Genomic DNA, 72,089 nt, shown 5'->3' with positions numbered 1-72,089 from the left:
CCTTGTTATTAGTATAGAGGTTTGAATTAATGCCTTTGAAAACGGTTGTCTGGAAGAGCTTTGCAGTGGTTGTGGTTATCACATGCAACAAGTTGAATTCCTCAGAGACACTCAAAGCAAAACACAAAAACCCATGACTCAAAGAAGAGACAAAAGCCAAATCTACCACTGCAGCAGCTGCATCACAGGGAATGTTACAATTCACCATGTGACCTTTTTAATAAAGGGCTCAGTTTTTCCAAAGACATGTATTTAAATGCCCTGTTTAGACTTTCTGGAGCAATGTTTTCTAACTCCAACAGGAATGAGCCAGAACTTCACATTGGTGTAGCAGGTCAATTACATGTTCTGAACTTTGTGTACAGAAATCAAACTCTTAGATTGAAGCCTCAATTGCTTTTGTTTCTAGAACTCTCTCCAAAGAGCTTTCAGTGACCAAGCACTCTGCTATGAGCAATAGTAATGTATGGTCTGGAATAGGTGGATTTGTAAGTTATTAGACATATATAGCTTACATTTACTTAATAGACACACAGTTTTAGTATCATTAATGTCTATTCCTAAAGATGTAACTTTTGGGCTAGCTTCAAGAACTTGAAGTCCCAGTAAAAATTTGTTCACAGTTCAATAGAAGATACAGCTTGAATTTCTAGATATCTTGCAAAAGGTACTGACTAGTCCTTTCATTTCTTATTCTAAAAAGGATAAAACATTGCAAGGAGAAGCGTAATGGCATGATTTCCTGAAGTAATTTAATTGTCCCTGATGCTTTCCCAAGTTTGACAGCAGTATCAGAAGAAACAAGGTACTGCTTCCACAACTTAATGATAATGCCTTCATCCAGGACAGCAATAATTGAGTTTTAATGTCCTGCATTGTTTCTTGTCATAAATCCTCTCTATGTGAAACTCTAACCTCTGCTAGGCAAGATTAATGGTTAACAGTGTATATAATATTTATTAAATCTCTTTTTATATTGCTTGGCAATCTATGCTGCCATCAAACAACTCGAAATAATTGACATTTAACGCATCAACCTCTTTTGACTAAGAAGCATGACATTCATGTAGATAGTAAACATTTGGCAATTGCTGTAAATGTCTCCAAATTTAACACCATGACCTTTTCTCAGGTAAATGTTTTGGGATAAAATGTAAATAGTGATTTGCTGTATGTCAAATATCATGCAACGTCAAGTTTACTGTCTTATTATTCTTGAGGGGCTTGCAACTTGATTTTGACCTGTTGCTTCATCTTTTAAACTTTTGTACAAAACACACATGTGTGCATTTTTCAGACTATTTTTATGACTTAAAGGCTGGGAGAAGTTCATTGAGATTCTGTTTTTTTTTTTTTTTTTGTAGTTTTATAGTTCTGTTGACAAGAACTCAGTAAAATTACCAGTCAAATAAATAAGATGAGACACATAAATTTTAGCAAGTTGACTTTAATTGTACATGTCAGAGTATTTTAAAAAAACAAATTACTTTTCATTCTTTGCTTGTCCTATTTTGTACTCTGAAGACAGTGCCCCAGAAACAAACAAACCAAAGAAAATTCACATCAGGAAAAACAACTGAAGAATAAATGACTGCAAAAGCAATAAATGTTGGATCCATTTAGGTCAAAAAGACATTACATTGTGACTGAATTTGGTCCAGAATGAATACAGCAGGTGTCTGATTGCATGTGACGTCAGCTTCTGGCTATTTATATCTAATTGCTTTGGAGCACAGTTAATATGGAAAAAAACCAGTAATATTTCCTTGTATACATCAGTTATTTAGAAATGGAGACATTAGGTTACTAACATGGTTCCATCCACTGAAAATACATGCAAGTGAGTACTGCATTGCTATTAGTCTCACCTTCACACATTCCTACCAACTCTTGACTACATTTGTGAAGCCAGAAGGGGGTGTAGCAATTCATGAAAAGCCTTGGTTATTGTTTGAAGGCAAACTAAAATCTTTCTGATACGGCTTTTAACTGCCATTTTAGCCATGAATTTAGAAACAGTTTCTAATATAGAGGTCTCTTAAGGATAGCTACACAGCAGAATATGTTTGTAGAACAATATAGGCAGATGTGTTTGTTGTGATAACTAAACTTTCAGGTATCTGTTCACCCTTCTATGCCAATGTGGTATTAATGGACCTTCTTACGAATTAATATACTACATAAACAACAAAAAAACCACCCAAAGCCTCTCCATTTGAAATGAACAGCTGAATAGAGAGAATGGATTACCAAGGCTTACTTATCTGGGAATATATTTGGATTTGTGTTTATGAAAGGGGTATGAAATAAATGCTATCAGAGTAGGAGGAGCACACAGCAGAAGCCATTCAACCTAGACATCACAATATACATTTCAAACATTTGGCAAAACGCTAGATGTGTGACAGAAGTTTAAGGAAGCCATTAGTGTGGTCATGAACCAGAGCATGAACTGAGAGCAATAACAGTCATCCAAAAAACCAGAAATATTTCTGCAGAGGAGCAAGGAGCAGAAGCTCCATCCTAAGACATTCAAAATTTGAAAGACTGAGCACAAGAGGTTTTATTGTTTTGTGGCTTATGTGGCTGCTGTTGGAGCAGTAAGGGTGAAATATATTCTGCCAGTTTGCCACTGTCTGCAGACTATCAGATAATAAGTGTGAATATGTCTTGTAAACAGTAAGAAGTTCATTTTCTGTTCAAGGTAGTATATTCAGTGACTAGGGATATCTATCTGTTAGCTACATATTTGCAGAATAGGCAATATAAAACTTGCTATCTCTTGACTCAATAGCAATCAAAGACACTGATAAGTAAAAGAGATAACTTTGTCAAAGAATTGGTACCTATAATCAATAACTGGAGCCATAGATTTGGCCATGAAACTGTAAGTGGCAAGAAAAGATAAAGGCAACCATTTATTACAGTAATAATTACCCTATATTCAATGATAATGTCTCAAACATACAGAAGTTTACTTGGATTTCACTAGCCTCTAACTTCCTTAGATACTTACTTAGTTTCTGGATCACATTTAGAATTTTTGACCTTCCCTATTGATTAAATGGCAATTTAATATAGCCAATGATTAGATAATCTAATCTTATCTGCCAAAAGTGATCAACCATATATGAAATAAAGGGCAAAAGTTGTGTAATTTACAATACAAATGAGCTGGTTCCTGTGGCTCTGATTAAATAAAACAAAAAAATGAAATTAAACAATGATCAAATTATAGGGGTGGCACTGTAACAATTTTAATTTTTCATGATTCATTTAATTTAAGACAGCACTTAGCTTAAAAATAAATAAAAAGATAAAATCCTTTTTACTCCTTCCTTCTTTGAAGTTAATTAGCCTTACTTAAACTATTTCTTGAAATGCCATGGTGCAAAACATTGAGAGCTATTTTCAAAGTCATCCAAATATTATTTCTACATCACACATAAAAGCGCTGACAAATCCTCAGTGATAAATTTAACTTGGGAATAATGTTTCCACTTTTTAAAAATACTTTTTCCCAAGCTGTTTCAGTCCATTCCAGAGAAATTACTTCTGCTATAATACTAAAAATACATGATCAAAGCATCAACTCAATGTATTGTGTCCTAAAATTCACCAGGCAATTCAGCCTGAGGAATCTATGCAACTTTTCCTGAGCATCTGTCATCTGATCTCCATGCCCACGTGTGGGAGGGTGGGGGGAGGCAGCTGGCTGCCCCAGGACACCCTCCTCTCGCAGGGAGGAGAAGGAAAGATGTCTGTGGTCACTGATCTGCATCAGTTAGTAGAGGCCACAGATACAGATACAGGTGGGTATGTCAAGCATCAGAAAAATTACTCTTGCAGTAGCAGAACTATTTCTGGAGATGGACAGATTATAGCTGTGCCTATCAAAGCACAGGAGGGAAATTTCAAGCTGCCTCTGAGAAGCATGCATCATCAGACAGCTCCACACCAAATAGTGGTTCTCCACTAATACAGAAATGAAGTTCTTTAACTGGAAAATTTGTATTAAGTTCCTGTCTAAAATGACATGTAGAGCATACCATCCAATTTTAATAAAGAACTCAATGCCAAAAAGTAATAAGATTGTCACCGTGTTTCTGATATCCAGATCAATAGGTCAAATGGACACAAGAATGCACGGATGGTCATTTTTTGACAATACAGATTCAGAATGAAACAATTAGTATAAGTATGGTGTCAAAGCTATACTGAGGATAATCTGGAAGACAGATGCCTTCTGGAAATAATAATAAGTGAAAGCTTGAAGGTGGATGACGGAATAAAATAGAGTGATTCGGGTATATTTGGTGCCATGTTTTCTGATATCTTGGTTTAAAATAAGCTCATTTCAAAAGAAAAGAGCTAAATGGAGATGGTGAAAGTATGACAACATGTTTTAATAAATGGTTTCCATTTATAATACACATATTGATTATATATGAGGAATGCAAGTTTTCAAGAGGTTGCTTTGTATCTTTGTTGCTTTATTAACAGTGATGTTTAGTGTGACTCCATAATCAGTATTCTATTCAACTAATTGGGGTCTGAATGACACTATAAATTCTAACTTGTTGCTAGAAGTCTTTCTGATCCCTGGGCTCAAGATTTTCTCCCTTCTTAATCCTGAAACTGAGTTTATTTGGCTGGGAAAACTGCTTCTTGAAGAGCAAGAGATGTCATTGGCAATTTCTCACTCTACAAATATTTGTTTTGGTGATGAAAGAGAGAAATAGCGATTTATACGAGAGCAATGTAGCATCACTTCTATCTATTAAACAAATTCTCCTTTCCTCCTCTTTTCCTCCTCTTCATTCTCCTCCACTCTTCTTTTAATTATTTTTTTTTAAAGAATAACTATGAAGTAAATTGTTTCAAAAAGTTGTCCTTATGTATAATGGTCAAGGTTCTAAGAAGATTAGCAGACCTAAATTTAAGCTATTTTTCTCTGAGAGTAGTATGAACCTCTCCCTCATGCTTCTGTGTGTGCTCTTTTAGCATCAAAATAGTTCCCTGACTTCTATACACTATCTTAAAGGCAATCTTTGGAGAAGGACTTCCCTGTAGGAAAGTAGGCTTCTACCAGTGTCAAAATCTGTCAACTGTTCTAATTAAGCTTCCTCTTTTCCCCTTAGGGCCACTAAGGAATTGATGCTGTTGACTCAAACATTACAGACAATTTGGTATCACACTGGTACAGTTGTTTATCTTGGCTTGTTACCTCGGGAATAATTATATTTTTCAAAGGCTGACACCAAGCTATCAATAATGTACTGCAGGTAAATCTAGACAGATGGTCACTCAAAGATGGTGCCTAGACAGTGAAAATTTCAAGACCTTTTTTTCCTCATTTCCCTCTCTGTATTAGCACATTGGGCCCCAAATAAATTTGGGCGTTTCAATACTTTGAGTACTCCGAAGTTCTCAGTCATGAGATGCTTTCTTCTAGAAGAGATGCAGTAAAGTGAATATAAATTTAACAATTAAAATAAACGCTTGGCACTAAAGAAGAAAGTGCAAATTTATCCTATTTAGAACTATTATTTACTTGATGAGATGCAAAATTTCTGTGTTAGGATGGATTTTAGGGGTGATACCTGTAAGAAGTTATTTAGACTTCATTAATATACAAATGTATGAAACTCCAAAGACTCTGAAGAAGAAAATAGTAAGCCTGACTAAGCCAGGCAGTAATCTGTGTGGTTTCAACATCGTTGCATATAATAGAATTTGTTTGTGTAACCTCTGTAAATAACATACAAAAAGAAGAAAATTACAGTTGCAAATTCCAGCACATCAAAGGTGATGGACTGTTAAATCAGTTCCCATTTATTATGCATCATGATACAGTCTTTAATAGCATGATAACATACCCCTACCTCATTAAGTGAGGAGAATATACTGTGATTAAAGAAAGAATGTTTTACGGTAGAGAAAAAAGCACCTTCTGTTACAGAATGGGATGAAAGCCCAGGAAAGCTGGATATACCCATGGTTCTATCACAGATTGCATATGTGATGGCTATCAAAAGGAAGATAAAAAAGAATTTAGAATATAACTACATAGCCAAACTTGTTAATTTATGAGTGCTTTGTATTTTTGGAGAAATTTCTCTTAGCACCTTTCTCTGCACGAAATATGAGTTACATGCAAGCAAACTATAGCAAAGTTATGGGATGGTCAGATAGTGTTCTACTGGTGATAAATGTTTTTTTTATTTCAACTACATTCAAAAACATAACAGTTCTTAGGAACAGGAAGCACAATGCAAATGAAATAGTATTAAAGAAATGCAAGGTAGTGAAGAAACTTAAGCATTCTTGCCCTTTTAGCTCATCTGATACAGATTCATACATTGAGTTATGAAATAACAGAAGCTTACAGTATTCAAAATACAAATGCACTGAAACATTTGATCTATTCTGTTAATACTTTTCTGTACAAAGCATTATGTTGGCAGGCATTCTACACAAACAAAATCTAGTGCTAGACTTAAAAATACCTCAGTACAAAGAAAATGCTGTCTTCCATTTCTAAACCATTGTGTATGTTCTCTAAACAAATTTTCATTCAAACACTTCCCTTCATGTTTGTTTTCAAAGTATTGCGGAACCTGTTTCTGAAAGCCAATAAAGCTAAGAAAGTTGCTTCTTCTACATAAGACACAAGATAAAGATGTTAGAGAGTAATTAGTATACTGAAAATAATCATTGGCAGTGTTCAAATGTATAGGAATGTATGGATTTCTATTTTTTGACTCACCGCTATCTCATTTTATACAAAAACACGTTATACATTTTTCAAATTGTTAGCTGAATTGTAATTGGCACTTGAAACAAAAGCTTAGTGACATTAAATACTGCTAGTGTAGCTTTTATGAGAGTAAATATAGTAAATATTTTAAAACAATTCTAGGTTACAAATTCAGAAATTATAAACTAGAAAAATCTCTTTTCATATGAATTAAGTTTATCCAAAACATTTTTGTTGCTTTTTAAATCCTAATATTAGTTCTTGAAGTGACCCCAATTTTTTTCTACAAGTCAGAATGTACATAAGTATACAATTACTGTTTATAAATCTGAAAAATAGACGTTTTAGAACCGTAATATTAAAGTTTTTGAACGATGAAAAAAATCTTAGTAATATTGCAAAAAAAAATTCATCATAGAAGAGAATCAGAAAAGCACATATGAATGATTTTCTGAATAATAGGATATGCAACCTATGATCTGCAATTATTTTTGCCCAAATAAATTGATCTAACAGTAATGGATTTTTTTCCTTCCACTTACAATATCCTGGCTTTTATAGATCTCAATATCAGATTTTAAAACTCAATTTAGAACACTGCTGTATGTTTAATTTATTTGAGAATTATATCCCTAAATACCTCTGATTTTCTTATGATTGTAATTCTAGTAACAGCTTCAGTCAACAGAAAGTGTGCCTATGCTTTGCAACGTGGAAAAGAATATAAAGGCAGTAATCAGCAATACATTAACTGGACACTGTCAGTCATTAATCATAGTTAACATAAGACTTAACAGGGTTAGCAATTGTAACTTGAGTGTTGAATTTTCCATGCTGCTGCAAAACATACACATCTTGATTTAGCACATCTTGGAATGTGGACTTTAGTATAAGAAGTGCAGTGAGATATTCAATAACCATTTATAGAAGATCCTAAGGTTAAAATGAGGGCTAATTGGGTTGTTATTTCCATAGAACAAGTTGTTTCCCTGGTATAAAACGTTAGGTAGAGAAGTTCAGATTCTGTTGTCACACTAACAGCACATGATTTAACCCTTCTTCTTCAGTAAGTTTGAATTAGACTTCATCAGTTATTCAATCCTAGCATGAATCAAGCTCCTTGATCTCACATTTCCTATGAAATCGGTATTCAGGACACTTGCAGAGTTGAAGGCTGGCTATCAGAAGTCAAAAGCTTTTCATTTATGAGAATGGCTGAAAATGGATGAGATTCTGCAAACAATTTGTAATTTATACCTGAGGAGATCAGTTTATGTTAAGAGGCTTCAGTTTATGAATCAGAAATTGGGCTTTGTGGAAACATTTCTGGCACTTGTTCTACAGAAAAACAGAAAAGCTGAAAGCTATAGCTAGTGACTACAAGAGCTCTTTCTGCAGCCTCCTGCAGTGGATATTTCCAGGAGAAAGCTCTGTAGCTGGATGAAGCAACACAGTGATGGCTTCTTTCAGGGTTATGGGCACAGCAGGAAGGCGATATTTGCGTCCTCCACCCTCCACTGTGCACTGAGTGCAGCTGAACCAAGTTGAAGAATACAAATCTATGCAGTGCTTGCATATATCTTGGACATCATAATGTCATAACAAAAAGTGCAGAAATTGTACAGATAATTATTGCAGATTTAAAGTGAGACTTTGGGAATGCTGTTAGCACTAAAAATGCTTGCAATACGAGTTTGTTAGCAGCACATATTTCTTACTTGGAGAACCCAAACCACTTCCTAAACAATGGGTAGGGGCAGGCAAGAGGCATCACTCCTTTCCCAGCCTCTGGGGAACTTTGTCTGCTTCAAAGAGCTTGTAGCCTGAGCAAAACCACAGCAAAACTACAGAGCGTTAGATAAGTGTGTGGAATCTTGATTATTTTTCCTTCTCAGGCTTCCTCTGGTACTGAACTGATTGTCTGCCAACCTTTAGGAGAGCACCTGCACAACAGTATGTTTCTATCTGAGCACTGAATCTATTGTTAGACAGTGTTTGTTTAAAATTTTAGTAGACCTGATAGTTGCTGTGGATTGCTAAATATATCTATACATGAACTCACCACACAGCATATGTCCAAAAATTCTGTCTGTTAATATTTTATCTGTATAACTTTGGGGATAGATTCTGATTTTTCTACCAAATTTGTTTAATTTATATAATTTATATAGTAGATACATTGAAAAGCTGAGACAATCTTCTTAAGCTCATGCATCTGTTCAACTTACACTGAAGAATCATAGAATCACAGAACTATAGAATCATTTTGGTTGGAAAAGACCTTTAAGATAATCAGGTTGAACCACTGACCTCACATTGCCAAGCCCATCACTAAACCATGTCCCTCAGCGTCTCATCTATGCATCTTTTAAATACCTCCAGGGATGGTGACTCCACCACCTTCCTGGGAAGCCTGTTTCAGTGTTTTACAAATCTCTTGGTGAGGAAGCTTTTCCTAACCTCCAATCTAAACCACACCTGGAACCACCTGAGCCCCTTTCCTCTTGTGTTATCATTGTTTTGTTTTCTGGGTTTTTTTTTCTTTCTGCATTACTGGAGAGAAGAGACCAATCCCCACCTCACTACAAACTCCTTTCAGATAGTTACAGACAGCGATCTTGTCTCCTCTCATGCTACTCCAGGCTAAATAACCAGAGCTCCAGGAGTCTTGATACCCAGAAGCTAGCTCATTTTATTTCCTGGAGATATGCCAAAACACAGAGTAGTGCCCCTCATTAAACAAGGTGGAATCAGGAAACTTTCATACCCCTTTTCCTTTAAAGTCTGTAAAATTTTTGCTCATATCCTCAGTCTCTGTAAGTATGGGAATACATACAGAAATTTGGAGTCAAAGGCCATACAGCTATAAACTAATCCTTAGATCTTTAAAGATATCAAGATTCTGAATTTTCATTAACTCCTAAAGATGTTAGTGGTCTAAATATCTTTGAAGATATGGTTAAAGAAACTTTTTTCCCTTCACCCTAGTCCTCACAAGAAAGACACTTGGATGCAAAATTTCATCTCTTAGGTAAGCAATAGTAAAAGAACCCTGCAGGACAAGTGTCTTCAGGTCAAACTTGTCACTGAGCCCTCATAATCTGCAGTGAAGTGTGGCTTCAGTGAAACCAGTGCTAGATCTTTTTTGCACAGCTGAATCTAAATTAATTTTGCCTCTCTGTGTACGTGACACAAGGAAGATTTAGTGTGTGTGGAATATTGAAAGTTATTGAAGTCTCAATGTTTCTTTATCAAAGTAAAAATAGGATATTAACATAGTTGCTTGATAGACAGCCATATGTAACCAAATAAAGCCACTTTTTCTAGTATTCTGTTCTGACAGAAATTATCTGTGTAATATAGAATATTAGAGGAATCAATCCATTTTTATACAAAGGGCAGAAACACACATCTAACATATTCTATGTAGAGATATCATGATACATCTTTAAACTAAAATAAATAGGAAAAGGAGTCAATAGATTTATGTATATATTTTAGATAGATTAAAAGCATAATTATCATCAGTTCACTAACAAAGATAAAGATTGCTTTTCTATTTTTCCGTGTAGCATAGCAACATATATGGAACTACCTCACTCTGTGCTACTAGAGACTTCATTATCACCAGAACACACAGTGTCCCTAATTGAACACTCAGACAAAATGCCATATTTCAGAAACTACTAGGAAAAATATTTAGTGAATAAATAAAAAAGTTATGAAGCTGCAACTATAAATAGAGCCCAGAACATTTTACTTTTAGCTCCTTTTCAGCGATCAGGCAAAGCAGTTATTAAGTGCAAACAAATTACCAGTTTTCAAATGTGGTTATTTTGAGTACACTTACCCAGTAATAGCTGTACTATTTAAGTTAAAATACGTGCTAGTAAAATGACTATGAATTGCAAATAATTAACAGGAAAACTATAAAAATAATCTTTTACCTTTGTGAGTGAGCTGATGATTTTTATGACATTCCAGACACATGTATTTAGAAACATGTAAGTTTAGAGAAAAATGTCAAAAAAAAAATACACACCAGTTGAAATCTTTACTGTTTCATTGGACAACAAAGGAATTTGTTTCTCCCATTAAGCATTCTACATTATTCTGAACAGAAGAACGTATAAAATTAAATGCCAAAAGATGATGGCTAATGATTTAACTTCTAGGATGTGATTTGCATTTGATAAAATTGACAGCATCACTAGCAGCTTTAGAAGAAGGAAGATCAGAATGCTAGCTATCAGAATCAGATTTATTCCAACTGCCAGGAAATTTAAGGTGTTAGAAACCCAGATCCAAATTTGCATAGCACAAGTCCTAACCACACAGTATCTCTATAGACAGCTGTGCAAAATTTTGTTTCAAGCATAGAATTATCTCCCAGGTCTCCAAGATGACTTGTTGCAGTAGATTTAGGGCTGGACAAATGTGGGAACTCTGAAAATCTAAACCAATGAGGCTATTTTGGAGCACAAGGGTTCATTACCACATCTTATTTTCCATGGAACACAAAGAAGATGAAAACAGTGAGAAAGACAAAATTTCTTCTTCTCCAACAAAAATAACAAGCAAGACATTTAGCTGTAGGTTTTGGTGAATTCTGAACAGCTCTCCACTATAAGAAATTGTGTTTTATTATTTCAAAGACATTTCAAGAATGCTTCTCTCCTTAAAGACTCTAGTAGACACTCTAGTAGCTTTTCTGCCAATGGAAAGAATTTCTCATCCTTACTAATTCCCCAATATATTAATTTAGTAAGCCAAAAATTTTCACTTCTCTTTGTATAGTTATATAGCTCATCACTACATTATTTATGTACTTGAAATATTTTCCCAATTGGACCAACAAAATGGAGTTAAATTGCTACTGCTCAGCAGCTTCAGTGGTCCATTTCCTGAGGCTGATCCCAATATCCCTCTGCTCTCCTCTCTTTGAAATTCTTATTTACAAGCACCAAGATTTTTGATAGATTTTATTTGTCTTTTTTTTTTTAAAAAAAAAAAGATCATTTTTCCACAAAATATTTACAGAAATGTAGGATTTCAGCTTGCAATTCTTGCACCTAAATGTCTTACTGTGGAAACATGGTCATTAGATGAATTTGACCTATGATTGAAAGCATTTGAAATGCTGGCATAACAATGTTGTTATGGAAATGCCTAACATACAAAGCCATATGACTTAGTAATTTTAAACATACCTTGTCTGAGAATTGAGGATGAATTCTCAGTTGCATCACCAACAGACATATGGTCTGAAATCTGTTCTGTGGATGTGAACATTTTGCCAATAGAATTTATAATTATTTTACAGATTGGATTAGTTCATAAGGCATTATATGTGATTTGTTCATATTGACTGGGAAAGAAAACAGCATTATTTAGATTATAAAGAAATTACGACTTTTTCGTAAATCAGCCAAAGTGTGAGTTAAAGGTACATTGTAACCCAGTTTAAGCAAAAGACTTATTAACAAGAGACTGTGAATGCAGTTGCTGGTTTCAGTGGATTTATGGGATATATAACAGTCATTACTGAAGCATAAGTCACCATTTGGAAGCCAAGATGAGTTATTTAAATAGGGAAATATATGTAGGTCATCAGTGAGAGATATATGTTTTCTGTCTTTTTTTTTTTTAAGTAGAGAGGAATATGACTGAGAAGGAGAAAGGAGTGGAAAAACTTTTTGAGTTATTAGCAGAAACAGCAATTCTATTCCTCCTTGGAGGTATGTTCTCTAATGGGGATGAAGGCAGAGGCTGTGACTCAACTTACAAGTGTTACGGATTTTCAGTCATAATCTGATGTCTGAGCAGACCTGCTTTTAAAGTAGAAACAGATTAAATAATTTCTCTCATCTGAAACCTTCTACATTGAGTTTATGTTCCTGATTTTTTTTATCTGAAGACACTTGAGAGAAAACGTTTATTTCTCTATGACTGCATGCATAAAGAGGGAGTCCTAAAGACAGACTTTTTTCAGGAAACAAGTCTCAAGCTTATTCACAAAACTGCCCTTTGCCACCAAAGTTAAACTACATATACTACAGTCTCATTTTTTTCCAGTGATACAGAAATTCAAAATCACTTCTCATTATATTTGGCACTGATCTTACTCTTAATTTGTAGCATGTGGTGCAAGCCAGAGAAATCAGTTGCCCTTTAAACAAATAGATTGAAAGTTTATATCAGACACATTATCAGTGGAATTAACCATTTGATTCCACTTTACATAGACTTATTGCTAGAGACAGATTATCACAGCAAATATTAACTTTTCCAGTTAGTGGAAGTGTACATCTTCCAGCAACAGTGATATACTCCCCTGACTCTTTCTCTTTTGGGCATGCTCTAACAGGCTATTGCCTCCATCACAGGCTATACACTGCAACTCAGATAAAGCACAAGCTTAGCAGAGAGGTACTGGGTAGATGTTTATTCTCCTGATCTGTGGCTTTTGAGGCATCTGTAATGGTTCTTAGCAATTTCTGAAAAACTATGAGTAGTTTTGTCCATTAGTGAAGGTATTTGTGAAGTGTTGTATGTTTGTTCTCCTTTTCTTACGTCATATTGATGACAACAAACAGTCTGGCATTGTTAATAATCTCTCCAAAGCACTGATGTCTCTTGGAGTGAGCAGCTGAAGGGAGTGAGGGTGATAAAACATAAAAAGAGATATCTCTGTCAGTGTTTTGTATCTTCTTCCATCAGTACATGCTTTTACTTTTTAATGGGTTCACTTTCATGCTGGAAAAGATCTTGGAGGTTCCCATGTAAAACATTTATTTCTAGATCTCAAATATATCATGGCATCTGACTCAAAACCTAGGGCTGAGAGTCCAATTTAACACCTACAGTAAAGCCTCAGTCTGAAAACATTTCCTTCAATTGGTGAACACTGTACTATGAACAACAGTCCTAACTACCTCTCTCCTCCTCTTTTCTTTCCACAAGATTGGAAAGCCCTCTGAACCTCATTTTAGCATCTCCAAACCTTTGTAAGGAACACAATCAGCTCCTGGAGCACCACACAACCTAGCTGTCTCTCAGACAGAGCAGTTTCCCCCCTGGAAATTTCCTAAGTGTTTCTGCTACAGAAAGGCATTTTCAATTATCACATATCTATGTACGAGGGGGGGGAAAGCCTGCCTGGACAAATTCTATCGAATTTCTCCTGCTCACTTCAAGTACACTAGCACTAAGACAGCAAATATGCATGTTTAGCCAAAGAGCAGACATAGAATTCATTTTGAACTAAATATCTGATTATTACCCTAACTGATTTACATCTAGTATGAGATTTATGCAGATTAACATTACCATAATATTAATATTAAACCAAAAAAAGCACATAAAAATACTTAGGAATAAACTCAGTAGTGGTACGAAGTCTCCATATTGCAATAAAGGCAGTATTAGAGCTAAATGTGTATGGTATATTGTTTTGGGTTTCTTAATTTTATTTTTAAACTCAGTAGGACATAATTTAATCTAAAAATATGTTACATTTTGGAATACTAGAAATACCAGAGCCAAAGCATAACCTGTGACACACAGTATGAAGCAGAAAAAACACAGGCATAGCCTTGTTCACCAGACATTCTGTGAAATAGAGTTACATTGAATTACCTAAGTATCAGATTTCAAGGGATGTTCTCAAGTATCCTTTTAATCTTACTAAGGCTATCTATTTCTTGAAAGAATTTATAGTTCAACAATTAAGAGTCTAAAAATTATTGGGTTTCACTTTTTACATTTTCTATTTTATTTTTTTCTAATTGTGAAATAGTTGCTGTTTTGCATGCAACTTTTTCATTTGCTTTATATAATTCTATTTTGTCTTAAAGCACAGGTACATTCATGGCAAGTTGAAAGCCACTGGGTGACAGCTTTGTTCTGCTTAAGTCAATGATAAAGTTGCCAGAATTTCAATCACTATATGTAAAGATATGCTTTTAAAGTCAATGTTTATATTGAGTAGCTAGCAAAACTACTAGCTAGGTACATAAATCATGGTGACACTGATACAATATTACATTGAAGACTCCCCTACACAACTAAATCGTCGTGAGACAAGTTTATGATCCTTCATACTATTAGAAATAACTTCCTATCTCCAGCTTCAACTACGTAGCTTTCTCTTTCTCAATGTGAAAATGCAATAGCTAGACTTGTAGTTTTAAGATAATGTTTTAATGTTTCATTTATTTGGATCACCATTAACTACAAATCTTTCCTCAATCACTTCATAATCATAGAATCATAGAATCATAGAATGGTAGCATTGGAAGGGACTTTTAGAGATCATAAAGTTGAATTGTGAATTAAAAGTATATTTCTATTCTTTTATTTCAAAAGTCCCCAAGTTTGAAGTTGGTATAATGAAATGCTTTGAGTAAATCAGTACCTAAAATAGCAAAAGTATTGTGATTGTTAAGTGAGATGCTAATCTGTAAAAATAGTACCATAAACCATCAGTCTGTAGTATGTATTTATAGTTTGGATTTGTACCTTGTATACTTTTATTTCATTAGAGAATTTACTATATGCTTATTTTCATAATGCATGAAGACTAAGAGATTTTCGATGATTACAAAATGATTACAAAATCAGATGATAACACTGGGTAAAAACCTCTCAGTATAGTGGGAAAAACTACTGGTGTGTTCTTTCCCATCCAGCTTCAGTCATCAAAGAAATACGTATTATTTTCATGAAGAGGGAGAAACATCTTTGTATTTCTAAACTTTTGCATTTATATTAGGCACTTAAAGAGATTAGAGATCACTTTAGAAGATTAAACTCAGGCAAAGTGAGTCCTGTGTTAGTATATAAATGGCTCCATGACTCTGAGAAAAAAAATCTGGTGGGAAAGACCTCCTGTGGACATCTTACTTTGACAGACTGTGTGGAATACCAAGAAATTCTTTATGATGTCTTGCAGAATCACAGTATTTCAGATTGTAATTGTTTTTAGCTGCCGTACAGTACAAAAAACACCTCAGGAGTACCAGACATTTGTATCATATCAACAACTACACATCCTATTTTTCCTCTGTAGAATCTTAGAAAACTGAATGAAATTATTTCATTTACTAATGCACCAAACATACCACTTTGAGTTTCTGTTCTGATAAAAATAATATATGAGCTCATTTATTATCTATATATACTGTCAACTGGCCTTGAGATACAGAGATGTCTATTAGTATGCCGTTGAATAGAAAAAGATTACATATTGTTCTTTTGGAGAAATCCAGGAAATTAAGATTTTCATATCACTATATTTAATTACAAAATCCATTACCCTTTGTTTTAGGTATAATTAATAATCATATGAAAATCTTCTGTATAATTTGAAAGTACGTGAAACTAAAAGAATCAATGTTCCTATTAGAATCCATTGATAGTAAGAGTTCTATTGTTCTCAGGTGTTATAATCATTTTTACTATAGAACAGAAAAGCTTGTTTAACAGCCTTAAAACAGCTCTTTTTTTCTAAGTTACATCAGCATACCAATTACAGACCAACTTTGATATCTTTCCATCTTTAAGTGTACACAAGCTTCCTTGTAAATAAATAATTTTAGGCCTAGTTGCAGTTACTAGTTGAGATGCACACAAAGAAGTATCTGTGGGCTATCATCTCCGTTAGACACATAGGGATGCCACAGGCATTTTTATCAGTTCATGGAGCTGATGTCGTCTGGTTTCACCAGTAACAGTATAGTTATGATATATAAATCATTCTCTCCATTTGTCTGTTCTTCTGGATGAATTTTGGACATATATTTCCTTTTGCACATCAAACAATTGGAAGTAGGGCAACACCATGATCAGTCCTTCCATAGCAAGGATAAGCTGAATAGGTATGCCACTGCTCTAGAAAAAAACACAAGAAATAGTTCTGGTGCAGATTCTGTTGACAGAGATATTCTCCAAAGAGACTCAACACAGCTGGTTTTCTCTTTTTGCTGGAGTCAACTATCAAAGCTAATCAGAGGATGAGAACTCAACTATGACCCTCTACCTTAGGCTTGACAAATTTATGGTGTCATACATCTTTCAGCTTTTCAAGAAACTCCTTGATTTTTTTCTTAGTACCCAAACAAACAAACAAAAAAACCCATACTCTAAAAGAAAGAAATTAAGAACTTACTCTTTTATTTAACATAATACATCACTAACTAGTAAATAACATTAAAAGGGCTTTTTAAAGTAAAATATTTAAACAAAAAAATACCGATATTCCCTAGCTGTATCATTCTGATAAGCCATGCAAGATACCACCTGATGTTACCCAGCTAAATGATTTCCAATTGCTCTTATTTCAAACTTCTGGAGACTAGAAATAAAATGGAAGAGGGCTCACTTGTCATTACCATTCCTTTTTTTTTTTTTTAATAAAGACTTTTCTTGTGATATATATTATTTGGTTTGTGATCTGCTTTAGCCTTTAGAATTTCCCAAAGACACCTGAAATTTCTGCTAAGATCAAAACTTCACTATGTCTGTGGTATTTAGGGAGTGTTATATTGATTCAGCTTTCATTTCTAATCAATGGAAGTTCACTGGAGAAGTTGTGCGAAACCAGTGTTAATTCCCCCATCATACACACTGTTAGAAGGCAATGTTGGCACTTTGTCCTCTAATTGTGCCTGTGGGCTGCCCCTGAAGCAGCCCTGAGGGTGGGCTGGCACAGAAACCACAAAGGAGTTACAGTGGAGAGAAGAAGGAACAGCAATTTAAACTGTTGTCACTGAATGTGTCAGCAAGCAAAATCCTGTCACTGCAAAGTCAGGCAGGTTACATAAAGCTAGAAGTAATATATTGTCTAACTCTCTTTTCAAAGTCTTAGATATCTTCAAAATTTAATATTTTGGGGATTTTTTTTTCCTTGTGTGTCTAGGACAAGGAATAAGAATGATGCTGTTTAGGATAAGAAGAAAACAAAACCAACGCTTGTAACAATGGAGAGGGAAAAATGATTTGAAAACACTGTGACTAGTTAGGAGTCTCCTATGGTGCTAGTCATCATTAAAGAAACACAAGCAACAGAACTAGAAAGACCTGGGGCCACTCAAACAGGAAAATGGTTGTACATGAATGTAATAACTTTCCTTTATGGATTACATGAGAATACTAAAGATATATCATGGGAAAATATTCATAAAATGTAGCTCCATTTTTCCACTCATCATGGGCAGTTTTGCAAAATGACTCTTTTAACCAGCTGTAGGACAAAAATTTAATTTCTACTTGGCAAGTAGAGAAAGATTTCCAGAACAGACTACAGCAATACTAATGTGGGACAGGCTATCAATTTTTCTGCATTAAACTATACTGGTTGCAACTAAATTAGGAGAGAGCTTTAAAAGCATGTTTATTGTATTAAGAGATTTGTGGAAGCCATTAGTAAAAACTATTTTCCAAAAGTAGTAAGTAATATTTTCAAGGAATTTTTTTTCTCTGCTTGTTTTTATTTAAAAAGAAGTACTCATATGAAAATTTCTGTTGCTTAGGAGTACATTTGTTCCACAGGGATTTTGATTTCAAGTCAGGAAAAAGCAGCAGCAGTTGATAAATTCCTATGTGCATATTTTTATGTAAATATCTCTAGTAATCAATAGGGAAAAGTGATAAAAAAAATATATGCTCCTGAAACAGAATTATTTCTATACAAAATGGTTTCAGAATTTCCCATGAGAAGAGAGCAGTTTTGAAAAAGCAACTTGCAAATGCTATCCTTATTCCGGAATAAAAACCAAAAAATCTATGGTAAGTTTTTTGCAGTATATTTATCAAAGACCTAGAAGTAAATATTAAGAGGTGCAGGCATTTTCAACCTGATCCCATTAATTAAATGAGCTCCTGTTACATAAATATGTGTACAATTCTAACCATTACATGCTTCTGTGAGATCAGGCTTAACAGTCCTTATCATCTAGTCACCAGGTTACTGTCAGGGAGAGCAGCTACTGGACCACACATTTTAAGACTCATTTTAAGAGCTTCAACAAAGCCCGGATGGTGTCCATATTGCCTCTGCTCACCCAGGAGATGCTGCTGTGCTGGTTAGGCTCCTCCCTCAAGTCTTCTCCCAAGAGATTCTTTGCTTTCCTGTGTTGTTCCTATCATCCAGTTGTTTTTATTGTGCTTCCACCATCATACAAATTTGTCCTTTCCCATCATTCTTGTTAGACCTGTGAGTTGCCTGATTTCCACTTCAGTTCTCTAGAAGGCACATCATAAACATGCATTGAATAGAGAAACAAAGCTAGAGGTAGATACAGATACACCATAGATTGCCATAATGGATTACATTTGCTTGCATCATTACTTTTTACTCAGAAAGATAAAGCTGCCAAGTCATTAAAAAAAAAACCTTCCACAAAACAATTCCACTTAAACTCTTCTAGCCTTGTGAATTTAGCCTTTATCACTTAGGAATACATATAAGAAACTCATAGCTTATCTGTCTGTCTTTGAAGAGACCTGCAGCTTAACACTCATAAAAGAGAGGTCAAACTCTTCCTGCATGACACACACACACACACACACTGCCACCTTGAGACTGTTTTTCAGATTATTGCCTTTAGTTCTGTTTTTTCAATACTGAGGCACCTTTCTTTAGACTGGATACCAAAGCACTTTCTTGCATTGTAAGAATCCAGCGAGACATACATAGCTATGACCACTCTCTACAACTACCTGAAGGAGAGTTGTAGTGAGGTGGGAATTGATCTCTCCAGTAACAAATAATAGAACATAAGGAAATGTATTTAAGTTGTGCCAGGGGAGGTTTAGATTGGACACTAGGAAGAACTTTTTCACTGAGAGGGTTATTAAGCGTTGGAACAGACTGCCCCGGACAGTGGTGCAGTCACCATCCCTGGAGATGCACACGTACCAAAGCACATAGATGAGGTGTTGAGGGATAAAGTTTAGTAATGGGCTTGGCAGTGTGAGGTGGCTCACTGAACTTGATGATCTTAAAGGTCTTTTCCAACTGTAACAATTCCATGATTCTAAGCTTTGTGTAATATATGATGGAGCACTTTCAGCTCACAGTGGATACACATTGTGATGTTCTTTTGCACAACAACTTTAAGTCTAGTAGCTGCATATTCTTTTGTCCAAATACAAGGCAATCTTGAATCTAAGGCAATTTTTTTGTGTCCAAAGAGCAAGAGTTAAAAAAATCCACGAAAATAAAACTGTGTATATCCTTACTTTATACATATGCATCCTTCCTGTGCCACTGCACAGGCCTCTTCCCCTATAGTCTGACTTCATCCCTCATCCTCCTCCAGCAAGTAGGTTCTGAGTAAGAGGCTAAAGAAAATTTATACAATTTGAGTTCCTCCTCTCACTATGAGATTTGGTTCACAGAGGACCTATGCTGGCAAATAGACATTTAGGCTATAATCTGCAAATACAAGATGAGCTGTATCTTTCTGCTCTTGATTCCCCAGGACAAAAGTCTGGGTTTCTGTTCAAGTTAATGTGTCGAAAAATTCTTAATATCAGTCTTAACTCCTAAACTATATAGGCAAGTTCCTCACATCATTGTTTCAAGCTGATCATTGATTGGGATCAAGTTGAGGTCAGATTCACATCCTTCACTGTTCTTTGGGCAAAGAGTAGATCAGATAGAAAACAGCTCACCCTCCATCTATCTCCAATAATACTAATTAACAACTTCATTTTGTAGTACCTTCAGTATGTATTCAGCTCAAATATACTCACATTGAATCAAATAAATACTTGGAAAATCATAGATTTCAAAAGAAAGAACATTTTACGCAGAAATTTTAAGACCTCTTGTATGTACTTTTCACATAAAAAGAAAAAAAAATCAATTATTCATAAATTGGTAGGACAAAAGCCAAAAGTAATAAGTAAACACATAGTCATGATTATGGAACTTTTATCAGGTGTACAACTGTAGGTGCCACAGAGTTTGTGTGAGATGTGTCACGTGTGTAAAACTTATCAAGTGATCATTTATTCTTTGGACATAAAGAACGTTGTTATTCAGGTAATTAATTGCTTTATCTTCAAAATTGACTGAGGAGACAGTTTTAATGAAACTCCTCTCCAGAGCTACTTAAGACAGTTAAACTACTTTGTTTATATAAAATATAAGCAGCAGTGTTTGACTATTATTGTAGTTGAATTGTAATTACTGATAAATTTTCTTTTAAAAAATATAAATTAAAAAAAAATTAAAAATAAAGAAATGTTGGTTTAACATATTTTGAGTATAAAATACCAGTCTCAATGCCAAATTTAAAATAATACTTTTGACCAATATAAATTGGACCAAACAGTATTCTTTGGTGGAAAATTGAACATCAACAAATGTCCTAATGGCTTTGAGGATCAGAAATGAGATGAGAGGGAATTGAAATAGAAAAAAAAAATGCACAAATTGGCATTCAGTGGATGTTCAGACAGTGTGATTTACATGTATAGGAGACAGAGAGAAGTCATTAAAGGAAAAGCAAGTTATGGGATAGAGTAAGTAATAATCCGCTCTCTTAGAACATTAATTAGCCATCCTCATCATTGCTTTTTTCTTATAAGTAGTTCTGTCCCATCTCATTCAATTGACACCAATCTAGTGCAGCACCTAAATTCAGGGTTAAATTGCATATTTTAATAAATATACCTATTCTCTGACAGGCTCAGTCTATAACTTGTCTCTCTTTATGATGTTGCTAAAGCTAGGTTAGCTTTGATAGAAGACTTTCTCACCACAGTCCTGATTCATTTGTCTTAGAATCATCATCTGAGACAAGCTTCTCGCTTTTTGTGGAACTGAAGTAGGAATTTTATGGCAGCAAATATATATGTTTAAGGATTGTTTTATTTGATGAAATACAACAGTGCATACTGTTGCACACAGCATGATATGTGTGGTGTGTCTGATATTACATTTATTCCATGCCGCCCATGGCATTTCAGCTTTCGATGCACCATAGGCTGACACTTGCAGCTTTAAGTTCATTCTTATGTGTTGAAGATTTTATGTTCCTCAGCAATCATCCTGTGAGGTCTTTAAGCTCTGGAAAGCATCACTAGATCAGTTTATACTTGATTTATATTTTCAAGGCTGTGACCACAACAACAAGGTCTAGGATGTTGTTTATTTATTTGTCAACTGAAAGTTGAGATTCTTGAGCACTGTTTCTGGTCATGAGTTGAAAAATATTTGAGGCTGATTATGTGCAAAAGTTTTTCAAAAGATGGAATTGTCTTCAGCCCTCATCTTTGTCATCATATTCTCTATCATTACCAATTTTTCTACATAATTTTTGACTACCAGTTCTGGATTTATTTTCTTACAATGATTTTACCAATGCTGTAAAGCATGTTGCACTCCTACTCGGGACTCCCACAACCACATCCATTGTCTTGCTCAGCCAAATCACCGTAATAGAAACTCAGAACGCATCAGTTTTCTGCTCAAAACCATAAACCCTTCTGAAGTCACTGCTTGCCAGAAACAAAGCTTCATCTTGTGCATTTAATTTTACTCTTAAATATGTAGTTTGTCATTCTAAGACCATTTTGTTTGAAATGGCCAAGACTTCAGGATGAAACAGCATGCAAGTGTGGCTGGTGCTACTTTTCCAGGCTGGGCAGAGGACAGAGTTGCTCCTCACACAGCAGATTGCCCCAGGGGCAGATTCCAGTTGCCAAAGCTAGTATCAACTATGTCAGGATAGGGATGCTGGAGTAAGTCTCACAAAGTATGGCAGCAATTTCCCATTTAGCGAGTATTAATAACACATGGATGAAAAAGACTTTAGAAGACAAGTACTGAATTAAGCAGTGAATCTCTTGTCATCTTTTTGTTTCTTGCTACCATTCTCTCAAGTAATCTACCACATCACAGTAAAAACTGTGGCTCTAGTGATCACACATTATCTTTTTCTCAACTATAATAATAATTAACAGTGTAGTGTTAATGTTCTCACATATATGAAGAGTATTTCAGCTTTTTTCGAAATACGAGAAAAATACTAAGACTCTTGTGAACTGCTTTTGAGATACAACCTGTTAGCAGTTGCTGTGACTTTTTGGCAAGTCAGTTCGCTTTTCTGATTTTCCTTTTCATAATAACTTGTCTTCATCTTTCAAAGTTTGATATAAAGACTAAATAGAAAAGTTCGTAAGTACAGCAAGAGCTACCAAAAAAATGAGTATAGTTTTAAAATGAAAAATAATTTGTAATAAAATTGTATGACTACAAAATTATATCATAAAAATATATAACACAAATATTATCAATTGAGTATTGAAGGAAATGAAACAGAACATTTGAACTGATTTTCTGTGAAAACACTCTAAAAATTAGCATGATTTGTAAAAAGTCTTCCCTCAAGGTTTTATTTCTGAAACCTAAATTTTAACAGTATTGTCCAACTTTTAAATTAATAACACTTTACTGATAGTCCTTTAAGTGCCTTTTAATTTCTTCATTCTCAAACCATAGGCGGTTGTTAGGACTTTTATGATATCTGAAATGAGCAATATTTGGATATAAACTAACTTAATTCTCTTCTCTTTTAAAGCACTATATTGGGAAAACCTTTAACAAAATTGAATTCATTAGCTTCAGTTGTAACTACAGCATAAACAGACATATGTTATGTACTATAATCACCACATCCTTGCAGTTACCTTTATGTTCATACTTACAATAAGGTAAATTTACAGCTCCGCAGAAACTGCAGGCAGCTCAAAGCCTTGAAACACTTGCAATGCTAATCTAAATTCTAAAGTAAAATGATGAAAGATCTGATTCCCAGAGCCCTGGTGTTGGGTGATGCCTGTGGACAAAAAGCATGGCTGGGGTAAGGCCATGGGGCCAGGGCAATGTGGTGGTGCTTGTGGTGGTGATGCATCAGCAGTGACATTGCTGGTCACTGCCCGACTGGAGGAGATGGAAGCTGCTTGTACTGCTTGTGTTACTTTTTCAAGAAATCTCCATGGCAGCAGAGCAGCCTGCAAATGTTGGGGCAAGAAGGAAGAAGTCCCAGAGAAGAGGAAAGGAGAGGAGAGAGTATGAGCTACTCTACTGCTTTCTTCTCCATTCTCAGCCTCAGTCTTCTGTTGGTTGGGATTCTTCCATGAGTAGGATGGGAATGAGTGAAATCAGGGTCTTATTAGAAAAGAGTCTCCTAAAATTTAATTTCAACTGCAAGGACCAAATCATGAGATGTGTTAAATATGTGCAACCACTTGATTCTTTCCGATGTCCTAAGACTTCATTGCTTTGTTCACAGCATGTTAAATCAAATGTGTGGGTAAACAGTAGGTAAAATACTTTTACGTATGCACATACTGCTGCTGTGAGATGTGGGAGAAATCTGCCACAGGACTAAAAGCTACAGGGCTTTTTTAAAAAGTTTAGGGAAGGAGATAAAAATGTGTGGATAAAATGTTGAAAGGAGAAATAGGATCAAGTATTACTGGGAAATCTTTGCTAATAAGGTTACTATCACTGTTTAAATGTCTGTCATCTCCCACTTTGTCTTTATTCATTGTTTCTTCACTCATTCTTGCTATATTTGATCTTTATATGCGCCCCTCCCCACCCCGCCTATGCCTCTTCATGTCTCCTTCTTAAATAGAGAGATGCTTTATAGATAGTGCTACCAGCTTATTTGAATTTAAGGTAATGGAAACAAATAACATTTTAGTGTCAGAGAAATGAGTCCAGAACACTTACAGCTTATGCTTTTATATATTGCTATATTGCAGTGTTAAAAATGATGGCCTGTAATTAATTTAAAATACAATTTCAGCTTAGAACATGCTAGAAAATGCTTTCTACTATGTGAGCTCTTAGCTCTTGACCTCTCTTCTTGCACACAGTTGTGAATAGCCATCTGGAAAGGTGGTACATATTGCTACTGTTCCTGCACGTGCATATGATTACCAACACCAAGGAGTACATAGGATTGACCTTTTAATGCTCATATGCTGGGAAAACTGTATTTCATTTTTAATTTAAGATGGAATAGGATTTAATAATAATCTCAGAATGAATTTGGGAAGGAATATAAAGTCTAAATTAGAAGAAATCATTCACTGAAAACCATTCAGATAACATACAGTTTTATCAACTCTGGTAATTTTACCACTATGCAAATGAGGAATTTTCATGGTGGTGTGTTTTTGGGAAAAATGATTTGCAGCACAGAGTCTTAAAAACATACCTATATATAAGTCCTTATATTAAGGAAAGTCTTTATTCATATTGTTGCTACTCATTTCAAGAGTATATGAAGTCACTTAAGTATCTGTGTTTATCACTGTTCTTGCCATGTGCAGTGAAAAAATTTAATGAAAATTGCTATAAAATATTTTACTGAAAATATTCAGTCTAGTACTTCCAAATATCTGCATAAAAATAGACAGCTAATGGGGTTACAAAGTTCTGAATAAGAAGCAGAAATAAAATCAGACTAATCTAATGATTTCTTCATGAAAATGAGCTGGAACACAAAAAGTTCCACTTAAGGAAAAACTTACTGTAACAGTGAAGGAGCACTGCAACAAGCTACCCAGGGAAGATGTGGAGTGTCCTTCTCTGGATGTTTTCAATGCCTATTTGGATGAATTCCTGAGCAACCTGATCTAGGTGAACCTGCTTCTACAGAGGGGTTGGACTAGATGATCTCTAAAGATCCCTTCTAACCATTCCCTTCCTATCTAAAGGTCCCTTCCTACCATTCTGTGATTCTATAAATAAAGAGAAATTAATTTAATTTAATTAAGTATGCTTATAGTCTAGGGTAAGAAACTTCAGAATGCTCCATTTACTTCATTCTAGTAAACTAAGCGGAAATCACAGACATCAAAAACCTCTGAGGTTGGAAAGGAGACCTCTCAGTCCAATCTCCCTGCATAGAACTGGGTCATTTCACTTATACCAGGCTGCTTGGGGCTATGCCCAGATGGGCTTTAATATCTGCAAGGAAGGAGAGACTCCATACCCTCTTTTGGGGCAATTTGTGCCAGTTAACTCTCACAGGAAGAAAGTATTTCCTGATGTTCAGACAGAATCTCCTTGACCATTGTCTCTGGTCCTGTGCATCACTGGGAAGAGTCTGATTTTGTCTTCTTTAGACCCATTCAGGTATTTACACACATTGATAAGATCCTTCTGTGTCTGCTGTTCTCTGGGATGAGCAGTGTCATCTTGTCCCCTCTTGAAAGATGCTCCAGTCCTTTAATTATCTTTGTGGCCCTGACTGGACTCATTCCAGTATGTATCTTTCATGTTCTGGATAACACAGCAGTGGACCCAGAACTTTAGATGTGTCTCACCAGCACTGAGCATGGAGAAAGGATCACCTCCCTTGACTTGACAGCAACAAGCTTTCCTAATACAGCCTGGGAGGCTGTTGACCTTTGCTGTGAGAGTGCATTGCTGGCTCATGGTCTGCATGTTGTCTATCATGACCTCCAAAGTCTTATCTGTAGAGTTGTTTTCCAGCAGTCAGCTCCCAGCTTGTACCAGTGTCTGTGCTTATTCCTCCTCAGATGCGGGACTTGCCATTTAACCTTGTCAGCTTATTTTTTCCACCTGCACAACACCAAATCTGTCATTTCATCATAGAAAGCTATTAGGTGAATTAACCAAAATTTCCTCTTTGTAAAGACATGCTGACTTTTCCTGACCACTTTCTTGTCCTTCAGGTGTCTGAAAGGATTTCCAGGAAGATGTGGTCCATCAGCTTCAGCAGAGGACAATCATTTCAGGTTCCCCAAATAATCCTTCTTGTCCTTCTTGAAAATACAAGAGATGCTTGCTTTCCTCCAGTCCTCTGGAGGCTTCCCCAAATGCTATGATCTTTCAAAGGTGATTGAGAGTAGCCTCACTCTGAGAAAGCCAAGTCAGCACTCCTGGATGTGTCCATCAGGTACCACAGATTTTTATATTTCCAGTTTGCTTAAATGCTTCCGTAACGTGAGTTACTTCACCAAGGATATGTCTTTCAGACATTCTTGCTTGCCTCAGAGGCCTGGAATAACTGAAAGTTGGTCTTACCACTAAAGACTGAGGTGGAAAAGAGATTGAATACCTCAACTTTGGTCTGTCGTATGTTACCAGATCCGATCCCTGGTTTAATCAGCCCTGGAGAGTGTGAAGAGTATTATGTATGCAGTAATGTAGGTGAACTGATCATTTGCTGATTGTGGAACCTGAACCACACTTGTATAGAGATAGTGAGACTCTCTTAATATTTCCTCCATTGTGTTGTCAATGACTTGGCTCTATGGGAAGTGAAACACCAGCTGGCAACCACCTCCTGCTCCATCATGTCACCTGCAAAGACACATTACTCTCTTTCCCCTTATTGTGGGTTAGATCCAGCCTGGCAGAGCCTACTCCCATAAGGGAGCTACCCTGTGAAAACAGTCCTGTAAAAAATTGTCACAGACTGCAGATCAGTGGACTTAGCAGTGGCACCTGGTACAGGAGATGAAGAGCTGGACGGAGGTTAACTGATGTACAACTTGCTTGTGCTGTCTTAGGAATATATGAGATGTCCAGATGAAAAATTAATGTATTATGAGATTTTTCAGATCTGGCAACACAGAGAATGGATCATAGATGTTACTGTCATACCTTCTGGTTTCCTGTTCCTTGTTCTTCCAGTTTTTCACCGTCAACCTATATTCCACATCTTCCTACCTAGAAAATCCATGTGGATAACCTGTGGACAGATTTATTTTTAAAAGTCTTCAGCTTCTTTGAGGGGTTTATTTTGTTTTATTACTTCGGAAAACAGCTCATGTGCAAAAACCAGGATTTTGCACATGTAATTAGGAAGGCAGGATACTCTATTTCTGGATATGTACAGTCAAGAGCTGGAAGATTTTGGCACTGACTGAAACAAATAACTTTTGAACATCTAAAATTGCTCCTGAATATATTTTGATTATACTAGGAGCATGGTAATAAAGGAGTCTCTTGAGAGAGAAAAAATTTGGATTCAAATATTAATATCGTTTTGCTGGGAAGTGATTAACTCCCAAGTTAAAGCTGTTAGATTTCTCATTGATAAACTTTTCTCTTGGTTCATGGAGAGAGCTCACAAGCAGTTGGGGCTTCCCTCTGCAAACAGGTTGCTGAGTCTTGCTTCAGGCAGAAGGAACAGTTGTTCCCACATTGGTCAGTGATAGTCCCCCTTTCAGCCTCAAATGTGACATTTAATTTTCATCTCAGAACCTTTGCACTTCACTGTTCTTTTGAGTCCTCTTTTTTACTCCTGTAGGTGTTGCTTGCATATGCTGCGATTCCAGATCCTGGCACTGCCCATCAGTTGAGATATCACTGATACCAGTATCAAGTCTGCTAACAGAGGGAGAAAAACTATTTTATTGCACCATATCTGTTTTACTGCACTGGTTTGTGGAGCTCAAGAGGAGATGGACCTATAACCAAAAGATTTTTCTTCTGTTTAAAGGGGTCTTGAGACATTACTCTGCTTTTCTGGATAGAGTCATAAGTCTCTGCATTTTGTTGTGCCTTGACACCAATGACTGGGTTTGTGGATGTAGTCAATACATATTCTACCATTAATAATTTTGCCAGCTACATCTCAAGTTTCTGCTAGCTATATGACTTTTTTTGTTGTTCAAGTCCAATTCTGGAGCCAAGATTTTGAATATCTTGTTAAAAAATAAAGACATTGTTACAGAAAAAAAAAGCTGTAAATGAGAAGCCAAATGTCCTTGAAGTCTCAGTTCTCAGCACTCATCTCCAAAAAGCAGACTTTTTTTTTATTTCATAAATTTTAGAACAAACTGATGATGTTTGGCACTGACAAGGCTGATATTATATTAGTCTTTTAGAGCTTTAATGATTTTTTGAATGTTCTCAAACTGCAAAATTGTTTCCCCCACTGTAATGTGAGTACAGCTCATGAAAAAACCCAAAATCCATTAATGTTGAAGTTGTTAAATTAAAACAAACAAACAAACAAAAACATATATTTTTTTTAAAGTATACAGCTGTTTTTCTGCTACTAGTCACTCAGACACTGTTTGCCAAAATTCAATGAGTTTCTTTTACAAAGCTAGAATCAGAACATTGAAGAAAAACCAAAGCTGAACCTCTATTCCTTCACAATCATCTTTAGGGAAAAAGAAGGAAAAGGTTTACACTCTAACCAGTTTCAGTAGCTACTCTCTCTACAAAAGTTGAATGCTTTGTCAAATATGTTCTGCAGCTTCTTCATCCATTCAACAAAGAGAAATCTACCTCTCACTTTTAAACTTTATTGGGAAACATTATGTGGAATTAATGTAAGAATTAAAGAACACAGCAGTGCCACCATTTTATAGTGTAACACAAAGTGTACACTCTGATATAGTTAGCAATTAAATGGCTGTCAGATGGTCTACAAAATTAAAGCACTCTGCTCCTCTGCATCGCTTTCTTACCTATATCCATCTCAATATGTCGCATAGAGAAGCTTATCAAGTTCAGCCAGGTTATTAACGGACATTAAGTCAAGCACACAGGAAAACTACAAAAGGGCTAGGGCAGAGCTCAGAATCAACTGAAATGATTTTGCATGCATATCTGATAGTAAAATTAGGATAGCCTAGCAAAACGAAATCCATAGATAGGTATATGTATACAGTCTCATGCTAATAATTAATCGATCTTCTAAAGGGTAAGCACTGTCGAAAGTACTTTAAAAAAATTACTAACAACCTCAGATAGAGGTTGCTGTCAAATAGAATAGAACTAACTGCTATTGAGATATGTAGCAGTAATTGATATAAACATTGACATTAATGCTGAGATACTCAGATGGCAGAATTCAGCACCTCATAAACCTCTTTCCATGCAAAAACTGACCTTTTAAGCTAATGACAGAGTTGCCTGTGTCTTTCATGGGACCTCAGCATGCTCATCACTGCTCTTTCCCCAACTGCCAGAACAAATCCTTTTTCATCTTTATTCTATATCTTTTTTAGGACAGTTGCAGATCACGATAGTGATAAAACAATAACCGAATGGACTGCAGTTAGTTCTTTAATCAATACAAAGTCCTTTCTTGAGTCTTGTCTGAATAGTTTGTGCTAGAAATTGGCTCTGATCATCTCAAATCAGTATAATAAAATGAAGATGACCACTTCCTTTGCAGAAAATGAAGCAATAAAGAGGTTTTGTGTTAGCTTTACGTTTTTATTGATAGATACCGTACTGGAGACCACACATGTTACTGTTATATATGAGAAAAAACATAGATGTTTCAACAGACAAAAAAATAAAGTGCAGTTGATTCATTGTCTCCTTTAAGAGGACTGGTGTCTGGACCACATGCATTTCAAAGTCAAATGCTGTACTGAGATGTGCTGCTTTGAAGTACAGCTGCTGATCCAGACAAATTTTGGAGCCTAAATCAGCATATGAATCTGCTGTACTCTGAAAAAAAATCTATTTCAGATGCCAGTTTTGACTCATTTTAGAAAATTGCTGTCTGGATCAGCTGAACTTCAAAGCAGAACATCGCAGTGCAGCATTTCCCTTTGAAGTGCAGCTAATCCAGATAGTGGGTTTTCTCTCCCCCCTTTTTTAAGTAGTTAAAATTGGCATCTGACCTTACCAGTGTTTCTTCTAACTCTCTGCATATTCTTCTTTCCTTTTCCCTTTTTTTCTCTTCTTTTGACCTCTCTGAAAAATACAGCAGTACTCACTATCTTGTTAGCTCCTATATCACCAAAGCTATCATAAAGAGGGCCTTTGTGGGAATAGCTTTTATCTAGTAACATAATGGACAGCAACCAATTACTGCACATGGCTTGTTGTAAAGTTTGTTAATAAACAATGCTTAATTCTACCATCCACGAAAAATAAAGCTCAAACTGAATCTCATGTAAATGCTTGTATTAAGACTATTCATAACCACATTTCCAAGTTTCTGCTAACTCATATTAATGGTCATTAGCAGTGGTTTAAAATGTAGCTGAGCTTAATAGCATTTCAACTTGAAAAAAATTTAAGCTATTTTGTCACAGAAATGTCTCTTTTGCAGGCACGTTAGGAAGTCCTAATGAAAATGGTTTTACTGGGGAAGGAACAAGATTACTAAAGGCAGAATTTGCACAGCTTCTGGCAAGGGAAGCCAAGGGTAAATGCAGAAAGCTCACCAGGACAGGGTGAAAGAGGCATAGTCGACCAGGAGGACCTTTCTGCAGTGGAGTGGACTATGTTTTAAATCAACTGCTTCCTTACACCAATTGTGGCCAGTTCCATAATGTAAGGGAGACCAGTGCAAAGGGATTTCACTCCAGACAACTGCAAGTCAGTAAGTTATTCTTCTGTCTTTGTAAAGACAAATAAGAAAAATTTCTTCTTCACATTGAATATAGTCATGGTGCTGACTGCTCAAATAACCATCCACTAAAGAAAAGTCTTGAACAGGCTAACAGCATTCTCCATTACACTAATCTGTCAGAAGGTTTTGATCTTGCTGAGAAGTACTGAATCCTGGTGACTCATTTTTACAGGTGGCTTGGTAGAGCTTTACAGAAGTAAAACTGAGAAGAAAGAAGTAGGCTGAACAGTCCTCAGGACAAACCTGGAGGAAAAGGAATATCTGATGTTATAAATAAAAACAAATCCTGAGAAATAAATGGGTAATTTCCAGTCCCAGGCAGTGTTCCTGGATTGTATTTGGAAGAGTCGTTTTCCTGTGTACCTTAAGCCCTTCCAAAGTAATGTCACTTTGCAGACAAAAGGTAGGAGCAGTGTCCGGAGCTCATGGAGAGCCATAACACATGCCAGGCTATTCAAATCACTTGCACAAGCAAGGGACACAGTTTTTCTTAACTCCTCTGTGCCCAGACCTCTGAAATAAGCATTTTCTCCTTACCTCAGAGGTCATAGGTGAAGACAGCTGATGTTTGTGAGGCTTGACAGACAAGCTCAGGAGAAAATTGTTACTTCTCTCCTAGCATGGAGGGAAGGAATTATTATTTATGTCCTTACATTGAACAACATGAAGAGGAAAAGTTACTGGTTATTTTATGACTGCAGACAAATTAATTGAAAATTAGCCTGCATTTTAACATTGTTATAATCTATATTTTCAGGAAATTCAGATGAATGTTAGAGGAGTGCCTTTATTCTGACAGTTCCAAACTTCTGACTGAGTGACTTTGCCACTCCCAAGCTCTTTTAGCAATGCTCCTGTCTAATATACACATAAGGAATGGTCCCATTTGCTACTAAATTAAAAGACAAATCATAAAGAAATGTTGTACTCTGTTCAATCTGCAAAGACAAAACAAAAAAACCCACCTGAATCCATGCTAGTACAAGAAGACATTAATGACAGCATCTCTCATTTGCTGAGAAATAACTCTGGAGAGAGAAAGGACTGGACAATGACCAGCATTTTATTTACACAGCTCATGAGAGATGTCACTTGGGTGATCTGTTCTTGTCAGGCAGTCCTTAATTAGAAAATTCCTAGAGAGAGATTCTACTCCCGCTAGGTGCTTATTAAAGTCTAAAGACAAAAGGCATTAGTAGAAAAGCCTGAGAAATGGACGGAGAACTCAGGTTACGCTGGAAGGCAAGAGTCAGCTGCTGCTAGCACAGGGAGAGGCACTCAGGATGGCATGCTGGATTTTGAATGAAAAACTCTCAGTGCTGTTATTAGTGAGTATTTTTAGCATTAAAAAAATCTAATTGGATATAGATAAATATTTTAAGCTTGTTTAAAAGACATTTTATGGTTTGCTTACAGTAATACAAGCTTAATGTAAAACTTGCTATAAAATATTCAATAGCCTTTTTATAACTAGTCTTAAAAACAATTTAAAGTCTTACTGTTTTATTTTTAATTATTTTTAAATCCATGTACTTTAGTCTTCAGATAAAGCAAACAGGGGGTTGCAATTGTAATTGAAATTATATTCCAAATTATTTTCAGAGGCTTTGGTGATTCTAGTATGGGGAGCATAGAAAGGAATTTCCTCATCTCCAACTCCCTCCATTTCTGGAGCTCTTTAATTTTAGCTTTTATTGCCATTTTAGGGACCAGACTGAGCTCTGTGTTTAAGATCAAGTTTACCATCACACAGTAAATGTCATCTATATCCTCTACTAGAGACATGAGGATAGGACTGTAATCCTTCTTTTGCTAAAAGATAGACTCATTCCAGCAGGCATTTGTGATTTCTATCATCTGTAATCAAGAACTGCATTGCACACTGATTTTGAAGTATCTCTTGGATACTTTTAAAGCCACAATCATAACAAGTTTTATATGTATTTAAATAAAACTATAAGTGTCACTAATCTGCAGCTTGTCTGCTTTGTAGTTGGTGTGGCTGGGATTGAATTTCTATTTGTTTATTGATACCTTCCACTGGTATGAAGATGAAGATGCTTACATTTATACACGAATTATGTTGGGAGTAAGTATGAGTTTTATTGTTAAAGGGCTGCACAAGAAGAATGTATACATAGTCTGATTTTATTTACATCCTCCATAATAATATTTTTGATGTTTCAACAGTAATTTTCCCATACAAGAGTATTATGCTATTATAGCATTTTCTTTCTTTTGCTCTTCCTGTATCAAGCTTGTAATTTGATTTCTTTATACTGTTATATGTACAGTCAACCCTGGCTTGGGCGAGAGCTTCTGCAACGTGCCTTAATTTTAACTGCATGCTAATCCTGTTACCAGTCAGTAGAAACCTTATTTCATTCTTAAGAGGAGCAAGCATTGTAAGTACCATTTCTTAAATAGCCATATTATCCTCCCTTTTTTATTTCTGTAGCTCAGCAGTATTACGCATATCAAACATTTTCCAAGGAATTTTAATTTTTGATGGAGAAGTCTGTATGCTATTGCCTAGTTATTACCATTTAAATTGTCAGTATTCATGACTGAAGAGAAACAAATGGCTTGTTTAACACAGTGCTCTAAATGCAACACTGATTTTGGCAGCCACTGCATAGCATGGTGTCATGAAGTGAAAAGTGAGGAGCTACAAAAAAGGGACATAATAATACAACTTGGCAAAACAGAGAAAATACATATCCATCTTTTGTATCCTGTGTAGTTGAAAAGTGAAAACTGGAGAGAGAAAATGTATGAATAGATAAAAGAGATACAAGGATAAATAAAGAATATGTCTAAACCCTTCTTCCTGAGTGACCACAGTTCAAGTCTTCCTTGTAATCATATTTTTGTAATAGAGTGGTCATCTACTCAGAGGTGTTTACGTTAACCTTGGCATCATATGTAAGAAGTGCTTAATGTTTTAACTCTACCAGCTGTATCTTCAACTTGTAGTGAATTCTTACCATTAGGTCAATTCCAATACAACATGTCTGGGTAAAAAATCACTTACTATTTCATGCCTTCCGAAATCATAAGAGTAATTTATTTTATTGTAAGTTGGTTCTTATTTCAACTCTGCCTTTATTTTTTTCCATTAGAGTTACATTTCAAGGAGTCTTTAGGCTGGGAATTAACACTGTTTTATAATTGCATCCAAGTGCTGGGCATTTAAGGAAACAAAGACTTGTTGGACTTCTGAGTCAGTCTGTGAATTAACACAAAATATATTCATGCCCTTTTAGATGCTGAGTAAGAAATCAGAGAAATGGAACTCTTCAACACAGATAATCAATATTTTTCTGTTCTGGAAAATATTGTGCTCTTGAGGAGCATGGTACAGTGCAACTTGACTGGCTCCAGCTTGGTCGGCACACGGCTGGATCCAGTGACTCTCCAAGGAGGTGTTGTGACTTGGCATTGCACCCTAAATTGCTCTAGATTTTTGGAATATTTGTTAGCTGGGACACAATATGGATAGATGCCAGGATCTTTGGCATGGCACTGTGCTAGGTCGTGCGAGAAATCGACACTTACAACACTACTCAGAAATTGAGTTAGATCCACAAGGGCTGTCTAGGTTCCAGAAGAGTGTGTTAGTTTTGGCTGATTGCTGCCTACCCTGACCACAACTTCCCTCTGCACAGAGGCATCCAGCTGGCCACCAGCACACTACCATCAAGCACTTCAAATAATGGGAAAGCATCTCAGTAATACATAAGTGTGCAGCCATCTGAGGTCTAGACAGCCTCCCTGTCCTGGAGTGTGCATTTTATGAAAGCAGCAAAAATGTTTTCATTGCAAAATGGCTTTGCAAGCCATTCAGCTGTGTTCATGCAGCTAAACCTAAGCTTGTAAAGCAGTGGTGGCCCAGCCTGGTGTCCTTCCTTTTACCAGCAAATTGGTTAATCAACATCCCCGATAAATCACTCACAAATCAAAGCTAAATGTGGCAGAGTTTTATCAAACCAGGTTTTAAGCCCCTTCATAGAGTGAATATTTTAAGAAATTCTGGAGTATCATTATGCTGAAAAGAGTTACCTGAACTCCAAAGTTAAGGCCAACCCAAAACTTCCCCTGAAATCCTTCAACATTCCATCTTTCAATGTACTGAATTCCTCTCTTCTCCCCTCCAAAATGTGAGCTGTATATAGTAATAGGAATGATATAAAACCAGATCTGCTTTTTCAACAAGTGCTGTGGAGGAGCACTGAGGAGACAGCTTGACAAAAACATCACATTTCACAAGATGGTTGCCTATGGAATAGCTGTAAATGCAAGTAAGCTTTATTTTTCTTCTTTGTCTTTGAAATGTTTTGAATTTCACAGTTGTTTAATGCCATAATCCCCATCAGCTCCCAGATATGTTATTTTAGTGCAATCATTTGCTGACTGCAGCTTTAAATAAATGTAGTAGTTCCATCTGATTAACCATTTTTAACCTTTTTTGCTTGAGAAAAGTTTGACTGTTAAGTCAAACTGGATAGTAACTACTTCAACCTGGATAGTAACTACTATATGGCATTCTACTGATGTGATCAACTTGAGTGCTCTTAACATTTAGTGTAAATAACTTTCATTAAATCTCTGAGAGAAGATGTTTGGGTCTGTACAGTCTGTTTCCCTAAGGAAATGGTGTTTCTGAGTCACAGCACTCATCTATCCACCACTTCTTCAATAATTTTTCAACCAGGTAATAATTTTTATCTGAATTTGAGACAAGTAGCTGTCTCAAAAACATTAAATTCTTAAATAGAGGGGGTTTAAAATTAGTAGCGATTATGGGGAACTAATGCCTCACTTGAGCGAAAAAAAAGTATCTGTCTATTGGTCCTAGTGACTCACTGAGTTATGGGTGCTTGTTGCCTGTCTGGGAGGATTTTCCTCTTCCCCAAGTGATTAAAGCATTTGGAGAACACTGAAGCCTGTAGGAATTCAGGGGACATGAGGGGAACTGAAGATAGTGTGAAGAAGATGGATATGCAAAGGAGAAAAAAATGACAGGAAATATGAGTAAGTACACAAGCACATAAAGATGGAAAGGTACGTGAGGCAAATAGTTTTCTTAGAAAGCAGGAAGGAGACACGGGAGTTACTCGGGGTTATTGGCAAGCATAAGGCATTGCAGGGTAACTTGGTTGTCTGGATGGATCCTGGTCCACTATTTTTTTCAGTCTACATGAGGAATATGTTTTACATGTATAAGCTGCTAATATCACTATGCAGTGAGACAAGAATATGAAGTCAGGATTGCCATCAGGAATCAATAACTAAAATTTGTCCTTTGTGTGTAGCGCTAAAGAATTCAAAGGGGTGAATGTGCATCTTTCAGTGTACGATGATGATTTACTTATCTGTCATGTCCATTCATTTGTCAGAGTTCAGTTTCAGCATAAAGCAGATTCCTACAGAATGCAACATTGCTTCTTTAATTAACAAATCAACCCAGGAATCTAAATTAACCAACTTCTACTTGTATAATTTGTCGTGCTCCAAAAAGAAAGTAAAACTGCACAGAAAAACCTTTATGGTTTTGCTCTTTACATTAATTTTAAAATGTTTGCTAGCACATTAAGGTGAACAGTTTAGGAAGTGAAAAGTGATTACTTCTTGGCTTCAGTAATTCCAAGGAAAAAGACACAAAAGCTGATGCAAAATGACAGAAAACACTAGTACTTAATTCTATCACTCTCTGGGGAGAAAACCAGAGTTGATTATTGAGTTGTTCTTTGGATTGCTTTTTTTCAGAATATAAAATGAACAAATAGTTGATGAGATGTTTAAGAAAAAAAATGAAATACAGGGAAGTCTGATAAAGAGAATGTGACAACTTACGAACTCATGCTTCCTTAACAAATAAGTGAGAAACAACTTATTTGGGAAAACACTACATCACTGTATAGTCAGCCAGAAACTTGGTTGCCTGAAATTAAATTTCAAATTCATAAAATCTACAGCACATATAGTGACAAAAACCCAATGTTCCAGAGTACAGAGGTACCCACAAGTATATTGAGTCCCTTTTTATAAAATCTGACAGTGTTAAAATGATGTGTTAATAAATTCTATTTTCCTCTAAACTGACACAGTATTTATGCAAGTACCACCTATATTGCCTTTCATTACAGAAAAGCATAGTCAACTCCCATTAGTCTATTGCAATTTAGTAATTCTTAGTTAAATGAATGTTCTCCCCTTTATGATCAATAGCCTAAATGTGCCAGCAAGAAGTTAAACCAATTTGCAGATCAGATCAGCAAGCTTAGCCTCACAATATAAAATTGTAGACTCTTTTATTATTAAAGTAACATGTATTCATCTCAGCTTGCCAGGTGGTGTTATTCCAGCATATTTATTTAATAGCATGCTAAAAATAGTCGATGCAACATCAGTATTGTCTGGCTTCTAAGAGGCAGCCAGCTCAGCTGAGGTGCGTGTGGCCTTGGAAAAAGTACATCTATACCTTTAATTTTTCATCAGCTCTAATACAAATTCAAGAGCAGGCTTTAATTGGTCAGGACATAAAGGGATATAATTAGAGACTAGTGGAAGAGGGTAGATGGCGAAAAGAGAGGGAGTAAACAATACTATCTATAATCAAGGACATCATTGAAAATTCAGTAAAGGGATTTCTGCTTAGTTTGGCTTCCTGCATTCTGCATGCCTGTCTGTAATAAGAGTTGTCCAGGAGTTATTCACCCACTAATAAATCTTCCTTATAGACCTGTAACTCTTCTAAAAAAAAAAAATCATAGTTTCATGCACTCTCAGTTTGATCAGTGCAAATTATTTTAAAGACATCTATAAGAGATAGTAAATAATGTTTTGTACAACTCCTCTCTCTTATTTTATTGTTTTTATCCTCATAAGAAAGTACAATTCATACATTTTATGAAGTGGGGAGTGCTAGAGGTAGATTTTTTTTAACTTCAGCATACAGTGCATATTTTGAAGAACATCTGCTTCTTGTGCTGTTTTAATGTTTGCAGAAAGGTTGTATAGATATATTGTTCCAACAGTCTTTGAATTATGATATGAATGAAACTTAAGCAATTAGGGGAAAGTAAGGGAAGGATGACAAGGCTCTTTGTTCTTAGATTGTTTGAAATAGTGGTTCCTACTTCTTAAAACTTACAGTGACGTGAGTTTCTTTAAAAAACATGCACAATGAGGTTATAAGTATAGTGATGTCAGGTGTGTTTGGCCTCTTTCAAGCACTGAAAAATCTGCAACGGAAAATAGTAGAAAACTTCCATTTTCAACTACACTTTGGTAGTAGTGGCTATGTGGACAGCTTCAGTGATCTGAGTAACATTTTTGTGTAAGCAACAAAGTTTTCAGGGAAGCAGATGTTTATCTTCAGAAAAGGTTTAGCTGATATCTCAGTGTTGTACTTCTAGAAATTACAGAAAATCAAATTTCCATTTAACTGCTTTTTTTTCAGTGAGATTTTTTAAACCCAGACTTAGCACAAGTACTAGGAAAGAAACTACATTAAATTAAAGATTATAAGCTTCCAGCTATGATAAAAAAACGGTCCAAGTCGTGTTTTTTCTTTGATGTTTATAACCACTCTAAAAAAAAATAAAACTGAAACAAATGTGTGTATGGTCACTGTTGTTGAAATTTTTACATAACTTGCACTTTTTTAGTCAACAAAGACAGCATGAAATTTAATTAAGGGTTCTGTGTAACTAGAAAAGGCAAAAGGCAGTGGGTGGCAAAAGAACCTGGGCTTAGTCAGGGACAGAATTACCCGTGCCTGGGTTAGCTGCTTGCAAAGCTATTTTCTTCACTGTGGGCAAAAAAAGCCGGGATTTGACTCTTTGATTTTATCATGATGGGTTGGTTAACCATCACATTTAACTGCTAGCAGCAAGCTCCAATTTGATTATTATCCTGTACAGGCATGCAGAAAAAGAAAGAGTGAAATCTCGTCCTCAGATAAACACATGCAATTTCTTTTTAGTTCAATGAGAGATGTGCATGCTTCACTGAAGGCACAATTGGCTGAATAAAGCTAGCTAAATTGACCAGACTTTCAAGATAATTTAATTACATCTCTTTGTATTTAAGAATATGTACAGTAAACACCATGCTCTAATGGCAACCCTTTTCCTCCCTCCCTCCTTCCAATAAAACCTTCTATTTGATCTTAGAGGTGGACAAGATAGAACATCTTGGGGTCAAATGCAAATTAATGTATGTTAAGTGCTTCAGAGGTTCCAGATGTTTTTAAAAGCAACAGTCAAGATTCTTCAGTCTTCATGTACAGTTATAAAATATACCTTTGTTTCAAAGATTGCATGATTTAGTCATGCAGAATGAGGAAAAAGTTGGATGTAGTATCTTGAACTTTGGCCTCATGGTTAACTTCCCTAAGTAGTCCAGGTGAAAAAAAAAAACAAGCTCAGATTTCAGAAATCTGCAGGTTCATTTCAAAACTGCTTAGCAATTTCTATACACTGCAGATGCAAAGGACCTCCAGAAAATCCACTTTAAGGATATAAAATATTTTAGCTAATGGCAATGCATCCAGTGCCAGATTTTTTAGTTTGCTGTAACTGCTGTACATTATATGAGCCATACTGAAAATGAAATTAGATTTTTGCTTTACTCTTTCCATCCAGTTATAATTCACTTTTAGGTTGCATCATTTTTTCCTAGCAGCACACAAAAAATCATCAGAAGTATTAATCTAACAATTCTAACTCTAACAACTCTAACTCTAGGCAATATTTAAGGTCATGGGAGACTCAGGTAAACCAACATATTCAGTAGGTGATTAGCTAGAATGTTAATATTTTCCAGTGTATCATTATACTCTGTACATTAACAGCTACTATGGCACAGCTTGCAGAAAAGACCTCTCCTGTTCATTCTGCAAGTCTTCTACACTTGTAGTACCCTCTAACTGTTAGATGAAAGCTGGAGGAAATGTCATCCAAAGAAGAGAGTAAGATGATGTTTCCATTTACAGTAACAGAACAAAACAGAACAATATGCAGATGGACAAGGTGATGTCCTTTAATAACATGCAGAAAAAACACATAGAAATCTAGATTAAGTTGCAGAAAGCAGATCTCTCCTTCCAGGAAAATGTTGCAACGTGATTATCCTTCAATAAACCTCAAGCTTGAGGTCTTCTTGGGAAGCTATGTCTATTTGACGCACAGGGGTTTTGGGTTTTTTTCAATATTTCAAACACTCTGTTCAGAAACATGGACTATAAGAAACTACCACCTCATTTCATTGAGAACACTCAGTATATAAAAAAAATAGCACTGGGTTTCCTGTTGCTGCTGACATTACTGGAATTTGTACAAATCATGTACAATCCTGCACTTTGGGGAAAGCACAAGATTTTTGTAGCTTTCTAAAGGACAGAAATGTCATTATTTCACATGAAAATTTTTCAATCTGATGTATCACTTTCAAAAAAATCTATATATTTTGAAGGTGAAAGAGAAGACGTTTTGTGCTCTGAACACAGATTTGATCCACCATCTCTAGTCAATGTTGCTATTTTAAGTGAGCAAGAATAGTACAAAACCTGCAGTTTATATGCTACAGGGAACTGTTGGTAAAACAGTGCTACAGATCATAACTGTGTGAAACTCACCTGGTCCCAAGGCTATGGTGATTATTACATCACATCAGAGTTACAAAAAGCATCCTACAGAGTACAAGACACCCAAGTACTACTGATGGAAATAGTAAACACTAGCAGATGCCAAGATATAACTTCTCAGCAGAAGTTCACTCAGAGATTCTTTGTCAGGGTTTTCCATCCTTTTGAAGTTTTCCCTCCTCTTTCCTTTAGTCCAGTGCTGGACTACAAACAGCATATAACTCCACAACCTACCACAGACAGCATTCCATTGCCCCACACTCCCATCCTTGAAGTGAGTTCTTCAGATGTCAGACAAATCAGGTCCTTATCAAGCAATGACTTGGTTCCCTTCCAGATTGATCTGATAACATTTTTACCAGACCAAAACATCTGTTCTGAAAGGAGCCCCTTGAAGGGACACCTCCTCCCCTTCCTACTCAGCACTTAGAAGTGCTGTTACATTTAAATACATAAACAGTGTTTATATACTGCTTATACATCAGTTGTGCACTGGGGAACAGATTGTCACAGCCCCCACACAGCTGTCACCTAAACCCCGCAGCTCAGAGCCTCTCTGGTTTTTGGATTTTGACAGTCTGCATCCACACATCTCACTTGCTGCTTGTGGTTTAATGTAACCTTCCAGCACACTGGTGCTGCTGAGGTGCTGGGAGCACCCTCTCATGTGCAAGCTCTGAGGAGCATCTGCCACCTGATGCTGGTCAGGTTGTTTCACATGCAGAGCCTAATCCATAAGGACATACATAGAACGTGACAGGTCATTGAGTCCAATACCCTCCAATGATCACAGTCACATCATATATGTTATTTCATAAAATGTCCAACCTTCAGTTGAAAGCTGCTTAGACTGCTTGATCTCATTATCCCATTTACTAAAAGGTTATTTTAGAGTCTCATTCCTTTGATGGCTTGAATCTGTCTTCTAATTTCCAGTCGCATTTTATCTCTGTGCAGTTCATATCCATTTGGATTCAGTCTCCATTCGGCTGAAGCTATTGCTGCTTATATAAATAATTTATTATTCATTGGGCCAAAGATTCAGAGAAAAATGGGAGCTTGATTTTGCAGTTTAGGAGGCCAGGGTATTCACTTGGGATGTGTGTGTCAATAAATATTTGATTATTTTTATTAAAGATTTCATCAGGAGATGGCTCACGAGAGAATAGTCACAGTCAGCCCAATGACTAGGATATGTGACTTGATTTAAAGCCCTATTTTAAATTTATTGTAAGGTGGATTTTAAAACAGATTTTTTCATCTCCCAGTGAGTATCTAAGGATAAGGCAATTAGGTAAACAAACGAAGGAGAAGAAAGTCCTGGTGAGGTCTCATCTGGAGTACTGTGTCTCATTTTGGGCTCCCCAACTCAAGAGGGACAGGGAACTTCTGGAGAGAGTCCAGCGCAGGGCCATCAAGATGATCAGGGGACTGGAACATCTTCGTTATGAGGAAAGGCTGCAGGAACTGGAGCTGTTTAGTCTAGAGAAGAGGAGATTGTGGAGGGGTCTCATTAATATTTACAAATATCTAAATGGTGGATACCAGGAGGTTGGAGTATCTCTTTTTTCTATTATATCTAGCAACAGGACAAGGGGTAATGGGATGAAGCTGGAACACAAAAAGTTCCATTTAAAGTTAAGAAAAAAACTACTTTACTGTGAGGGTGACAGAGCCCTGGCACAGGCTGCCCAGTGAGCCCAAGGATCTCCTTCTCTGGAGATCTTCAAAAGTGGTTGGGGACAGGAACAGATATACACTGAAGGAGAGATGATAACAGGAAGATAATAAAAAACTAGAAACAGCATATCCTAATAGCTCTCCTGTAAACATATAATTCTTTTTCACTGTCGTTTTTTCATCCTTTGGTGTTTAATATTTTGGAATAATTTCAACTTTCCTGTAATGGATTTGAGAATCTCTCATATTGAAAACTAAAGCTCTGCATCTAGCATGAGTATGACTTTAAGTATGTTAGCCAATAATAAAACAAAGTCCTTTATTTTTCCCTGTTTTGCAATTAATTTCTTTCCTCTCAGGAAAATAATTACAGAGGCATTCTTACTTTGCTCTAATGTATTTTTCTAAGCTGACCATTTCATATACCTTTGGAGAGTAGGGTGGTATATGATGTTGAGGGCAAATCAGATCTAACATTTTAATTCAGAGTTCTCCCTTAAAATCATAGTTCCTGCGTCTTCCTCAGGATCCCTCTGCATAACGTAGTGCTATAGCTACTTGTTAATAGGGAACAGATTTTTGGATCCATCTCTTAAATATTCCTGATGCAAGTTCCAAACTTGTCTATGCTTAAAATGGACATGTTAGTGTCCTGTGTAGCAATATTAGACCATGGCATCTCCTAGTATATCCACTTTAAAAATGGGAATTTAAATGAGCTTACCTAATTTTGATCAATTTTAAATCAAATACCATGAAATACTCTCTGAAGAGGTCCTGCTTTGATTACACTGAAGACTGAAGGACACTTGACTGTAAATATGGAAAGTGACCCTGGACCTGTTCCACTCCTCCCCAGGGTGAAGTAGTTCATTTGTATTAGACGTGTATTTGCTCAAATATTTCAAATAGTTCATAGTATGCTTAGTGAAGTTCTTTCTGGCACTGTGAACAAGTACAAGTGTGCCTGTAGTTTCACACTACTCTTTCTCACCTGCAGCCATCCATATTGTTGCCCACTTGATCAACATAGAGCGGTATCATACCAGCCAGTCAAAGGAAGCCGGGGAGTTACAGTATAAACTTTCTGGCCTTGGCAAGAGCCCAAATGAAAGTTACTTGAACCCAATCAGGACCTATGAAACAGTAAGCTGTCACTTTTTGGTTTTCCTCATCTAAAAAGTTTTTCTCTGTGGATTCTGTTGTCTGTAAAACTGTATTTCAAAGCCTTTTAACCAGAGTAAGAAGGTGCTGCCAAAAGTTAACCTCAATTTCAGCTGAAAACACTTACTCAGAACTGCAATTTTCAGGTTACTAAGCTCAAAGAAATGTCCACAGTATTTTAATTAGTTTGTCAGGATACAGCTAGGGGGGAGGGCAGGGGAAGGGGGTGGATGAGGGAGGGGAGTGTTAAAGAGTATTAGTAGACAATGAAATAAATCTGCAAAGAATTTTTAAAAGCTAAACTAAACAACCAAAATATGGAACAACTACAAGTTCTTTCCATAAAGAAAAAAGACAAAACTATATCACATAAAAACTTTTCTTGCATGGCTATGTTGACAAAGCAGTCAGGTTTATCAGAACAAAACAAGCATGAACTAAGCTGACCAGTCTTTCTGCACATCCAGTGCACACTCTCACTTCATGTACATGAAATATTGCCCAAGAACAGAACAGAGGTCACAGCTCTGAACAGGAACCTATTGTCCTTCAGCATGCATTTTTTTTTCTTCATTAAGCTTCCTCATGGTGATATATTTGTAAGGTAGTACTCTTGTTGACATTAAGATCCTAAATTGCTTGAGGAAGAACGCTAGCATTTTGGAGATCCTTTCCCAGATTTCTCCCAGTAATTTGTCCCACAGTTGCTAGCCTAGATTTTACTCTCACTTCTAATATTTATATTGCTCACTCTAATATTTTTATTGCTCACTTCTATCTCAGTAGCTACACTCAGAATTAATAAATTGTCAAGGAAAGCAAATAAAAGATTGAGTCTAACTTCAGAGAAGAAAGTTCTGAGAGAACAGTTCAGGCATTCTTTTCAGTTTCATCCTAGTCCTGCAGTGGCAATGCAGCAAGTGCCTTTGACATTTTTCCTTGTTTCATCTCAGCATTCAAACTAGCCACTGTAATGGAAATGTTCAAAATATCACCCAGATCAATCCCGTTAATATGTAATAGGATCTGAACACACTTTTCACAGTCACCAATTTGAAAATGTACTGTGTGCTGTCAAGTGTGAACATTTGAAAGAATGATTTTATTGCAAAAAGTGACTGTAAAATGGCATTGTGGAATTTTATCACCTCTAGGATTTCCATATCAAATGAGTGCACTTTACAAGTACAATATAGGCGTTTTTTTCTGCTACTGTATTAAGCTGTAGAACTAACTCAGGATCCAGAAGGCATATTGAGTGCCCACACTTCTGTGTGTCAGCACCGAGAAAACAGATACATATGCTTTACAGGCCAAATAGGAACTTCATTTACACTCTGTTGGCATATTTAGCTTAAGTCTCATCTTCTATGCTGTTTTACTGCTGTTCTCATGACTTGCACTTTATAACTGAGATCAGTATCTGACTGTTGTGTTCAAAATACATCCTCATTCTCACTTCAGTTTATTTTGGTGAGTTTAGACAGATGTAACAGACCTGTGCTGATGTCTGTGAGTCACGAACAAGAAGAAACATGTTGAAGCCCAGTATATTAACGTTTCATCATTGATAAACACAAAAATATAAATATAAACATGTATTTTAAAAAGTAAATCAAAATATGTATGACCTACTTTAGGTGATCCTGCTCTAGAAAGGAGGTTGGACTAGATGATCTTTCAAGGTTACTTTCAGCCCTTATGATTCTGTAATTGTGTGATTCTGTGCATCATCCAAGGTATCTCCAGGTAAATGTAAGGAGAGAGTGAATGAGATATGCTAGATAGATAAACAAGAGTGTGACACTTCTATACACTATTTCAGGGATGTGAAAAACCTGCAGACTTTGAAGTAAAATAAGCATGAAAGACCCACACATCTTTATGCTTGCAGGTGTCTTAACACCTCACTTTATCACTCTCATATGAATAAGCTGGTTTCTAGTGTTCATTTCTTCATTACATTTCTAGGTCTAATCTTCTCATTTCTCTGATAATTTCTCTTTTTTTTCTGAGATACTTTTACATAAGCAAAATATATAAAAGTACTAATGAGACTGTCTAAATTCTTCCTTTCAATTCCTGAAATAAGTAAGTGGCAGTAAACGGTTATACATCTGTCTGGGATAAGCTTGAGTGGAAATAGAACAGAAGGATGTTTTTCCATGATCTTCTGTGGTAAAATGACAGTTTGCCATGCCTAGATATCTTGTTCTGGTTTTGCTCCTATGATGAAAATATATCTTAGAATTCAGCTTCATATGTAAGAACAGCAACAGTAACAATAGCAATAGTAACAGAAGTAGTAATAAAAGTAATAATTATAACAACAACTACTAGTAATACTAATGTAAATACTAATAGTAATAATGTATTCACATTCTAGAACACAACAGGAGAGGTACTAAACACTATAGCTGGAGCAACTGGAGTTGTGATAACTGCAGCTTTAATTCTGATCATGACTTCATCCACTGAGCTCATTAGAAGGTCATGCTATGAGGTGTTCTGGTATACTCATCATCTATTTGTGGTTTTCTTCATTGGTTTAATAATCCATGGTGTGGGGTAAGTATCTGCATAAACTACATGAGGTACATATACATAGTTTGAAATGAAACATGATTCAAATCTGTAATTCTGTGCCTTTCTGTTAATGAACTGCTGGGATCTTTTCTTGGAGATAGATTGTAAAATGAAAGATTTTTAAATGATACCACTTGTCTGAGGACTAAAAGTGTGGTTTAGTCTTTTCAACCATTGATACCATCTTACAACCTGCACCTACCTCATCAATGCATCAGTCAAAAAAACCTGCCATCTGTGACAACTGGAAGAGTTGCAGATTAGGAATAGTGTATATATACATATATATACTCTCTCTCTCTCACTATATATATATTATAGACACTATACTATAAACAAGGTTTAAAAGAGTACAAAAACAAACAAGTTTATGACTAGCCCATTCAGGTGGCATTTATGGAGAGGGATGACTTCTGGGTCACTGGTTGTCCTCTTGTTCCTCAGAACAAGAGGAAGATTTGCCCTGTTGGTGCCTCAGCCTTCCTGAGAAGCTCAGGGGTTGATATATCTCTTGCTGCAGAGTGAGAGCAAAAAGGTGCCCACTGATGAAAACATTTCCATCTTCTGTTTCCAGCTTCATTGACATGTTCTGCTTCTTCTCTTTTTATGCTTCTTCCTCACTTCCTTTTCTCTTTTCTCTGCAATAGTAGTAATCTGCAGCAGAGCATCTACATTCATATTTTAATTCATATAGGGAGTGAAGTTTTTATGCAAATCTTTTGGTCCTACTCATCTCCAATGTTTTGGTTCACACAATGGTGCAACCTTGGGCAGTATAACACAATATTTTGCGATAAGATTACACTGACAGGACCACATCTCTGTGTGCCAAGCACTAAGTAATCCATTCATGGGATCAAGACAGACCTGATCCTAAGCCCTAGGTAACCCTCAAACATGTACAGTGCAAGGCTCTCAACAAAGACTGCTTTGCTCCAATAGATCTTTTCCTCCTGACTATCTAGCATACACATGACCCCGAGTTGTTGCAAAGATTTTACACTCACAGATTCACTTGGTGTCATCATAGTACACTTTTTATGTCTTTTTTGTAAACTACTGATATGGTGTTGCCCATCACTAATGTATGTACAGAACACTAACACAGAGGAACTTCCTGGCCCACAGCAGCACAACTGTCTGCCTGTTCCCTGGAGGTATCCCTGGATGGCAAAATCACAAGGTAGAGAATGGGTTGCTACAACATTTTGTGGTGTTTACTTTCCACTCATCTGCTTGGGATTTGAGAGCTGCCACATTCAGTTTAGCTCTGAGTGTTCCTGAAAGTGGCCCAACTAATTTGTCCCAAGTTTCAGAGGCACAGCTTAAGCAAATGCTGTAAATTGTATCCTGGTATTATTAAAATGTCCCACTTTCCCTCTCCCCAGCAAATAATTTAGAATTCAGTTTCAAACAACTATAATGAACCCTTTAAACCTTGAGCTTTGTAAGCATTCTCTGCCTAGCCAGCTGATCAGCATCCCTCAGCAAGAGACTTCCCTAAAAAGAGGACACATTTAACAGCCATATTGATAGCATTTGATGAGTATACTGGTTGCACAAGCCTGGGAGTACACTGAACAGAGCAACTCCCTACTGCCCCAGAACATCCTTGATGCTACCCAGCTGACCAAAAGGATTCAAAGCCCCAGGTTTCATCCACTTCCCACCTCTTTTTCCTTCTCAGGGGACTGAAAAAAGATGACTCAAACTAACATCCTTTCTGTCTTTCTCTCTGAACTGATGGCAGATAATGATATTGCTATGTAAGAGAAGACAGCACTTCTTATCTCCCTGTTTCTTGTTACACTGGTGGGCAGGGCAGACTGACATTGTAGAGCCAAAATAAGTCTGGAAGGAAAAAATCAGGGAAACAACATGAAACAAACAGGGTTTCTCCATAAGAGACTTCCCTCTCTACCCATAATCAACAACAGCTGAAATCCATTTAAACCAAACAGTTGGGATTGATATGTTTGGGAAAATTCATATCATTAACATTCTCAGAAGTAAAAAAGCTAAAATTTCGTATGTTGAGAGAGTACACATCTAATTACCACCCTCCAACTTTATTTGCAGCTTTTAAAGATGCATTTACATAGCAATAAAAGAAAGAGAAGATCTGTCACTATTAAATTTTATTGTTTTTTTCTAAACAATGTCAGATGTTTGTATACAAAGGAGGGGAAAGTGTCTGCTCCAAAGAACTTTGGAAATCATTCTAATTTTGCTACAAAGAGCAAAATGTACATTTTCTCCACATTGCAACTTCACTGATATATACCAATATGGCAATATACTACTTGCATTTGGTCAAAAAGTCATCACAAAGGTAAAGGAAAGGTAATTTGAACAAAACACCATGCAGGGTTGAAATGGACAGGGTTGAAAGCTCTTGAACTTTGAGTTATCTCCAAATCTGCATTTGACTATTTGTGTGAAACCTACAGATGTATGGAAACCTTGCAAAGAGGTATATCACTGATGAATATTTTTGGTTTCAGTCAGCTTGTCCGAGGTCAGACACCTCAGAGTCTGCTGCTTCACAATGTCACTTACTGTAAGGATCGCTACTTGGAATGGGAGAACACCACTCAGTGCCCTTTGCCACAGTTTTCCGGAAACAAACCTGTGGTAAGAGTGATGTTTGTCTTCTGTTTTTGACTTAATGGCCTTCCTTTAGATGCCAAATATCTTAGGGATACTTGGGGATGTGGAGTGTATACTACTGACTGGCACTTAGTGTCACATTTAGAGAGTAATTTTACATTTCGCTTCCATGAGCTCTCCCTATGCCTTTAGACAGTGATCTCAGCCTCCTCTATAATCAATACAGAAAGGTACAGATGAAGATTGCTGTATAAAATTTTGATGTCATTAATAATAATTTTTACTTCTGGAAGATCCTTTATTTAGGCAAGACTTCCTTTGAAGGGTATGGATTTCAGAATTGTACTCTCTTTAAATCTGTTGTGTACATCTATTTTTAATTATTTTCTATCATCAGCATCCTTAATGTGCTCCTTGCACCCACGTAACCTCCAAGTGAAAATCTTATGAGGGTAAAGTTACAGAAAACACAATGGAACAGCAATGCTAGAAATGCAAATTAATATTCTTATTTTAACTAATAATACTTTAATATAGATAGTCTAAATACCAAGGGAGAATAAGTTTGAGAAAAAATTATGTCCTTGCTTTGAGGCAGATGCTTCATATTGTCCAGCCTTGATGTCTCAAGTTAAGTAAAAAGGAGAGAATTTGAAACAATGAATTATGAAAGGGAAAGGCGAAAAGCACAAAAAAATGTCCCATGGAAGGGTGATTTCTGCTACAACAAGATTGCAAATCCACAGGGGGTAATTAAGTAGCAGACTTGTACAGTATGTCAGATGTCTAGCATCCAAACAAAATCATTTAACATTTACAGCTTGAGATTTAGCTTGCTCATATGCAAGTTTTTGTTGCTTCTTCCAAAAAGAGAAAACATACCCAAGAAAATCTTAAAGGAGAAAAATTAGCATTCAGTGTCTTGTAGCTCTTTTAACAGCTGACATAGATTTTTCTTAAACTAAACTATTGTTAGCCACTATCCAACTCGAATATTAATGAGAAAATGAATGCCTCTAAAAATTTAAGCTACAATGTTGCCATAAAAATCAATACATGGCTACACACTATGAATACAGACACAAGCTTACGTCTAACAGCATGTCCTGACATTCATTATCATAAAGCTAACTGGAGAGAACTTTGACTTCTCTGCGTTAAACCTATTTTGTCACACTATTCTGCATACCCAAGGCCATGCTAAGTCACATTACTTTAACTGAATTGTGATAATACCGTATGGCATATAGATCACCTATAAAAGTAGTGCTTTGCTGGATGGGTAGTGTGCTATGGTGCGATACGCGCTAGACACCGCAGATAGCAAAAATTCATTCAGAGGCTAAAAAGCCATGGCAAAGCTTGTGCAGCAGAGGCAGGGACAGATGGGACTGAGCAGGGAGGGGACAGCCTTGTGCACAGCTGGGATTGCGTGAGGTGACACTGGAGTGCATGCCTCATTGGTCACGGCTCTGGGGGAAGCGCACCACAGTGGAGCCTCTCTCTTAGTCATAATACATCTGCTCCCCTGCTACATATTTCAGCAGCTAGGAGCCCCATCTGGCTCCCACTGAAGACAATGAAGCACTTTTCTCTTACCAAGGGCATCGAGACTTTTATCTTCACAGCCTCTCCTGAGCCATCACTGTCCCATCTCAGTTCATTCTCATTACAGGAGGAAACACAACTTGGGCAAGAATATCAATGCCCTGATTAGCTGTCCAGGAATCACGTTGTCTAGCAGCCCATACCTCCTGATGGATGCCCTGTTGTCCAACCCAGTCAAAAGACATTTTGGATTGAATGCTCCATTGCACTGGAAAATCTCAGTGAGCTCTCACACAGGGTAGCCTGCAACCTTAACATTCCTGTCACATGCTTTTATTTACAGGTAGCACAAATGCAAGGGAGGAAAAACAGGTCTCATCATTATTGTGGCTATATATATGCAAATATATTCAAGATGTGAGATTACCCACTGTGCAGAGACACCTGTAGTATTTAGGGACAACGGATGTGTTGAGTTTCTGCTTTAACTGAGAATCTTCTGGCTTATGCTGTTTTCTTCCCATTAGTAAATCATACAATTTTTTAATTTAATTTTCAAGACTTGACCTTGGGAAACTGCCATTCCATCCTCTTAGCACTTTCCTAAGGAAGCCACATGATTTTATGGCTCTCTTCTCATAAAAGATACTTTATAGCCCTTGTTTCCCAGTTTGCAGAGCAAAGTCAACATTACAACAAGTAAAGTTACTCTTTGAAGATTTTAAAAGTGGAGTCTTCAGTTTGCTAGACTGAGCTGTGGAATTAACAAAACTGTCAATAAAACAGTATTTCTTAAAGAAAAAAAATCATGACAGTTCAATTACATCTAATTATCTTAGCTATCAATGCAACTCACTGAAATTATCACCTACTATCCCTGAATAGCCAAGTATCTTTGATTGTTCTAGAGATCCATTCATGTGATTAGCAAGTACAAGCACAACAATCATCTGCCATACTCCAAGTATGACCAGCTAAATATCCTAGATCAAAAAATCACATTTGTTGATACAGAGCTGACTAATGGATTAAATAGAAACATATCCATTCCTCTAATTGAATATTTGAGACTTAATATTTTCTCATGCAGCATCAGAAAACTCACAGCTGAGAGTAACAGCTACTCCTATTTGACCCTTCCAAAATATTTTAGACTTTGAATATTAAAAAAAAAAAATACCAAGGCTATGGGTAATATTGCATAAATGTATACATCTATATATCTTCAAGTCCAATGGCATTTATATGTAACAGCTAAATAGATTAATCTTTTTGCCTTTTAGTAGGAAAATATTTTAAAGGATTCTTCTTGACTAGACTACAGAGAGGTATTAGCACTGCTTTTGGAGTGTGTATGTGAAGGAATCCCATATACCTGTTCCACAAGAAAGCCAGAACTGCTGCAGTAGCAACAGAAATATTCTCTTGAGAAAGGCAAACCAAAAATCACAGAAGAGAAATCAAATTTAATTCTAGGCTACCTGCTGCTTTAAACCAGAAATGCAAAATCTTTTTGTATATATTCAAATAAACTTTTTGTTTGTTTTTAATATGCAACTTTCTACAGGCTTGGAAGTGGGTTTTAAGTCCCATGATGGTGTACATTTGTGAAAGAATTGTTAGATTTTGGAGGTTTCGACAGGAGGTGGTTGTAACTAAGGTATGTAACATAGCTCGTATGTATGTGTAAAAAAATCCCAACATTATGTCAATGAATTTTCTGGTTTTTATAGGTAACTTCTTTATATCGTGACCTCATTTTTCACTCCTAACTTGAGCAGCTCGTCTATCATCATCATTGTTTTACTCTAGTATTGATTTTAGGTTTTGCATTTATTTCAATAGCAAGTCCATAAGAATATTCCATGCTAACCAAATTTGATCAATGAAGAACCAGACTTTACACCACCAAAACACAAACATCTGCACAGGCATTCTCTCTTTTTAATGAACCAAAATCATCCACTGCTGCAGTAAATAGCAGAGACATCCTCAACTTCAGTAGGACACCGTTTTTACTTTCAAAACTGGAGGCTTCAAAGGAGATTAAGTCTTATCAGTTAGCATAAGTAGTTGAAGTTTCATTAATAACAGTGTGACAATTTATCCGAGTTGGAAATATCTCTGTGTGCTAAGGGCCTATTTAAGTTAGAGCAGAATGGTTGGGGAATGCCGCTATTGAAACAGACAAGTCCACACATATCAAGTCAGTGATCAGAAACAGGCTTATCTTCTGTGAGGGGAAAAGCATGGTGGATACGGCTTGCTGCTGAATTCAGAATGGCTACAATCTGACAATCTCAATATGCAATGTGTGACATATGGAACAATTTGCTTAACTGAGATTACGTCTTAGTGAAAATATGTTAGAACTGAGCTCACTGGGCTTTTTTTCTTCTTGACAAACCAATAATAATCCCATACATCTTAATTGTGTTACATGAGAGTAAAACTAGTCTATTAGGGAATCCTTTTGCATAGGCTCTACAAAGATAGAAAGCTGACAAACTGCTACAGCCTTTGCTCTGCCTCTTACATTTACAAAGCAACCTGTCCTATGACACACACTGAACATGCTCTCAAGCTATTGGACAGCAACAGTACTGCAACAAAAATTACTGTGTATCTCAATTTGCATTACCTTACTGTTGAACTCAAGTAGAAATGATTGCAAAGTGACCTGTAACCTATTGGAAACAGTTACTCTTCTGAGGGAAAATAAAACAGGTCTTTCTATTATTGTTTAGGTGGTGACACATTCCTCTGGAGTCCTTGAGCTTCACATGAAGAAACGTGGCTTTAAAATGGGACCTGGTCAATATATCTTTCTACAGTGCCCATCTGTCTCACAGCTGGAGTGGCACCCTTTCACCCTCACCTCAGCTCCTGAGGAGGAGTTTTTCAGTGTTCACATACGGGTTGTCGGGGATTGGACTGCAGCCCTCTTCAAGGCCTTTGGAGCAGAGGAAAAAGCTTTCAGGGAATTATGGATGCTACCGAGGTTTGAATAACAACCAATATATTTTAAAATGTTAATTCTACACTTTAAAATAAATGTTGACATTTTAATTAATTGGTATGTGTGTTCTTTATGATACGGTATTAGATCGTAGTTCTGGATTCATAAATACACGATTCCACTAAAAAAACACAGTCATGAATTTAGGCCAACAGCTATTAAGAAAATGTGATGATTAATCCAAGATTTAAAGGTCACATCAACATCTATATCTCTGCCACTATCATCTAAATCTCTAACATCTCTATCTATAGCTAAAGATATCCATTTTGACAGGTGCTTAAGAACTGAATTAAAATGACACAGGAAACTGTCTGCTAGCATTGTGCCTATATGCTTACTCTTTGTTGTCACTTATCACCTGCTATCCAAAATTCCATCTTTTTCCTTTCAATTAGTTAGATATTTTGTAGCCCTGGGAACTTCTGACTGAATCTTTCCTCTTTCCAGCACCCTTCCCCACTTTCCAAACCATACTCCACTTTATAAAGGTTATTGGCATGCAAATTATGTATCTGTGGCATCTTAATCCAAGCAAAAGGTTGATATCTCATTGTTGCAAGTCAACAGCTAAGCAACCAGCTCTGTATGTAATGGATTCAGACTATGCAGATCCTTGCAAGCGCAGTGGAGATTTTCAGCCAAATGATTAGCAGAAGATCATTTCAATTCTAGTGGAGTGTGTAGGGCCTGGGACTGAAGGAAGTATTTTCTCTTTCTTTTGATAGAGCATTTCTAGTAAAACCGAACAACTTGTTTAAGTATATTTTTATAATTTAATGGGACTTGGATGCTACAGAACATTCCTCTAAAAAGCTTCTATACACTATTAAGCTACCAAAGCATACTAGAAGGTGGGAACAGAGAAGAAAGTCTGATCCAGACTTTATATTATATCAGTTAATAGCAACTAGAAATGAAAGCTCTGCCTTTAATAAAGGCAACTGGAATAAGTATGCTATTTCAGCAGAACTGGAGCAAAAATGGTCCAAACTGATTGACAGTCAGTGTGAAGAATGAGAAACAGAAAAATGTCATCAAATGTTGCTGGCTACAATGAACAGTTGAAATTAACTGTGCTGTCATATATAAAGAGTCTTTATAATCTTGTTAGAGTGCCTAATGCCATTATTCAGTTGCTTTCTTGCAATTTATGAAAAAGAATATCTCAATAGTTAAGCTAGCAATAAAGCAGAAACCAAATCTTTTTCACAGGTTTCAATATCTAAACATCAATTTAGTGACTATATTAAAAATAACATAGAAACTGAGGAGAAAACAGAAGACATGTAGCACTCAATAATAAGATAAGGTTCTAAAAATAGAATATATCTATTGTAATTAACTTTAAAAAGAATCAAATAGAATGTATGTACATTTATAGAGGTAGCAAAGACAGTTGTGATTTCTGACTAGTTTGGGAGATAAGACCATAAAACAGAGTATTCCTGTGAAAATAATCAAGTCCCATATTATGCTTCTTGGGGATTTTGGCTCATTTAATTGCTGTTTTAATGCATTGTCCCAAAATCTAACTTCTCTCACAGTCAGGATTACTACACAATCATTCTGATCAACAAACATTTAAATTCTAAAAGTAACACAAGAATTAATTGCTGTTACTTTTCCAAAACTAAATATTTTCCCTTCCTTCCCCCAAAAATATAATGCTTTGTTCTAATTAAATTGTTTAAATGGACACAAAGAATATAAACAATCCTAGTAACAGCATAGAAATAGTCTATAATCATGTTTTCTACTGCTCCCTTGGCAAATACAAACATCATATTTTTTTCACTTTGTTTACTTTCTATTTTCCTTCACTATCTCTATGTCAAATGAATAGGTTGTATAGATCAGTTTCTTTTGCTGTGCTTTCTCCTTCCTACTTCTTTGAGTATTTGTATTTGGCTAAGCTTTTTAGCTGCAGATTGTCAAGGTGCTCAGACCAATGATGGGATCTCTGTCACCTCAGGATTTAGAAGAAAACTGACAAGACAAATCCCTGTAAGGAATGATTCAGAAATAATTGATCCTGTTGTGTAGTGCAGAAACAGATTAAAGAAGCTCTTGAAATTCCTTACAGATCAATTTTTTTCTCAATCTGCTAACAATATCAGAATTGCTCACAAGCTCACATTGAACTAAATAGAACCCTTACCTGAAAGCAGTTCTTAGGCACTTTATATATATACCCTAAATTAACAGTATTTTTACAGGAAGTTTTGAGTGCTCAAAAAGTACAGGACTGAGCAGTGATCTTAATACTAATACATATTAAAAGAGTAGATTGTTCTGTCTATATCCAAGGACAGATTTCCAAAAACTATCCCTGAGTAGCTGTTTAATTTGCAACCACACTTGTAGAGCACTTAGAATATTGAAATAAAAGAGACAAATACAAATGAAAGGGAAAATGTTTGTTAGGACTTTAAAAAAGCAACAATGGAGTTGGAGGTGTATTGCATCCCTATATTTGTGTGAAACATTGCTTGGTGATCTTCCTTTTTTTTTTTTTTTAAGTTAAAACATTTAATTCTTCCTATATCTGCATATTTGTTTGTAGTATTTAAGTGGAATTTTAAACATGAAAGATAATAAAGACAATAGAAAAACAATAGAAAATCTGAAAGAGGGAGAAAACTCATTTTTCCTAAGGACTGTTACTGAAACCATCTTCCAGAACACTTATGTTATTTAAAGACAGACTGGACAGAGCACTCCAAAGCACTGTGTGTATTTACAGTTCATGTTGTTAGAGGAATTATTCTGATTATTTAATAATCTTTTATGTCTCTAATTTTGCCTCAGCATCAGCAACATTGATTATAGGAGGTAGTAACATAAACCAGAATATCTCCTTGCATATTTTGCCTTTATGTCAGATACTAAGTACAGTATTATTGCCAAAAATATATTTCTGAAATGCTGTTTTTCAGAGATGTGAGAAAATAGTAGTTGTCTTGCATAGCATGATCTCTTTCTTGCTCTTTTATTACTTTAACACATGTAGAGAACTGTTCTAAATGATTAATATAATGTATTCCTCTTTGATATATGCAATATAGAAAATAAAGCTGTAAAATAGGATGCTTTTCAGTAATTCATAATTAAATATGCAAATTGCACAGCTAAATTTGGACATGCAATTATATGACTAATCACATTTCAGAAAGCCAGAAAATTACAACTGCATGCTTAAATAGATGGCCAGGCCCCAAACTCATGTGGGTACTCTTGTCTTCTCATTTCAGAAAAAAACAGTGGCTTTGCTATTAAAAAATTAATTGGTTTTGTGTAGGTAACTTATGTAACAACTTAGCTATGTCTTTCTCTTTTATTTTAACAGAAGTTAAGTTTTGAAAGTACATAGCCCAACAAATTTTAACCTTTCTGTCATTTTATATGTTGCTGACCCTTGACAAAACATCTTATTACTGTAGGCTGGCTGTGGATGGACCATACGGCTCTGCAACCACAGACATCTTCCACTATCGAGTGAGTGTGTGCATTGCAGCAGGAATTGGAGTCACACCATTTGCATCTATTTTAAAATCCATTTGGTACAAATGCTGCAACCCTAACACAGCAGTGGCACTGCAGAAGGTAAGCGGGAAAGCATATCACCCCAGCAAAAAGTTCCACAAGTCAGACTATTGTGAGAGAGGCAATTCAGAGCTAGAGATTCACTGGAGAGCTTTCACTTGCTCTCAGCAGTAGTTACTCACTTTCCAGCTGCTTCAGAAGCTGTTGTGGGTTAGGGTCTCCTGAATTCACTGTCATTCTCTCAGGAAGAAGGCAGCCCTAGCTGCAATGTTTTTAGTAAAAGGTGAAGAATCAGGTTTTCAGTAGTAACTGGAGATAAACGTGGAACGACTTTCTTAGCTAGACACATGGAGAGCTAGAAGAGAAATTTGTCCTCTTTAGCACCAAAAAAAAACCCCTTAAGCTTTGGATGAGATGCATACATTGAGATGCATATTACTGCTTCAAACTACTTTAAGTATATTGTTAAAATAAATGTATTTGAGTCCATAGGGCATGCATTAAAGAAGTTAACATGCTAACCTGTCATATATCTTCTGTTAAGGATAGATGTGGCAGAACAGGGGGAGAACTGATGAAGAAGAGATGATGGGTGAATTAGGGTGATGGATAAGTAGATAACAGAGGGAAAAATTAGCACTAAACATTCTCTTCCTTATCCATCACAGCAAGCGGTGACTTGTGGATGCTACAGCTTCTTTTAGCTCATTTTCCATTGTAAAAGCTGAATCAGGAACTGTTCAATATTTCACATTTAAGGACAATTGTTGAAATTGCATTGGAATGGACAGATCTCTGAGAGGGTCAGTACATATGGAGCTGATTGCACAACCAAGAGACTGATCTTTTTAAATGAAAGAGTGTTAAAACTGGCATCTTAATGACAAGCTGCCACTGAAAAAGCATCTGGGATTTTAGTAACTGAGGAGTTGAGGACAGGTTCAAATTGCCAAGGGGGATCTTTGAGGCAGAAAAAGCACTGAGAAAGGAGGGAAATAAAAAGAAAAATACGTGCTAGACGTGGGAAGAAATGTATTAGCAAACACAAAGATTATACCAGAAAAATCTTTTCCACTGCAAGGAGAGCTATATAAATGTACATACATGTTATGGATATGTATATTCTATACGTATACAAGTAAAATTATTGTTGTCATGGCTGTTGCTACCTTAAAGACAAAAGAACGGAATTTAACTATGCACTGAGAGAATATTGTATCTCAGAGTATTCATCTATAGCTTAGGGATAATCTTGGATAAATGCCTGCAAAGATAAATGCATGGTGCATTCTGCCATGGTTTTCTCCTATAGGGTTCCATTTTTCTGAATTTCTGTAAAATACAAAAGTATCACGATTTCTTTATGTCCTTTCTCTGTATCTTGGCTTCCTTATTGGTGCAGTGGGAACAGTGATGCTTATTTTTCACAAGTGTTCTGAGGCTAAACTTCATTGGTGCTTGTAAAATATTTTGAAAGGCTGTATGAAAGGTCCTGGGGAAGTTCACAGTATTACTTAAAAAATTTAACAATCATCTTAGTAAGAACGATTAATCTTAGGGTAGCTCCAGATTTTTTCTCCATTGGTTAAAAGCTTCCACTTGTGGTATAATTACAAATAATTTAATCTTCCTCAAAGTATTCAGCACTTCTTTTCTGCCGTGATGAGTACCATAGAAATGTCTATTAAGGAAATAAATAAGAGGTTTTTCTTTTTTTAACAACTTCATTTTGATTTGAGTAGAGCTATCATTACACTTATTGGACTAATATTTCTTAGTGTTGCCTACATAGGGTTGAGATATAAATACTCATAGCTTCCACATCTGCAGCTGTATAATTTTAAAAACCCAGCAAATCAGAAGGAGTACACATTTATCTAATTGATTCTTCACAATTAAATAGCCTTAGAGCCTTCATTTCCCTATCATTTCTTGTCATGAGGAAGGGCACTACTACTAGTTATGGCTGGGAAGTATCTACTAGTTTTAGTTATGCACAAAAACTATCTTCTTTTATTTTTTTCATTAGTGGTCTCATTTCTCAGATCAATTGCTGCTGAAATTGGTAAAATGATACTGATCCATCAGATAGTAGTAGTAGCAAACATTCAGTTTCTCTGTTACCCTATATAAGGACATAAGAAAGGTTCTACTGAGTGGCACGAAAGTTCCATCTAGCCCAATATGCCATCTCCAACAATAGCTCTTCTTGAAAGCTCTGAGATAACTTTCTGCTTGGAGGTCTATTCCAGCACACAGCCTTCACCACAAAACATCTTCTTCCAAAGATCTAAAAACTGGACTTTTTTGGCTGTCAAATGTAAATATCTTTCTGATTTGTGTTTGAAAAGAATTTAGAGCTGTTGCTTCAAATTTGAGGGTATTAATTCAAGCCCTGTGCTGTATTTATACAAAGGGATGCTTGTCACACTAGCCCTTAGTGCCTCATTAAGGCTGCCAAACCCCCATCCCCTGCATGCCCCAGGCTGCAGGCACTGCTGTGCCTTACCTATAGTGGCCCATCACATCAATTAATTAGGTTGCTGCAAATCTCTGATCTTTTTTTTTTTTTTTGTATACTAGAGCCCATAGGGGCCATGGAATACTCAAGAACAGGAAAAAATGAGGTTTTGTAGGTTGATGCCCACTTGCAGGTCTAAGAGGGTTTTGCAGGGAGTAGTCACGTCTAGGAGCAAGCAGGAAGAGTCAGAGATGAAGATACCTCATTTTTTACACCCCTTTGCCAAAATGTTGGCTTTGCCCAGAGCTGCAGCTCTATCTCTGTCTTCTGGGAGCAGGGAGAAACAGATGGACAGTCATCAAGAGATAATTATTAATGACTTTCCGCATGATGGAAGCTGATTTACAAAGTCTGTTCTTTGACCTTATAGGAAAGAGGTATCAGAGTTCTTGCTCTTGTCTACTGTATAAAATTCAGGATGTGGGAAACTGCATGATAAATATGCATGCACTGCAAGGGAGCAGAGCATTACAGGAATAGGTGACTACTCAAAATCCTGCATTACAGATCTGATTAATAGCAATACTGCATCTAACTCAATTTGCAAAAAGAGCACTTGGAAAATTTAAGAGAGTTTACTTGGGCAAGCCATCAAGCTGATGAATGTAGTCAATGGGTGTAGGGTGGGTGGAGACTAAGGAAACATAAATCTAGACCAGATTTTTCAGAGTCCTAAATAATTGCTGTTAGTTAATAGTATGAAGCTTACAAAAAAATATTTAATTATAGAAATGCATTGATGCTGACTTCATGCTACAGTTTTAATAAGGATTAATTTTATTGTCCATTTATTGTATTTTATACATGTGCTATGCTATGGCCAGTCAGTATAAAGAAAGGCAAACTTCTTTATAAACATCATTTATTTTAACATATTATACTAGAAATCCTCTTTGATCTAAGTGAAATGGAGACCTTTTACCACTATGTCATCCTTCTTCACTACTTCTTTTAATTCTTTTAATTCTAAGACTACAATCATGCCGAAAAATACTTGTAATCATGGTCTTTCTTCTTTGCCAAATGCTTACCACCTCTAACACATGAAAACTAGAGGCAGTACAATGAGTATCACTTCACTGGAACAGCACCAAAGATGAGTTTAAGGAATTTTTTTCACCTTCAGAAAATTACATCCTTGATAGGTCTGTGCAGAGACAGTTTGGTTGGACAGTTGTTACTGTGACAGCTAGGTCTGCAACCAGCTAAAAGCCATCCTTCAAGCTCCAGAGTCTGATATTCCAGAAATCAGTCCCCCATTTCAGAGACCACATCATGTCAACTGATGGACTAGCTTTTTTTCCTCCTTCTCTAAATGTACTTGGCTCCAAGTCCTGCCCACATGCTCCCAGTTACTACCTCTCACACAATTATTTGTTTTGAAGCACATGTCCTCTCTCCACATACGTGTTCTAAATAGACATTTCCATAAAATGAATTGATGAAGAAACTTCAAAAATAACATGCCCAAGCAGAGGTCGATGGAAGAAATTTTTCACTACAAATCAACACTCATGGTGTGATACAGACTGACAGCACTCAGCAGGCTGATTTTCAAGTTGCTGAGGATGTGGAAGAAGCATGGACTTCAGGATTCAGACACAAAAAAGCTATACAAAGGTTAAGGCTATCTATCTTATCTAGTTTCGGTAATTTAAGAAAATGTTATTATTGGTCACAAAAATGAAATGTTATTAAGTCAGTGGGCTTGCATTTCCTCATAAGCTATGCCAGTGTAAATCAGCAGCAGCCCCTCTGTAAAGCAATGGTGTTATATTTAAAGTTAAAGATTGAAACAGATAGGGGAAAAGCAAACAGATAAGATGGTTGGTACTGAGGTTCTGCAGACAGTACTGTTCCTAGGTTGTAAAAACACCCTACTTAACCCTGAATGCTTTATCTCTGCTTCCTGGGATCATACTTCATTTATATTTCTTACAGAAACCACAGATGGTCCCTTACAGTACGCTCAGATCTAGGAAACCTCTCAAATTACTGTTAGTCTCTCTCCAAATCTCCAGTGAAACGTGGTGTTACCACATTTTTCTCCCACCACCTTACCAGAAGTTTGACAACCTTGTCTATTAAATCTTCGGGAAATCTCTTTATAGCTTTATGGTTTCTTTTCTCTTTTTCACTTCAGAAGTGTTTAATATGCTTCTTTGTCTCACTGATTCTATGAAAAAGAGCTAGAAATTCCAAATCATCAGAGATCCCACAATGATTGCCTTGGAGGTGGACCTTTCAGATTACCTTTTATATTGAGGTATAATAAAAGACAGAAGGGGTGGTGAGCACAAAGAGAGATAGGTTGGAAAAAATTAAATGATTTTGCAACAAAATAAAAATCACAGTCACAATAAAAATGTTTCAACTATCCCTATGTTATAATCTTACACATTTCCCTCCATACCATTCCTTTTCCATCTGAAATGGTATATTTTTAGTTTTTCTCCATGTTTGTGAATTATTTCTTTGAAGGCACTGTAAAAATAAATACATTCAAAACTACATTGCCCATTCAAGATCTGACATCCTCTGTTCAAAAGTAATGATGGATTATGTGGCAATAGCTACAGAATTTGAGTTATAAAAATTGCAATCAAATTTGTCTTACAATTGTGGTTCAGCCAGGCATCAGGATAATGTCTGGATACACACCTAGGGATCTTCAGACATTCGTCCCCTGGGTGACGCAGGAACTCCTAGCCTGCAAAATTTATTAACTTGTACACAGGTGAGACATTTGCAAATGATCAGCAGAAGTTGTTTCTGCAGAAGTGGTCACACAGGACAATCTAATATACATAGTTAGAAGATGCTTTGTATGTAGTTAAGACGACAGATCTCAAGAGATCATATACATGCTGGAGTGGTCACAATGAGTGGTCACAATGTTTGGTTTCCCACAAAGAGCATTACAAGATGAGTTGATCCCAGCCTCTAATTTCTACCTGGGGAAAAAAACTTTAGTAACAGGCTCTCCAATCCAACAGACAACTAAAGACCTAGCATGTGGAAGAAAATGCTAGAGAAATCTGTATGGAAAAAACTAAATTTTTCACAGAAAGGAGGCTTTCAACCAATAGAAAACTACTCATGGAATAATGGTTCACTTTACTTCCTTGACAATTTTTAATTTGCAGTTTCAGGTTTCACTAGGAATTATATGCTCAAATTTCAACAAGAAATACATTAAAAAAGAAGCAGGGGCATTCTGTAGCCTGTTTTATACAGGTCATCTGAATTTAAGAATGTTAACTTTTTACCACATCAGCTGTTAACCTATGGCATAAGGTCTTGCAAAACAATATTTTCTTGCTTCAGTGCTGAATGAAATTGGAATTCCTTTTTAAACATAACTGAAAATAATTCCAAAATTTCAAAGAGTAACCAAGTTATTTTCAAGAAACACACTGTTGTGTATTATAAGTCAAAGCTGAGATGCACTGGCAGGGAGAAATGGGAAACCTGAACATTCTTCAATAGTACATTAATATATTCACTCAATGTTTAAAATGAAAATAAAATTTTTAACAGATAGAAACATCATAAAAATGATGATTAATTATGTTTAAATTTACAGTGAAGAAAAGTGACGTGCTATGTGGTTAATGAGTTGAGTCAATTATTAGGAAGTTTTATTGAAAGCTTGCTTCTTATTAATCTCTTTGTTTTTATCTGACAGGTTTATTTTTACTGGATTTGTCGAGACCCATCAGCATTTGAGTGGTTTGCTGATCTTCTGTTCCATTTGGAAGCAAAAATGGCTGAAAAAGGGAAAAATGATTTTCTAAGTTATCACATATTTCTTACTGGCTGGGATGAAAATCAGGTAATTTTGAAACTGTTACAAGTCTGAGTTAATGTACCTTGCTTTTCCAGTATGGCAACATATGGAACAGGAACAGCAGAATAAATGATGGATGAAGCAGAGAGACTAAGAACTGTAAATATAAAAACATCAAGCTATCAGTTTTCACCTCACATTTAGGAAAAGTGGAATGGAGAAATCAAGTAAATGATCTTTCCAGTCCTGTGTCTTGTCTTGAATAGCGCTGATTACCAGGTGTCTCACAAAGAAGTGCAGACTCTTTCAGTAGCTTGTGAAGGCACATTTTGTTCATGTCTTTGGAATGGACTTTAAATAGATTATGACATTCTTGTACAGAAATGTGTGCTAGTTTTGTTTACTCTTATTATTTGCCATAATTTCTGTTGTTCAAATATATGTCCAGTGCGCTTTTGAAACCTGCTGTGCTCAGAACATCTTGGCAACAAACTCAATGGCTCCATTCATGTTGTCTGAAAAGACATTTTCTCTGATTTACTTTAAAATTGTCAAGTGATAATTTCATTGGATCATCTGACCTTTACACACTTAATCTTTACACTGGGTTGATTTTGTTGAACTCAGTTTAACTTATTCAACTTAGTCTAACACTGTTTAGTAAATTCCAGTTAATTTGAGCTTCATCAACAGTAACACTTGGATGATGCTTTACTTTTCCCTTAGCAAACAAAACCAACATTCTCCCTGTTTTCTGCCTCTCTCACCATATAAATGACCAGTACTTGGATGAAGCTGAATCCAAGCAGCAATTTACACCTTCTAGTGCACCCTCCACTACTCTCAGGTGTTTACTCCTCAGACAAAACGTTTGTTTAGTGTTTTGAGCTCTTTGTAAATTCCATGTTGGCAACAGATGGTCAAACAGATATGGCACATAACTGCCTCTGCTTGGACAAGAAATTATGTTTCAACCTATTGCTCCTTGCAATGCCTCTGAGATTCCTAGGCAACTTTAATGCTGTAAGCTACAGCAAGGGCTAACACCAAAAATTCTGGAAAAGTTCCACTTAATATGAACAGAAATAGTCCATCTGCTCAGTGACACAATTTTGTTGTAAACAATTAAAAAATCCTGCAGTTCCCTACCTCCCACTCTCACCAAACACTTTAAGTTCTTTCTTAGACTATTCTAAGTCCTCATTACATTGGCCCAAATTAAAAAGAACCTTCTAGAACATGACCTTTTGTGACAATTCTGCTTGACCAGAATAATTGAGTTGTTAAGCAACATGGAAAACTCATTAGTACAAGAAATACACAATAATCCCAGGAAATGGATCTAAATGTCAGCAACTACTTCTGCAAGAGATGACAATTATGCCTAGTTCATCCTAGGGCCTGAAATAAATGCAAAGTCCATTTTTAAACTTAGCTTTCCTCTAGTAATTTCTTGACAGTGATAGTAATGATTATTACTCCTACACAATAGCAGCGCAATTAGGAGAGATGGTGGTTTTGTTTTTAAATAGATCTGGGAAGTGCTCAGATAGCATGGTAACAGAAGTAGCATAAGAGCTGAGATAGTAAATGCCCAAGAAAATCAAGTTGTTTTTTTTTCTTGGCACTTGGAACTAACCCTGCAGCTTGCTTAGTTCAGTGCTTCACCTGAGCTGGTAACACTTTCTGCACCTGTATTCATCTGAGGAGAAACGTAAAAACACCCAGGGTGTTATGCCTGCTGACTTGGTACTTCCATTGTCTTTTCCATCATCAGCAGAATGCTCTAGAGTTGCTTAAAGTGCACATAATTACTAACACTTACTGTCAAACTCTGTTGCAGCACACTTTTCTCCCTTTCTTAAACTCCAACTTGGACTAAAAATGGAATGTCACTTTAGGATATGCAATGAAGTGTAGGGTAAGGTATCCAAAGGCTGAGGTTTAGGAATCTAAGACCTGCCTACATGAGTGACATTTAGTCTCAAATCATTTCAAACATTGCTTATGAACAAATGAAACTCCTTTGAGGTCTTGGGCACTTTTAGAAGTGCTTGCTGCAATTCTAGTAATATTGTGAACTGTTGGGTACTCCTCTCCTGCCATTTGATAATTGCACAGTTTCCCTCATTAATACGTCAGTCTTTCACAGTGAAGCAGCATTATTGCTTTCTCTTCTTACTTGGAGTATATGTTGTTGACTCTAAAATTATTATCTTGTAAATTTGCCTCTAGGCTACTTACATAGCCCTACATTATGATAACAAGATGGATGCAATTACTGGTCTGAGACAGAAGACCTGCTATGGAAGGCCAAACTGGAACAATGAGTTCAAGCAACTAGCCGAAAACCATCCTAGGTAAGGCAGGCTGGCTTCTAATCTTGTTAGGTAACTCTTCTCTCAGCATAAACAGTAGGAGAAGGGGAGGGAAAACCTTTCTAAATGACCCTTTTAAAATAATTTAAGGCTTTTGCTGTGTGGAAAGAAGATTTATGCTTAATGAAGCTTTTAATGAAGAAATCTCGGAAAGAGAATGCCAATAAAATCTAATTTTTGGACAAGAAAATCTAATATTTAGAAGTATTTCAATATCCTGGCCTTTGTCCAGATATAATTGAAACACACAATCCAATTACTGTTCTGCACAAAGGACAAAGTAGCATTAATTTCCCTTGAAGATGGTTATTAAAGAGATAAACTGTGATTTTTTTTCTTATGATGTCAAGGATATGTTTGTTCCTCTAACATATTTGGCTACTCTTGCAAGACTATGCTGTTCGGTTATTAGTTCATCTCTGCTGGCAAAGACAGTTCATTTGAACTTAGTGGATTCGCTAGTGGTCTGAGAAAAGCTTCTTTGTTCCTGAAACCCTTTGAAGCGAGAATTTGAAATATTTTGTGTTCAACAGTAGAAAATTCCAGAATCTTTGTGACTCTTTATGATTTCCAAACATTTATCTGCTGATGCAAAAATAAAGGCTTGCACCTGGGAGACGGGGATACAAAACTAAAAAGAAGAAAACTTTTTTTTAAAGATGAAAAAGACCCGAGAAGAAGCTGAAAGGGAGGAGATGAAAGAGAATACAGTAAGCTACAGAATACCATAGAATTGCAAAAATAACAGTAATAGAGAAAGCACTTGATGGAGGTCAAAATAAATACAATCAGGGAACACAAAAGATTAAAAACAGAAAAAGGTCAAGACTAGAAAACAGGATTTTTGAAAGACTTCTTATAGGGATTCTACTGCAGAGAGTTTTTAAAGTTGCATTACTTTTAAAGAAACGTTAAATTACATTTAAAGAAACATTACTTTTTGTTACTTTTGTTAAGTACAACTGAGTAAAAAATGTTTTTCTGATGCTCAGGGAGAGAGATGGGCATTCACTTTCAATACTAGATCTTGTGGTAGTTTCTTAGAAAGCTAATGCTAAAGTGACAGAAAAATCTTCATTGGCTTCTGAATCTAGACCATGCTTATGTTCATTGTTGAAATTTACATGAAATAAGGATTCTTGAGGACAAGAAAGAACCCTACTTTCTCTTGCTCTGAATTACAGAAGGTTCAAGAGGCAAAGAAACTCTAGAGTTTCTACTGTGTGATGGAACAATCAGCTTTTTTGAATTGTACAAATTTTGGATCTCTGAATCTAGGTGCACAATTTCACTTAACTGCAACAGTGTCTTTTAGCAGGTTAGCAGGAATATACCATTCCAAGTTAAAACCAGTGTAATCGAGCTCCTGAGCATTCAGGACATTACTTCTGCTGACTATGGCTTGTTCTCCAAAATCATATCTATAGTCCCTACTTTCCAGGAACAAACTTTTTGAAACTCATGCTGTCACTTGTTATTTGCACCTTGTTTATGTACAGTGACCTTTCCCCGTGAGCACAACAGATGTGCATATCTGTGTGTACGTATGTATGTTAGCAATATATACCATGTACTTACAAGCAAACTCGTTAAGGAATTTTACAGCAAGTTCCAAGGGTTACAGCTCCCTATAACAGACTTGTATGTTTATGAACATAATTGTTTGTTACATTGGTTATGTTTTTATTTTATAAGAACTGCCTACTCACAAAGTTTATTATTAAATCAGAGACTTAAAAATTGTCTGTAGGAAGACAAGTGTTAAAATGAGGAGAACAAAAAGAAAAAAAAAAAGAAAGAAAATTCAGAAACAACTGAGAATGAAAAAGTATTGAACATTTTCAGTCTAAGCAGTGTGTTAGGTCTCTGAGTAAAAAAAGCTATGAAGATCAAAACCAGCAGATTACCATTCAACAACCTCTAGCGTAGCAATATAAATAAACACTAAAGTATTAAAACAATTATACCATAATAATTTGTGAAAACACCAAAATTTTTTTCAAATTTATTTCTCAAAAAGTCATTTCAAAAGATTCCAAGCCAGAGGCAGCCAAAAGGTACAGTCTATCAATTTACTCTGCTACTCTCATGTTTTTGTTGTTATTGCAATTACAGCAACAGTATCGGAGTATTCTTCTGTGGACCCAAGACTCTCTCTAAGATGCTTCAAAAGACATGCAACTCATACTCATCAGTTGATCCAAGAGGAGTTCAATTTCACTATAACAAAGAAAGTTTCTAGGCTGTACTTCTTAACTGTATAATAGATATTACCAAACTGTGTATTTTTTCCTCACCTTTTGTCTTCTACTCATTTTGCAGCGCTCAGTACAGATATTAGGAGTTGTAAACTGACGTAGATGCATCGACATCAGCACAAAAATAGCCATCCTATGCCCAACTAAATTTTAGACCCCATTCATAGGCTTTCCTTCAAAGGATTTAATGGGTGATTCTCCATTGCTTACTTAATGATGCTATGAACTGATCTACATATGTGTGAAAACAAACACAAACCACTGACCTTTTAAGAAAAAGGTATGAGTAAGTAATATAAGATGTAAGTATTACATCTAGAACTGCACCTCACTGCTGTGTATGAACAAACTACTATTGCTGCTGATACACTCCTGTTGCTTAAATCATGTCCAGAAATTCAAAGTGTTTTCCTTCCTGATAGTCTGATTTTGTACTTCTTATAGTCTCCCAATGTGCACTTATCCACACCACGTTTTGTGCTGTGGCAATTCTATCTGTATAAATACTGTCCAACAAATTCCTTTTGCCCCACTGAACCATGCACCATTTAGACCTGACATTTTTGCAAAGGTCATAGCTGTGCATGCCATAAGCTAATGTGTTCTGAGGGTTAATATGTTAAGGAAAATTGGGAAACTTTTGCACTCAGCAAATGGATCTCCTAAGATGTGCAACTGAAATTGTGGAAAAAAAGTTACCCAGCTTCATGGATACTGAAGAATGAGCTTTAAAAGATACAGAATCACAGACACATGACAAAGCGACTGAGGTGGGAAGGCACTCTGGAGATCATCTACTCTAAACCTCTTGCTCAGCTGATTCTGTAAAGATAGGAGTGACCTACATTCTTCTAGCCTTCAAGAATCTTCTCCCATTGCCATAACTATTCAACGATATGAAGAGTGGCATGGATTTGGTTAAAAGTTCCCTAACCTGATCCTGAGGCTAAGTCTGAATTGCTTCAGATTTTCACAGACATGCCTCAGATTCCTGGGATCTTTGAAGGTCACCTTTACCTGTAAAGACTGAGGTGAAAAAGGCATTGAATACCTCTACCTTCTTCGTGGCCTTATGAAACAGCTCCTCTGCCACATCCAGCAGCAGATCAACATTTTCATAGTCTTCCTTTGGCTCTTCATACATGCATAGCAGCTCTTCCTCTTGCCCTTCACTTTTCTCATCAGATTCAACTCCCAATGGGCTTTCACTTCCCTAACCCCATCCTTGTATAGTCAGTGTCTCTAGTTTTTCCCTGTATTGCCTATCCCTTCTTCCACCTCTGTATCCCTCCTTTTATGCTTGAGTTTTGTCAGGAGGATTTGTTCATTCATGCAAGCCTCCTTCCACCTTTGCCTGACTTACTCCACAGCACGAAGGAGCACTTTCAAACTTGAAGGAGAGAGTTCCTGTAAATCCTCTAGTTGTCCTGGTCTCTCTAGGACCATAATGCATGGGATCCTTCAAAGCATGGAATTTCTCCTGCGTCCTCCCCTTGCCATGTGTGTTAGTGTACAGGCACTTCAGAAAGACATCTAGTCACATGTTTTTTCCAGAAGAGGTGTTAGAACTGTCCTGTAGGCATTTTGGTTTTTTGTGTAGATACTCTTGAGATAGAAGACAGGCTTCTTCTACCTTGTTTTGTTGGCTGCAATGTCTCTGCACATCATCCCACACACTTTGCTTGTTGCTCCAGTCCACCACTTCTTCTCTTGATTGTTGGTCATCCACTCCCTCCCAGACATTTCTAATGTAAAGCTCTTGTCGCAGGCTGGCCAGCCTTTGCCTCACTGCAGTAGGTCTCATGTCTTCATAACTGCCCTTGATCCTTAGAGGAGGTCTCATGGTCGGAAAACCAGGTCTCTGTTCTCAACACTGGCTGCACAATCACCTACTGACTTGAAGGATCCATGCCCGTCAAGTTCCCCATCATGCTGAAAAGTCTTTTGTTATGTTGGTTTTTCAATAATTTCTAATGGTGCAGGAGTAACTATATTTGCCTGCTGTTCTGTCATATGACAAGTTGAAAACCTTGAGAATGATGTATGAGTGTAAAACGCATCCATACATATATTGCTGCTTAGCATTTTTAACAAAGTCTAATTCATATCTGCGCTTCATTTCTTCACATCTGTTTCTTTTCTTCACATCTGTGTTTCTTTTTTTTTACATCTGCCTTGTAACTGATCCAGCCTTTCCTCATAGGTCACAGACTGTGTTGCTCAGACTAATTATTTGTGCTCTGGTATAATCACATAGCACTGAGGTAGGTATAAAACAGTAAGTTGTCTTTTCACCTCTGCAAATCTTCTCAGCCTTCTGCTGGGAGTCTTGAAATACAACTGAGGTGAGTTGCGGAGCTGCTGGAAATGCTGTTGTCCAATAACTATGTTTCAAAGAACCCATCAAGAGCCCATTGAGTTTTCCTTCGAGCCACATCTAACAGGATGAGACTAACATAAAGCTATGCATGCCATCTGTAAAACCACTGATGCTTTCTCCAAGAGAAGACCGGTTAGGTCAGCGAGCCTTGCAGCACCTTTATGTGAAAGTAGTGAAACAATGGCCTTCATGGGACCTGAACCTTTACTCATCTTGTAGCTGTCACTATTACTAGAGCTGCCATGGTCATAGGTCCTATCCTCTAAAAGCAGTCCTTCTCTCACAATTTTGTATTGCTCATCATTGACATCTGAGTATATCATTGTCACCACCCCAGGCCTGATATTATCTTCCACTTTCAAATAGTATTTGTACTTTCCTTTATGACTTTAGCATTGCTAAGCACATGGAGCACAGGATAATTCCAGAATAAATGAGAAACATTTTGGTTTTAAATGGGAATGTTGTAATATTCACATAGGCTAGAAAAGTGAGGAAAATATTTCCCTATTTCCCAGTGCACAGAGCTAAAGAAAAAACTATATTCCAGTTGGATTGAGGCTTAACAGAGTTCATTGGGGTCACATAACACATTTACCCAGTCACACAATAAAAATGGGAGGCAGAAAATATCCTGTGTATGTCAGCACTCAAATAAGACAAATGACAATGTTATATGTGTATACTTAAACACACACACAAATGCCCACTGGAGAGGACATAACTCTACTTACAAAAGGAACAGAGAAAAAGAAAATTATGTCATAAAATACTCCAATGTAATTTTATACATCTTCTATTAGGGGATACAGTGTGTTTGAACTGAGATTATTCTACAAGATACAGTTGTATTATTATTAAGTTTAGGGCAATGCATCTTTGTTTTAAAATTGTTGAAGTTTTTTTAAATGCCTGCCTATGTGAAATGATTAATGCGGTGCATACTGTGTAGCAGCAGAGACAGTGGAGAATTAGAGCCTCTGCCAGTTCACCTAGAGGCATTTATCTTTTATTTTTTCCCTGGTGCCCGTGCTGAGCCTCAGGGTAAGCTGACACATTTTTTAATATAAATTAAGTTGGGGTTTTTTAATGTGTGTTGAAAATCTTGAAGGAAATGAGAAATGTGTGTAGGCACCAATACCAGCTGCCATTGCATGAAAGAAAGAGGTGACAATTTCCTGCAGATTCTGAATGATTGTTTTAATGGGGTTGGATCGGAGGTAACAAGCACAAAGATATTGTGCTGCCAGAAAAACAGGATCTGTTCTCCCCCTAGCCTCATGCAACAAGATGTAACATTTAGCTTCTGGCTCAACACAGCATCTCTTCACTGCTTTGATTTATTCCCACTTTTGCAAATCACTGTGGTATGCTACAGGAGATGCATTTAGAGCCCTTGTTATAGTTCATTGAGTAGCACTGCTGTTATCACCACCAGAGGAGAATTTCACTTGTATTGGGACTGAGTGACCTAGAATAAAAGAAAAATAATAATAATTTTAAGAAGAAGTGGGGAGGTTTGTTGGACTAGGATGAAACAGCATTTAGGCTGAATGAAAATCCCTTTATTACAAATACAATTTAAATCAAAATGAGAACTAGGAAGATTTGGCTTCCTGCCTTGTTTTGAATAACACTGAGCACACAACAGCTATGATAATGTGAGTGCATATGTAATGACTCTATTATTATGTTTATATATGGAAACATCATTCACTGTCAGGGAAAATGAAAGATATCTTCATGGATTTGTCCATTCAGCTTCTTCAGCAGGAGGTGTTCAGCATTGTATAGGAAAATATTATTAA

General features: G+C 36.3%; 1 protein-coding gene across 1 annotated transcript; it reads left to right on the top strand.

The window, feature by feature from the left end:
* Positions 1–32,432: 32,432 nt before the first annotated feature.
* Positions 32,433–67,885, top strand: NOX3 (NADPH oxidase 3). The gene is made up of 13 exons (XM_010209601.2): positions 32,433–32,477; positions 33,143–33,238; positions 33,444–33,554; positions 35,366–35,450; positions 43,482–43,627; positions 46,032–46,213; positions 48,736–48,865; positions 51,957–52,049; positions 53,137–53,390; positions 56,852–57,014; positions 63,164–63,310; positions 65,501–65,625; positions 67,759–67,885. Exons 1-13 carry the CDS (start codon positions 32,433–32,435, stop codon positions 67,883–67,885), a joined length of 1,704 nt encoding a protein of 567 aa, XP_010207903.2.
* Positions 67,886–72,089: the final 4,204 nt, after the last annotated feature.

The sequence above is a fragment of the Colius striatus genome, chromosome 2, assembly GCF_028858725.1.
Source record: "Colius striatus isolate bColStr4 chromosome 2, bColStr4.1.hap1, whole genome shotgun sequence".
NCBI lineage: Eukaryota > Metazoa > Chordata > Aves > Coliiformes > Coliidae > Colius > Colius striatus.
The sequence above is the reverse complement of the archived record's forward strand: the minus strand, read 5'-3'. Positions and strand labels throughout refer to the sequence as shown.

Coding starts and splice junctions, on each gene's coding strand:
- NOX3 (XM_010209601.2), top strand. CDS start 32,433: ATGGCATGCTGGATTTTGAATGAAAAACTCTCAGTGCTGTTATTA. Junction 33,555..35,365: donor TCTTAAGAGGAGCAAGCATT/GTAAGTACCATT, acceptor TTTTTCAACAAG/TGCTGTGGAGGAGCACTGAG. Junction 65,626..67,758: donor CTAGCCGAAAACCATCCTAG/GTAAGGCAGGCT, acceptor TTGCAATTACAG/CAACAGTATCGGAGTATTCT.